This window comes from Ranitomeya imitator, chromosome 7, assembly GCF_032444005.1.
Source record: "Ranitomeya imitator isolate aRanImi1 chromosome 7, aRanImi1.pri, whole genome shotgun sequence".
NCBI lineage: Eukaryota > Metazoa > Chordata > Amphibia > Anura > Dendrobatidae > Ranitomeya > Ranitomeya imitator.
The window spans coordinates 8,269,747-8,341,835 of record NC_091288.1 but is presented as its reverse complement, the minus strand read 5'-3'; the positions used below and the strand labels follow the sequence as shown (position 1 = coordinate 8,341,835).

At 46.0% G+C, this 72,089-nt stretch overlaps 1 long non-coding RNA gene across 2 annotated transcripts; it reads right to left on the bottom strand.

Moving 5' to 3' along the window:
- Positions 1-19,375: 19,375 nt before the first annotated feature.
- On the bottom strand, positions 19,376-51,127 carry LOC138645784 (uncharacterized). 2 transcript variants are annotated; one of them, XR_011314757.1, is made up of 3 exons: positions 50,300-51,127; positions 49,866-50,028; positions 19,376-19,804 (listed from the first exon to the last, which is right to left on the bottom strand). It is a non-coding gene; the product is annotated as an uncharacterized lncRNA (long non-coding RNA). The 2 variants fall into 2 exon arrangements; XR_011314756.1 differs by lacking the exon at positions 19,376-19,804 and adding an exon at positions 35,365-35,950.
- Between the last annotated feature and the right edge of the window lie 20,962 nt (positions 51,128-72,089).

The window sequence follows — 72,089 nt, the reverse complement described above, 5'->3', positions numbered from 1 at the left end:
TCAGGGCCCAGCTGTGAGTTTGGGGTCAGACCTGCACCTTGCGCCGCGGACACTTTAGCCTTGCTCTTCTTTCGCTCACTCACTGAAGACGTCTCTGGTTTCGTGTTGACCTCAGAACCTTTGTTATGGGTAGGAGACACAACTCGTCATTGTAGGGCTGAGTGGCGGAGATCAGTGGGTGCCAGGTACCATCACCCATCCCCCACTATACCTAGACGACAAACAGAAGCCACAGAGGATTTATTGTACAGATGCACACAAAATACACAAGTTCAATCAGGCTGCAGAGGTCACTATTGTAAGCGGGCCCCAACTCCTCAGGGGCCACAGACCTTAATGCTAAATAGATGAGCAGTGACCGTGGTGTAACATGAAGATGCTGACCCCAATACAATGTGTACCGGATGCCCCCCACCCATCAGGTTCTATTGTACACTTGTAAAGCAGCTGGGTGTTGTAGTGACTGTCCCGGTGCACCCCAATAGCTACACCCCCGAGCAGCGCACAGAGCCGTTCCTGGCAGCAGGGGAACGTGCAGGTGTAACCCCTGGAGCTTCAGTCATCATATCTGCCGACACAGAGGAGTGCGGGTCACACAAGGCTTAGAACCGGTCCCATATCTCCCAACCATCATGGATCCATTCTTGCTGGCGGCTTCCAACTCTCCCCCATGATGTCAATCGCTGCTGTGATGTGAGTAGGAAACCACCAGATTCAGCTCCAAATGCAAATATTACAAGAGTTTATTTTGCATGAAATATTCAAATAAAGTAAAGAGAAGAAAACAAATGCACAGGAGTTCTTCTCAGGTCAGGACAGACGTGTATACAGAGACGACAGAAGCAGCAGCGTCACAGTATGGGGCAAATCCAATTCACACCTCAACCAGGTCCTCAATAGATGATGTCCAAAAACAAGAAGCCTTTATTCCTGCACATCCAATAACAACGTTTCAGCTCCTCCTGGAACCTTTTTCAAGCGAGGGGAACAGAGGTGTTACTATGGGATATTCACTAATAATGGAATGTCATTATTTCACTTATCGGAGGAGTGATCATGGTTTTGGATAAATATATAATATATACACTCCTCAACAATGAATAAAGAAAAATCATAGGACTTCTGGAAATTACAAGATGGATAGACATGATTACTTTAGGCAAATGTAGAAAACCCTCTGGATTCTCCAGTACAGAGTCTGAGCCCCGTGCAGAAATCCTGGCACCTCCAGCCTGGGCTGCTGTCACTGAAGTTATTAATGGATCCAATGCTGGCATCAACTAATTGGCAGCTCCTGTGTAATCACCAACCAATGACGTCCCCTATGTGCTCGATGGAGACAAGTCCGGAGACGCTGCCGACAGCTCCTGTGTAATCACCGACCAATGACGTGCCCGATGGAGACAAGACCAGAGACACTGCCGACAGCTCCTGTGTAATCACTAACCAATGACCTCCCCGATGTGCCCGATGGAGACAAGACCAAAGACACTGCCGACAGCTCCTGTGTAATCACTGACCAATGACTTCCCCGATGTGCTCGATGGAGACAAGTCCAGAGACACTGCCAGCAGCTTCTGTGTAATCACTGACCAATGACCTCCCGATGTGCCCGATGGAGACAAGACCAGAGACAGTGCCGACAGCTCCTGTGTAATCACCGACCAATGACGTCCCCGATGTGCTCAAGGGAGACAAGTTCGGAGACGCTGCCGACAGCTCCTGTGTAATCACCAACCAATGACGTCCCCAATGTGCTCGATCGGGACAAGTCCGGAGGCGCTGCCGACAGCTCCTGTGTAATCACCGACCAATGACGTCCCTAATGTGCTCAATGGAGACAAATCTGGAGACGCTGCCGACAGCTCCTGTGTAATCACCGACCAATGACGTCCCCGATGTGCTCGATGGAGACAAGTCCGGAGATGCTGCCGACAGCTCCTGTGTAATCACCGACCAATGACGTCCCCGATGTGCTTGATGGAGACTGCAGCCATGGGAGCAGGTTTAGGCCATTCAGGCACTCGCAGTAGTACCAGGAACATGTGCCTGGAGTTGTCCTATAAGACAGCCTGGGGCACGGTATCAGGCAGCTCCTGCTCTCATTCTCCTAAGCAGACGATTTTCTGATCTGATCGGTGAGATATATTCTGCGGTTGGTGTCACTGTATCCTTAGCAGCACAAACCTCTCCTGTTCTGATGATTGGTTACATTGTATCTATGCAGGCTAATGTATCAGTCTGGAGTGCAGGCTGTTTAGCTCACAGAGAAGTGTCAAGAATGGATACAATTGTAACAAATACGCAGCTGTAGAAACACTTTGTACAAGTTGTTAGTAAACAAATACATTCCCATAGACAGCAACCTATCTCCAATAATGCTGAAAGGAAATAATGGAGAATTAAGACTCGTAGGGGCGGTTTAGCGCGACTGACATCTCATGATGGTGTTATGAAGTGACTACTACTACACGACGTAGGAATGAGTAGAGTATTAGCTTCCACCACGAACCTGACGCCTCCGAGTATTGTCACCTCCTGGCTACGGCCGGATGGAAATCGCTGGCAATGACGTGACACCACACTGGTCACACTCTCTTTACACTGCAAAGCAACTGGAAAGAAAGTTGCCAGACTCAAATCACATTTAAGTGACTCAAGTAGTTTGCAGGCGTCTCTTGGCACATGTGTTGGTTTAGCCCTGGCCCAGGGGCAGCTCTGCTCTATGTGAGTCCATGACACTGCCCCCTGAGCTGTAAAGAGCAATACACAGTGTGGCTATGTGCACACGTTCAGGAAACTGTGCAGAATTTTCCTGAAGAAAACCAGACTTTTTCTGCAGGAAATCCGCATGTGTTTTTTCGCTTTTTTTGCGGATTTTTTGTGTTTTTTTTTCGAGAACTTCCCAATGCAATAAATAGTGGCAAAAATGCAAAAAATCCGCAAAATTAATGAACATGCTGCGTTTTTTTTTTACCACGATGCATTTTTTCACGGAAAAAAACGCAGCATGTGCACAAAAATTGCGGAATGCATTAAAAATGATGGGATACTTATGTATGCTTTTTTTTTAGCGGTTTTTGGGCAGGAAACAGATGAAAAAATGCGAAAAATCCTGAACGTGTGCACATAGCCTAATAGTAATGTGATACAATGTAGCAGCGTGTATTCCCTTCACTGCACTGATCATCTGGGCAGCAGAATGCAGAGTGCAATGTCACAGGATAATACACACAGTGATGTCACAGTACTGGGATAATACACACAGTGATGTCACAGTACAGAGATAATACACAGTGATGTCACAGTACACGGATAATACACACAGTGATGTCACAGTACAGGGATAATACACACAGTGATGTCACAGTACAGGGATAATACACAGTGATGTCACAGTAAAGGATAATACACACAGTGATGTCACAGTACAGGGATAATACACACAGTGATGTCACAGTACAGAGATACCGTATATACTCGAGTATAAGCTGAGATTTTCAGCCCAAATTTTTGGGCTGAAAGTGCCCCTCTGGGCTTATACTCGAGTCAAGGTGAGTGGCAGGGTCGGCGGGTGAGCGGGTGAGGGCGCTGAGGTATACTTACCTAGTCCCAGCGATCCTCGCACTGTCCCTGCCGTCCCACGGTCTTCGGTGCTGCAGTTCTTCCCCTCTTCAGCGGTCACGTGGGACCGCTCATTAGAGAAATGAATAGGCGGCTCCACCTCCCATAGGGGTGGAGCCGCGTATTCATTTCTCTAATCAGCGGTGCCGGTGACCGCTGATAGAGGAAGAGGCTGCGGCACCTAAGACAGCTGTGACAGGCAGAGTGAGCGTCAGGATCGCTGGGACCAGGTAAGTATGTAATATTCACCTGTCCGCGTTCCAGCCGCCGGGCGTCGCTCCATCTTCCCGGCGTCTCCATCTTCCCGGTGTCTGCGCTCTGACTGTTCAGGTCAGAGGGCGCGATGACGCATATAGTGTGTGCAGCGCCCTCTGCCTGATCAGTCAGTGCAGAGACGCCGGAACGAGACGCCGGGAGCTGCAAGCAAGAGAGGTGAGTATGTGTTTTTTTGTTTTTTTTTATTGCAGCAGCACTAGGGTCGAAACGTTGCTATTATGGCTTAATAAATCCACTTGCTTTTTGACTATACACCTGGATGGAGCGCTGTCAATCTTTATTACTTGAATACACACAGTGATGTCACAGTACAGGGATAATACACAGTGATGTCACAATACAGGATATGCACACAGTGATGTCACAGTACAGGGGTAATTCCCTAGGAGAGGTTGTGCTGGAGCTGGACCATCATTTCCCTGTAACAATTGTGCAGCGTCCTCCTCTATTTTCGCTCACATAGGCTACGTTCACATTAGCGTTGCGCCGCCCTGCGTCGGCGACGCAACGCGCGACGCATGTTCAAACGCGCGCAAAAACGCGCGCGTTTTGCGACGCGTGCGTCGTTTTTGACAAAAATCGGACGCACAGAAAATGCAACTTGTTGCATTTTCTTGCGTCCGACGCTAGCGTCGGAAACGACGCACGTGGCGAAAAACGCCACCCAAAAAACGCACGCGTCCCCTATGTTAAACATAGGGGCGCGTCACCGCTGCGTCGCCGCTGCGTCGCCGACGCAACAGCGGCGCAACGCTAATGTGAACGTAGCCATACTTACACCTGCTGTGAACTTACTGTGATCATTCGGTTTTCAATAAATCTAATAGAAAACAAATGTGACTGAAGATTTGTGCAGCTTCGTGTCACTGGAGGAGGTGACTGATGCGTCTGCTGCTCTGGGGATTTGCACGCAGCGTCGCCCTCTTTTCTCCGGAGCGATGCGCTGAACATGTTCTGACAGTCATTTCAACAAGAGATATTTATTTGATAATGCACAAAGCTCAATGGCAGAATGGCCGATATGTGACAATGGCGCCTTTATGATCCAGCAATGTGTTTGTAATGCCCTCCGAGTAAATTGAGGGTGCAGCTCTGCACTGCCGCTGTATTGTGCGGGGACAAAGGGCTCGCTGAATGATCCTACTCCATACTCATGGGATTCACTATACATGTTCTACACGCCGACCCGCCCATCACATACAACATGCACAAAGAGCAGTGCCATTATTTACTGACCCACAAGATCACCAGGGGTACTGTTTAGTAATCCATTAGATTACCAGAGATTATTATTTGCTGACACACATGATCACCAGTGAAATTACCTATTGGTCACCAGAGTTATTTACTAACTGACAAGATAAGATAACCTGGAATATTATTTGCAACATATTAACCAACTACGGTAGATTACTAATAATTAGTATTTACTGATCCACAAGATCAGCATTGATCATATTTACTCACAGAGTATCCGTCGTTTACATCTTTATTTTATAGCTCAATAATTCACATGATAATAAACACGTGTGTAATACATCATGTGATAGTAATCTTCTTCTTTCTCCTCCTGGTCTGATATTTCATTCTCAAAAATTTCAATTCATGGGTAAAATATGTATTTAGTGAATACAGTTTATTGTGTCACTGAGATAGATGACAGCTGGTGCTGATAAGAGTCTATGGAGGGAGGAGGGTGGAGCTAGATGCAGAGCTCCTCCCCTCCTCATTCCCCCTCCCATCTACATAGAATCTTATCAGCACCAACCGCCATCTCTATCCAGCCCCATCTGTCCCCATCCAGCGCCATGATCCTGCCCCATTTGTCTCCATCCTGCCCCATCTGTCTCCATCCAGCCCCATGATCCTGCCACATATGTCTCCATCCAGCCCCAGATTCCAGCCCAATCTGTCTCCATCCTGCCTCATGATCCTGCCCCATCTGTCTCCATCCTGCCCCATCTGTCTCCATCCTGCCTCATGATCCTGCCCCATCTGTCTCCATCCTGTCCCATCTGTCTCCATCCTGCCTCATGATCTTGCCCCATCTGTCTCCATCCTGCCCCATCTGTCTCCTTCCTGCACCTTGATCCTGCCCCATCTGTCTCCTTCCTGCCCCATGATCCGACCCCATCTGTCTCCATCCTGCCCCATCTGTCCCCATCCTGCCCTATCTGTCTCCATCCTGCCCTATGATCCTGCCCCATCTGTCTCCATCCTGCCCCATCTGTCTCTGTCCTGTCCCAGATCCCTGCCCCATCTGTCTCCATTCTGCCCCATCTGTCTCCATACTGCCCCATGATCCTGCCCCATCTGTCTCCATCCAGCCCCAGTCTTGCCTCTTCTGTCTCCATCCTGCCCCATCTGTCTCCATCCTGCCCCATGATCCTGCCTCATCTATCTCAATCCTGCCCCATGATCCAGCCCCATCTGTCTTCATCCTGCCCCATCTTTCTCCATCCTGCCCCATCTGTCTCCATCCTTCCCCATGATCCTGCCCCATCTGTCTCCATCCTGCCCCATCTGTCTCCATCTAGGCCCAGATTCCTGCCCCATCTGTCTCCATCCTGCCCTATCTGTCTCCATCCTGCCCCATCTGTCTCCATCCAGCCCCATGATCCTGCCCCATCTGTCTCCATCCTGCTTGATGATCCTGCCCCATCTGTCTCCATCCTGCCCCATCTGTCTCATTCCTGCCCCATCTGTCTCCATCCTGCCCCATGATCCTGCCCCATCTGTCTCCATCCTGCCCAATCTGTCTCCATCCAGCCCCAGATTCCTGCCCCATCTGTCTCCATCCTGCCCCATGATCCTGCCCAATCTGTCTCCATCCTGCTCCATCTGTTTCCATCCTGCCCCATAATCCTGCCCCATCTGTCTCCATCCTGCCCCATGATCCTGCCCCATCTGTCTCCTTCCTGCCCCATGATCCTGCCCCATCTGTCTCCATCCTGCCCCATCTGTCTCCATCTAGCCCCAGATTCCTGCCCCATCTGTCTCCATCCTGCCTCATCTGTCTCCATCCTGCCCCATGATCCTGCCCCATGTCTCCATCCTGCTCCAGATTCCTGCCCCATCTGTCTCCATCCTGCCCCATTTGTCTCCATCCTGCCCCATGATCCTGCCACATCTGTCTCCATCCTGCCCCATCTGTCTCCATCCAGCCCCAGATTCCTGCCCCATCTGTCTCCATCCTGCCCCATTTGTCTCCATCCTGCCCCATGATCCTGCCACATCTGTCTCCATCCTGCCCCATCTGTCTCCATCCAGCCCCAGATTCCTGCCCCATCTGTCTCCATCCTGCCTCATCTGTCTCCATCCTGCCCCATCTGTCTCCATCCTGCCCCATGATCCTGCCCCATCTGTCTCCATCCTGCCCCATGATTCTGCCCCATCTCCATCCTGTCCCATCTCCATCCTGTCCCATCTGTCTCCATCCTGCCCCATGATCCTGCCCCATCTGTCTCCATCCTGCCCATCTGTCTCCATCCTGCCCCATCTGTCTCCATCCTGCCCCATGATCCTGCCCCATCTGTCTCCATCCTGCCCCAGATTCCTGCCCCATCTGCCTACATCCTGCACCATCTGTCTCAATCATGCCCCATGATCCTGCCCCATCTTTCTCCATCCTGCCCCATCTGTCTCCATCCTGCCCCAGATTCCTGCCCCATCTGTCTCCATCCTGCCTCATCTGTCTCCATCCTGCCCCATCTGTCTCCATCCTGCCCCATCTGTCTCCATCCTGCCCCAGATTCCTGCCCCATCTGTCTCCATCCTGCACCATCTGTCTCCATCATGCCCCATGATCCTGCCCCATCTTTCTCCATCCTGCCCCATGATCCTGCCCCATCTGTCTCCATCCAGGCCCAGATTCCTGCCCCATATGTCTCCATCCTGCCCCATCTATCTTCATCCTGACCCATCTGTCTCCATCCTGCTTGATGATCCTGCCCCATCTGTCTCCATCCTGCCCCATCTGTCTCCATCCTGCCCCATGATCCTGCCCCATCTGTCTCCATCCTGCCCAATCTGTCTCCATCCAGCCCCAGATTCCTGCCCCATCTGTCTCCATCTTGCCCCATGATCCTGCCCCATCTGTCTCCATCCTGCCTCATGATCCTGCCCCATCTGTCTCCATCCTGTCCCATCTGTCTCCATCCTGCCTCATGATCTTGCCCCATCTGTCTCCATCCTGCCCCATCTGTCTCCTTCCTGCACCTTGATCCTGCCCCATCTGTCTCCTTCCTGCCCCATGATCCGACCCCATCTGCCTCCATCCTGCCCCATCTGTCCCCATCCTGCCCTATCTGTCTCCATCCTGCCCTATGATCCTGCCCCATCTGTCTCCATCCTGCCCCATCTGTCTCTGTCCTGCCCCAGATCCCTGCCCCATCTGTCTCCATTCTGCCCCATCTGTCTCCATACTGCCCCATGATCCTGCCCCATCTGTCTCCATCCAGCCCCAGTCTTGCCTCTTCTGTCTCCATCCTGCCCCATCTGTCTCCATCCTGCCCCATGATCCTGCCTCATCTATCTCCATCCTGCCCCATGATCCAGCCCCATCTGTCTTCATCCTGCCCCATCTTTCTCCACCCTGCCCCATCTGTCTCCATCCTTCCCCATGATCCTGCCCCATCTGTCTCCATCCTGCCCCATCTGTCTCCATCTAGGCCCAGATTCCTGCCCCATCTGTCTCCATCCTGCCCTATCTGTCTCCATCCTGCCCCATCTGTCTCCATCCAGCCCCATGATCCTGCCCCATCTGTCTCCATCCAGCCCCATGATCCTGCCCCATCTGTCTCCATCCTGCTTGATGATCCTGCCCCATCTGTCTCCATCCTGCCCCATCTGTCTCATTCCTGCCCCATCTGTCTCCATCCTGCCCCATGATCCTGCCCCATCTGTCTCCATCCTGCCCAATCTGTCTCCATCCAGCCCCAGATTCCTGCCCCATCTGTCTCCATCCTGCCCCATGATCCTGCCCAATCTGTCTCCATCCTGCTCCATCTGTTTCCATCCTGCCCCATAATCCTGCCCCATCTGTCTCCATCCTGCCCCATGATCCTGCCCCATCTGTCTCCTTCCTGCCCCATGATCCTGCCCCATCTGTCTCCATCCTGCCCCATGATCTTGCCCCATCTGTCTCCTTCCTGCCCCATGATCCTGCCCCATCTGTCTCCATCGTGCCCCATAATCCTGCCCCATGTCTCCATCCTGCCCCATCTGTCTCCATCCAGCCCCAGATTCCTGCCGCATCTGTCTCCATCCTGCCCCATGTCTCCATCCTGCCCCATCTGTCTCCATCCTGCCCCATTTGTCTCCATCCTGCCCCATCTGTCTCCATCCAGCCCCAGATTCCTGCCCCATCTGTCTCCATCCTGCCTCATCTGTCTCCATCCTGCCCCATCTGTCTCCATCCTGCCCCATGATCCTGCCCCGTCTCCATCCTGTCCCATCTGTCTCCATCCTGTCCCATGATCCTGCCTGATCTGTCTCCATCCTGCCCCATCTGTCTCCATCCTGCCCCAGATTCCTGCCCCATCTGTCTTCATCCTGCCCCATCTGTCTCCATCCTGCCCCATGATTCTGCCCCATCTGTCTCCATCCAGCCCCATGATCCTGCCCCATCTGTCTCCATCCTGCCCCATCTGTCTCCATCCTGCCCCATGATCCTGCCCCATCTGTCTCCATCATGCCCCTTGATCCTGCCCCATCTTTCTCCATCCTGCCCTATCTGTCTCCATCCTGCCCCATCTGTCTCCATCCTGCCCCAGATTCCTGCCCTATCTGTCTCCATCCTGCCCCATGTGTCTCCATCCTGCCGTCAAAACATATTGTGGCTTGCTGCTATCAATAAAAATAAAAAACCTCTCTCCTTACCTGGCTGATTTCCTGTGGCGACCATGATCCCTCCAGACATTTCAAGCGCGGACTCGCTGGTGAATGACAATGACGTCATACGCCGTCGACATGTGCGCTGACGTCAGCTGCCAGCCTCCGATTGGCTGGTGGCTTTTAACTATTGCCGTCGGGCCCACACGGCAATAGAGTTTAACTGAACCTGCGTCTCAGACACACACATAGCTCTGCACCGCACAGATAATAATAATATAATAATCTTTATTTTTATATAGCACTAACATATTCCACAGCGCTTTACAGTTTGCACACATTATCATCACTGTCCCCAATGGAGCTCACAATCTAAATTCCCTATCAGTATGTCTTTGGAACGTAGGAGGAAACCGTAGTACTCGAAAGAAACCCACGCAAACACAGGGAGAACATACAGACTCCTTGCATGTGTTGTCCTTGGTGGGATTTGAACCCTGGACCCCAGCGCTGTCCTGTGCTAACCACTGAGCCACCTTGCTGCCCATGCCCACACACACACACAGCTCTGCACCACGCGCACTCAACCACATCATAGCCAAGGTGCTCACCCAGAGACAATAGTGGATCTCCAGCTATTTACAAGCAAAGGATATTATGCTGGATACTGTATCTAATCCTATCCTGTGTGATACTGTCTGCTGAGCTGTGTATCTAATCCTATCCTGTGTGATACTGTCTGCTGAGCTGTGTATCTAATCCTCTCCTGTGTGATACTGTCTGCTGAGCTGTGTATCTAATCCTATCCTGTGTGATACTGTCTGCTGAGCTGTGTATCTAATCCCATCCTGTGTGATATTCTCTGCTGAGCTGTGTATCTAATCCTATCCAGTGTGATACTTTCTGCTGAGCGTGAATCTAATCCAATCCTGTGTGATACTCTCTGCTGAGCTGTGTATCTAATCCTCTCCTGTGTGATACTGTCTGCTGAGCCATGTATCTAATCCTATCCTGTGTTACTGTCTGCTGAGCTGTGTATCTAATCCTATCCTGTGTGATACTGTCTGCTGAGCTGTGTATCTATTCCCATCCTGTGTGATACTCTCTGCTGAGCTGTGTATCTAATTCTATCCAGTGTGATACTGTGTGCTGAGCGTGTATCTAATCCCATCCTGTGTGATACTCTCTGCTGAGCTGTGTATCTAATCCCATCCTGTGTGGTGGTGTCTGCTGAGCCGTGCATCTAATCCCATCCTGTGTGATACTGTCTGCTGAGCCGTGCATCTAATCCCATCCTGTGTGATACTGACTGCTGCGCTGTGTATCTAATCCCATCCTGTGTGGTGGTGTCTGCTGAGCCGTGTATCTAATCCCATCCTGTGTGATACTGACTGCTGAGCCGTGTATCTAATCCCATCCTGTGTGATACTGACTGCTGAGCCGTGTATCTAATCCTATCCTGTGTGATACTGTCTGCTGAGCCGTGTATCTAATCCCTTCCTGTGTGATACTGACTGCTGAGCCGTGTATCTAATCCCATCCTGTGTGGTGCTGTCTGCTGAGCTGTGTATCTAATCCCATCCTGTGTGATACTGACTGCTGAGCCGTGTATCTAATCCCATTCTGTGTGATACTGACTGCTGAGCCGTGTATCTAATCCTATCCTGTGTGATACTGACTGCTGAGCCGTGTATCTAATCCTATCCTGTGTGATACTGACTGCTGAGCCGTGTATCTAATCCTATCCTGTGTGATACTGACTGCTGAGCCGTGTATCTAATCCTATCCTGTGTGATACTGACTGCTGAGCCGTGTATCTAATCCCATCCTGTGTGATACTGACTGCTGAGCTGTGTATCTAATCCCATCCTGTGTGATACTGACTGCTGAGGTGTGTATCTAATCCTCTCCTGTGTGACACTGTCTGTTGAGCCGTGTATCTAATCCTATCCTGTGTGATACTGACTGCTGAGCCGTGTATCTAATCCCATCCTGTGTGATACTGACTGCTGAGGTGTGTATCTAATCCTCTCCTGTGTGATACTGTCTGTTGAGCCGTGTATCTAATCCTATCCTGTGTGATACTGTCTGCTGAGCCGTGTATCTAATCCCATTCTGTGTGATACTGACTGCTGAGCCGTGTATCTAATCCTATCCTGTGTGATACTGACTGCTGAGCCGTGTATCTAATCCTATCCTGTGTGATACTGACTGCTGAGCCGTGTATCTAATCCTATCCTGTGTGATACTGACTGCTGAGCCGTGTATCTAATCCTATCCTGTGTGATACTGTCTGCTGAGCCGTGTATCTAATCCCATCCTGTGTGATACTGACTGCTGAGCTGTGTATCTAATCCTATCCTGTGTGATACTGTCTGCTGAGCCGTGTATCTAATCCCATCCTGTGTGATACTGTCTGCTGAGCCGTGTATCTAATCCCATTCTGTGTGATACTGACTGCTGAGCCGTGTATCTAATCCTATCCTGTGTGATACTGTCTGCTGAGCCGTGTATCTAATCCCATCCTGTGTGATACTGACTGCTGAGCCGTGTATCTAATCCCATCCTGTGTGATACTGACTGCTGAGGTGTGTATCTAATCCTCTCCTGTGTGATACTGTCTGTTGAGCCGTGTATCTAATCCTATCCTGTGTGATACTGTCTGCTGAGCCGTGTATCTAATCCCATCCTGTGTGATACTGACTGCTGAGCTGTGTATCTAATCCTATCCTGTGTGATACTGTCTGCTGAGCCGTGTATCTAATCCCATCCTGTGTGGTGCTTTCTGCTGAGCCGTGTATCTAATCCTCTCCTGTGTGACACTGTCTGTTGAGCCGTGTATCTAATCCCATCCTGTGTGATACTGTCTGTTGAGCCGTGTATCTAATCCTATCCTGTGTGATACTGTCTGCTGAGCCGTGTATCTAATCCCATCCTGTGTGATACTGACTGCTGAGCTGTGTATCTAATCCTATCCTGTGTGATACTGTCTGCTGAGCCGTGTATCTAATCCCATCCTGTGTGGTGCTTTCTGCTGAGCCGTGTATCTCATCCCATCCTGTGTGATATTGACTGCTGAGCCGTGTATCTAATCCCATCCTGTGTGATACTGACTGCTGAGGTGTGTATCTAATCCTCTCCTGTGTGATACTGTCTGTTGAGCCGTGTATCTAATCCTATCCTGTGTGATACTGTCTGCTGAGCCGTGTATCTAATCCCATCCTGTGTGATACTGACTGCTGAGCTGTGTATCTAATCCTATCCTGTGTGATACTGTCTGCTGAGCCGTGTATCTAATCCCATCCTGTGTGGTGCTTTCTGCTGAGCCGTGTATCTAATCCTCTCCTGTGTGACACTGTCTGTTGAGCCGTGTATCTAATCCCATCCTGTGTGATACTGTCTGTTGAGCCGTGTATCTAATCCTATCCTGTGTGATACTGTCTGCTGAGCCGTGTATCTAATCCCATCCTGTGTGATACTGACTGCTGAGCCGTGTATCTAATCCTATCCTGTGTGATACTGTCTGCTGAGCCGTGTATCTAATCCCATCCTGTGTGGTGCTTTCTGCTGAGCCGTGTATCTCATCCCATCCTGTGTGATATTGACTGCTGAGCCGTGTATCCAATCCCATCCTGTCTCCTACTCGCTGACGGTCTCCACACATCAGATTGTTCTGTTTTCTCTGCATGTTGTATAAACAATGGACATTGAGGATCTTCCTCCACGGATACTTTGTAGCGACACTTTGTAGCGGTGTGAGCCGTTATCAGGGGCAGAGTCAGGAGATGAAGGGGGAACATCGCACGGTTATCATTGTGAGAAAATGTGCGCTGCCGCGGCTCAGCCCCGGATCTGTCTATGAACGGAGGGAAAACTCGGATGCATCAGACTAAACAAACCTCGAGATGACAGGTTGTTGCTTTCCTCCAAGGTCACAGATAGCGACACCAGCGCCCGTCACCTCCGGAATCCACCGCGGGATCTCGCCCACATCAGATCCGTGACGGATGGAAACTATCAGACCCCCCGTTAGTGCACCCAATCCACACACTGCACCTGGCGGAATGTTCTAGATCTTCAGAGGCGATTGTCCAGATCTCGCTTATCGCTCGTCTCAGGCCGTGTGCACACACAGGTGTTTGGTGTCAGAAACCACCTGAAAAAATCGCTCAAAAACAATTTGGCGGATTCATCATATTTATGGTAAATCAACTTTTAAATGTTTTTTTTTCTACTTCAGTTTTGAAAAACATTTTTGGGGAAAAGAAAAAACTGCAGTCACTGTTAGGAAGCAAATCCTGGCGGACAAATCTCCAAACCGACCAATCAGAGTGCAGCAAATAATGAAAATAATACACTTCAGGGAAAAACTAGTGAAAAGCCTTTCAGCAGAAGAAAAATCCTCCAAAAATGGAAAGTTTCCTGAAGATCATCTCCCCATGATGCCATGCTGCAGCGCCTCGCCTGGCTGACGTGAGGGGCTCCAGCCTCCCGGACCCCCAGCAATCTGGGGAATGAGGGCGAGAGGTGCAGACTGACTGCAGGATCAGGCAGCACGGGGTTATTGTGACCAGTTCTCCTGAAGGTCCCTGCATAGGAGCTGTGTACAGAAAACGGTAGATTAGCTTAAGATGATTGAAAGTGGCCGTTCAGGTGATGGAGGCCCAGATCTCCAGGAATTGTCCCGTTTAACCCCTTCATTGCCGTGAGGGTTACAAAGTATCATTAGCACAATACAGTGAAATATTCACAGTTTATCGCAGTCCATAAAGCTTTATCGCCAGTGACTCTCCGCGGTGCGGTTCTACGACTCCTCTGGGTCCCATAACGGAACCTCACTTCTTCCTGCCGTGTCTGTATTCGGCTTTTACTGCCGTTCCTCCATTTACAAGGTGTGAAGTCTCTTTCAATAGTCACATTTATCACACCTTTTGGCTTTAATTTGAAGGAGGCGAAAGCTCCTAAAACGCGTTTCAGCTGCTGTGAAATTGTTGCCTTTGTGCTGCAGTCGTTGCCTGTAGGGTAACATGTGTCCTGGTGATTATACAGAGGAGGAGGGGAGTTGTAGTCTCAGGCCTGGCGCACATGAAGCCCCTGAGCAGCGATAAGTCATCCTCAAACCTCCTAATAGACGACCCTATGGCCGCGTATCCGAGCCGTCAGCCGTTCTATCACATCTGCCCAGGCTTCCACCATGCTTCTTGGCTTTATCATTCCAGGTGGATCAGCTGTCGTGTATTAATGGGATTTATCACCACAATTTCACATATGTGAAGTTTTCTGCAGATTTCACCATTTTTTGAGCTCTGCTCCAGAAAGGAAACTATCTGCTATAATCAGAAATCTCCAAAAAATAGCTAAAATCTCAGCACTTGGTGCAAAAATGTTCAATCCTTTGTTCAACCATGATAAAAACTGCACATAGCCGAGTACTGCGGTCATCAGCTCGGAAATGTGCGTATTGTCATAGCTACGGCCAGCATGTAGGGAGGCGGGCCGGCGCATAGGCTCCAGCAGGGAGGCGGGCCGGCACATAGGCTCCAGCAGGGAGACGGGCCGGTGCATAGGCTCCAGCAGGGAGGCGGGCCGGCACATAGGCACCAGCAGGGAGACGGGCCGGCGCATAGGCTCCAGCAGGGAGACAGGCCGATGCGTAGGCTCCAGCAGGGAGGCGGGAGACGGGCTGATGCGTAGGCTCCAGCAGGGAGGCGGGCCGATGCGTAGGCTCCAGCAGGGAGACGGGCCGGCGCATAGGCTCCAGCAGGGCGACCGTCGTCGCATAGGCTCCAGCAGAGAGGCGGGCCGGCACATAGGCACCACCAGGGAGACGGGCCGGCACATAGGCTCCAGCAGGGAGACGGGACACTGGCCGGTGCATTAGCTCGAGTAGGGAGGCAGGCCAACGCATAGGCTCCAGCAGGGAGACGGGAGACTGGCCGGTGCGTAGGCTCCAGCAGGGAGACGGGCCAGCGCGTAGGCTCCAGCAGGGAGACGGGCCGGCACGTAGGCTCCAGCAGGGAGACGGGCCGGCGCGTAGGCTCCAGCAGGGAGGCGGGCCGTGCGTAGGCTCCAGCAGGGAGACGGGCCGGTGCGTAGGCTCCAGCAGGGATACGGGCCGGGGCGTAGGCTCCAGCAGGGAGGTGGGCCGGCGCGTAGGCTCCAGCAGGGAGGCGGGCCGGTGCGTAGGCTCCAGCAGGGAGAAGGCCCGGCACGTAGGCTCCAGCAGGGAGACGGGCCGGCACGTAGGCCCCAGCAGGGAGACGGGCCGGTGCGTAGGCTCCAGCAGGGAGATGGGCCAGTGCGTAGGCTCCAGCAGGGAGGTGGACCGGCGCGTAGGCTCCAGCAGGGAGGCGGGCCGGTGCGTAGGCTCCAGCAGGGAGGCAGGCCAGTGCGTAGGCTCCAGCAGGGAGGCGGGCCGGCACAGGAATTCTGCTCGCGGTTCTGTAGATGGGCCACTGACACCCGGTGGAATGATCCTGCTCTTAGGAGTCAGTCTTGTCAGGGCCGGTCTGAAAAACTAAGATGCACTAGGGCATTACGAGATTCCTAAGTTGTTGGTGGCCGCCATGGCTTTGGCCATATGCATAGTTAGACGCCTCAGGGGTAGATCTGCTGTGACTCTACCCCCCATGGTACTCCCTAAAACTGAGGTTCTCTGTGTGTGCTCCGAAGAACCGATGCAGTTGGAGGGTCCTTCCCTCTGTTTGAGTCTCTTGTGGTTCGCCGCAAAACAGGGTTTTGTTTTTTTCTGTGGTCAAAAGGGGCATATCATTGGGGTCCGCCCTTCTTTGCATCTCCTTTTGATGTGTATATCAGTTTTTCTTATTTGCAGAAGTTAAGAAGTTATTGTTATGAAAACCGAAAAAATATCTATCCTCCTGATAGTTGGGCGGGAGCCAATATGGTGGATTCTCGGTTCCCACGAGACGTAGGTCTTACCTGAACTACTCTGGTGAAATTCGTATCCATATTTGCAATTGACTATGCACCTCTCAGTCAGGGAAATTTTACACAAGTAGTGCCTGGTGTGAACCTGCGTATAGGGGTCCTCACAAGGAGGTCTTCTCTTGTTATATATTGGAAACTCTCCCTTCCCCTATTGTGCTGGGTCTTCGCTGGTTGACTAAACATAATCCGGTCATAGACAGGCCGGCCGGAGAGAATTAGATGGAGCGATATTTGCAAAAATAATTGCCTCGGTGCTACTATCTCCACTCTATTCCTTCTTGCCTGTCCCATTTTGACGACGTGGTCTCTGAAAAGTGTCGGGATCTCCCTCCTCATCGTGTGTATGACTGTCCTGGGATTAAGAACTTCAGAGTGGATGCTTTGTCTCGGAGTTTCCCTGGGAGTGGGAATACTGATGACTCGGTCCCTATTTTACAAGAAGGGTTGGTCGTGTCTGCAGGGTATTCTGAACTTGAGGATGAGGAGGGCTCAGGGGGACGCGTCTTCACATTTTGAAAGCACATCATGACTCAGCTCTGGCTGGTCACCCAGGTAGTAAGGTGACCTCTTTTCTTGTCGTTTTTGGTGGCCAAGATTGCGTGAGGATGCAGTTGTCTGCGTGTCCTCTTGTAGTGTCTGTGCCGTTCTAAGACCCCACATACTCGTACATCTGCGGCTCTTTTGCCATTTACTATTCCTGACGACCATGGATTTCATTACAAATCTCCCTATGCCCTCTGGTAAGACTGCTATCTTAGTTGTGGTGGAAAGGTTTAGTAAAATGGTGCATTTTATGGCTTTACCTGCTCTCCCTAATGCCAAGACCCCGGCTCAGGTGTTTGTTACTGGGATCGGTAAGCTTCACGGGGTCCTTCTTATGTGGTGTCAGATCGGAGGGCCCATTTTGTATCTAAATTTTGGAGGGCGTTTTGTTCTCATCTGTGGATGCATCTTTGCTTTTAGTCTGCGTTCCATCCGATCGTCTGAGATCATGGGGGACAAATACAAACATATGGCTGATAAGGAACGGTTGTCAGGTCAGGATCTGGGGGTAAATGAGTTAGTATGGCTGTCCACCAAAAATATTAAACTGAAAGTTCCTTCTTGGAAATTAGGTCCTAGGTTTATTGATCCTTATAAGGTGGTCGCCGTAATCAATGCTGTAGCTTTTCATCTCATGATGCCTCCGACTCTCAAGAGACATAATGTTTTCCATGTTGCGCTTGTGGAACCGTCACCTTTACCACCGCCACCAGTTATTGCTGATGGCAATTCAGAATTTCAGGTAGCGAAAATCATCGATTACCATAAAATTTGCTGCTCTGTACAGTACCTGGTACTTTGGAAGGGAGATGGTCCAGAGGAGAGGATGTGGATTCTGGCATCTGAAGTTAATGCCGGTAGGTTGATAAGGTCCTTTCATTTGGCCCACCAGGATAAACCAGGCCCCAAGGCTCATGGGGGCCCTTCTAGAATGGGGGGTATTCTCATGAGTGTCTCACACCAACTTGGGAGATCTGTTTCTGATCTGGTCGTTACCTCTTCCTATAAATCCTGACCAGACCCTCTCTGTCCTGCCGGTGAACGCTCTGCTTCCTCGCTCTCATGAGATGCTGTGTTGAATAGGAGGTGGTTGTTGCTAGTGGAGATTCATCTTGATGTTCTGTGTAGCAGTAGTTGTAGTTTGGAGGTGAGTTGTGTTCTGTAGTTTGCCATAGTACATGTGTGTTTATTTCCTGGTCCCCTGGTTTCCCATTTAGTTTATTCCTCCCTGTCCCAATCCTTCTCCCTATTGTTGGTTAGTGCATTTGTATGATAGAGGTTTTCTGTTATCCCTGTTTTGTAATGGAGTCTGGTTTACCTTTCATTTCTGTCCCAGGCTTCATTGGGTGGGGGAGGGGGACAGGGTTTTTACAGGAACATATTAAGGTCAGAGACTCAGGCCTCTCTACCTTTAAGAGTACCCCAGGGACAGGGATTAATAGGATCCCGCTCCAGGGACAGTTTGAGGCCCCTCTTCCTGACTGTCACAGCATGACCGATAAGAAAGGGAAGCCTAAAAAAAACCTGCCACCCTTCCCTCCATAATCCTCTCGCTCTCCAGCACTGCCTGTCTGGAGGTTGATGGCCACAGTACACAGAGCCAGGACATCACAGCTCCCTACTCTGTGTAGTGGCAGTTCTCAGTACTGCAGCTCAGCTTCCATCCACTTCCATAGGAGCTGAGCTGTGGATTTTTGGCAATGGCTACTACACAGTGCCCGGAGCTGGATCTTGCTCAATACACCTTTCACATCCATCCATAGCGGATCAGTGGGGGTGTCGGATGTTGGACCCCTTCTAATCTGATATTGATTATTTGTCTTAAGAAAAGATCAGCAATATCAAATCCACCCCCCCGTCCTATACACACTACATTACAAGGCAGTAGTCAGGAGTGGTAGGGCCGCGGCTGGGAGCGCTGTCGGTATTGTTTGTCATATTGTTTGTCCCCAACCACCTCAAAAACAGATGAAATGAGAAATGCTCAGTAATAATTGCGTCTTCCCGATAGTCGCCCGCAGCACAACTTATATGTACTTGGAAGTTTTCAGTTTAATGGGAAACCGGACAAAGAAGATCTGGGTCTCGTGAAAGAGCCGCACAATCCGGAGACGGTCGTAGCCGAGGACGGGGATGAACGCCGCGTGGTCTCAAACTGTCACTCTCCCGGAGATTAACCGCCCCGGCCGCCACTGTTGATGTTGACTCTCAGTTGCCAAGTTACATGTTTGCCACCAAGAAAATAGGAGAGAAAGGAACACAAGGGATCAGGAGATAAGCCGAACGTGCCGAGACTTGATCCACCCATTGTGGTGAACACACAAGCCCAAGTATTGATAACCGTAATTTTACACCTCCATAACCCTTGAATACAGCAATTAGGAGCTGGCCGGGACTGTCAGTGGTTGGGACTGTCAGCTCGTATTGTCCCCGGCCGGGACGAGCAGCGGATCTGCTGGGAATGTAGTACAGGCAGCGGCTCCATCTACCTCTGGTCAATAAAGAGTACTCATTGCCAAACCTTGGGCGACTTTCTTCCAGTCTTCAAGTTTCAATTCTTCAAAGTTTTCATCTTTGTTTCCTGTCAGTGAGTAGAAACAACATTTACATTCAGAACCTGCTCTGAGGATTTGTTACAATGTATCAGTAAAGAAAATCAGAGCTCTATGAGCTAAATGTATCCGCACATAACACGGTACACAGTAAGCTGCTCAGCGCCCCCTAGTGGTGACGGAAGGCAGATGGTTTTACACAAACGTGTTTCTGCAGGGGATCTGGAACTCTGTATTAGTCCAAAAAGGTAAAAGAAACAAACTGTCCAAGAATGTCAAAAGTGGTGATGATTAAAAAAGGAGAATCACTTTAAGGATAATGAGAAGAAGCTTAAAGGGTATGCACCAAGCTTGAACGTTACCATCTGTCCAGAGGATAGGGGATAATCTCCTGATCGCTGGGGTCCGACCACTAGGACCCCCACTGATCCTGAGGACAGGGCTCTGGAGAACACTGTCTGAATGGAGCAGATATTCTCAGGATCGGTGCGGGTCCCAGCAACCAGACCCCAATATTCTATGAAAAGGGGATAACTGCCAAACGTAAGTGGGAAGTCTCTGATACAGCTCACCATGTACTGCTGTGAGGCGCTGTCATTTGCCGGCCATGTATGACTTTCTGCAGTGACTTTGCTCTACTTGACTGCCGCTTGCTGACTCCTGCTTGTGTGCACTGTTCACACTGTCAGGATTCCATACTGTTTGCCTTCAGGATCAGTCATCACATGACCACAAGTGTGCACAAAGCTTATGAGCGATCTGGTGATGACCGCTCTGGAAGCAAACATGCTGACAGCGAGCACATTGCACACAGTAAGGATTCAGCAATCTGTCGTCAGGTGGAGCGAATTCACTGCAGGGATTCATACCTGGCCTGGAAAACATTCTGTGAAATTTGCATTGAGGGAAGTTTTCTCCTAATAGCTAAAAGCAAAAAAACCTATAGAAACAATAACCTTTTCTGTGCTAGCTGTCAATAATGTTCACCTGGAAGCCTCTACCCCTGCCTGAGTGAATGGGCCCGTGCTCCCTATAGGGAAAGTATCATTACTAAGGTTCATCAGAGGCGGCGCCAGCGCAGGGGATGTGACCATGGACAGGACTCTGGCACTGTTGCTGCAGGGCACATGCTGGATACAATGTCTGCACCGCGGCATTATCTCTGCTTCTTTTCCCAGTCAGAATTCTCTTTCTTTGGGAATATTGTAGATTGTAACATTTTAGCCTGTTGCTTTCCTTGAGTTTCCTTAATGTATCGTTTTAGGAAATAGATAATGGAGGGAACTGATGACTAAATGACACAATGCTGCATTCAGTAGATAAAGGGATTAAAGATACAATCCATGTATATGTGTTAAGGTACCGTCACACTCAGCAACTTTACAACGAGAACGACAACGATCCGTGACGTTGCAGCGTCCTGGATAGCGATCTCGTTGTGCTTGACACGCAGCAGCGATCTGGATCCTGCTGTGCCATCGCTGGTCGAAGCTAGAAGTCCCGAACTTTATTTGGTCGTCAGGTCGGCGTGTATTGTCGTGTTTGACAGCAAAAGCAACGATGCCAGCAATGTTTTACATGGAGCTAACAACCAGCGAGAACGATAAGTGAGTCGCCGTTACGTCACTGGATCGCTCCTGCATCGTAATGGAGCTGCTGTGTTTGACATCTCTACAGCGACCTAAACAGCGACGCTGCAGCGATCGGCTCGTTGTCTATATCGCTGCAGCGTCACTGAGTGTGACGGTACCTTAACACATCACACATTACTGATCCGTGAGCCCGAGGTTATGTATATAGTTCTGTGCAAAGGTTTAAAGGAGGTATGGAGAAAATGCTGCAAAGTAAGGCTACGTTCACATTTGCGTTCTGCCGGGCTGCGTCGGGCGCAGCCGCGGGACGCATGCGCCATGCGCCCCTATATTTAACATGGGAGCGCATGGACATGCGTTTTGCGATGCATGCGTCTTTTTTGCCGCAAGCGTTAGGGCACAGAGGATGCAGCAAGATGCATTTTTTTTGCGTCCAAAATCCGGCAAAAAAAGGACGCATGCGTCGCAAAACTATGCGTTTTGCATGCGTTCTTGTTTGCGTTGTGCGTTGCGCCGCTGACGCAGCAGCGCACAACGCAAATGTGAACGTAGCCTAAGAAATGTTAATAAAAATGCATAGAAATGTTAATACTTTATTTTATCAAGTAGCAAAATGCAATGTAAATGATGAAAAGAAGAATCTAAATCCCATCAGAAAGGGAAGAGGCATCTGCCACATCGCCAACCTGCCGCAGAAGAGGCTGCACACTTGTCATCGACCACTCCAAAGCTTCAACAGTATTGAACATGACAAATCGTGGAAGAATCGGGGACAACGCTGCACCTAGTCCGTCTAAATCAAGAGTCCACAGTAAGAACGGCATATGGAGGCATGGAAAGATTCGATATTGGGAATGGCTCCCGACAAGGCTGCATTCTGTCACCAGCAGCCTTCAGCATATACAGCGGTGTTCAAAATAATAAGTGTTCAAAAACATGAGATAATCACAAAATCTTTCTACCAGTTTTTATTTACAGCATTGGAAACGTTGTCCGCTGTTTTCTAATTCAAAACATGAAGACAAATGTAGAGAATTTTTCACTACTTTACTGAAAATAACAGAAAATAGACATTGGACCGTTCTATAAATCAGCAGCGTTTGCATGTGTCTTTACAAACTCACAATATGTATCTTTTGTGGATTTATCATTGCCGTGAATCACTGACCTGATGTTTAGTTGTTACCCACAGTTTTTTAGAACGGTTTCACATCCATGTTGCATGAAGTCACCATCTTCTGGCCCTGGTCACCTGTGATTCCAGCCCAGGATGCTCGGACGACATTCTACAATATTTTATCATTTGTTGCTTTTGACTCAGAAACGTCATTTTTGATGTCACCCCACAAGTGTCTATCGGATTAAGGTCCGGGGACTGGGCTGGCCGATCCATAACCTCAATTTTGTTGAACTGGAACCAAGATTTTGCTTGCTTCCTGGTGTGTATAGGGTCTTTGTCTTTGTGAAACTCCAATTTAAAGGGCATATCCTCTTCAGCGCAAGGCAACGTGACCTCTTCAAGTATTGTAATATTTGCAGACTCGTGCATGATCCCTGGTGTGCAATAAATAGGCCGGCACCATAGTAAGAGAAACATGCCCATATCATGATGCTTCACCACCATGCTTCATTGTGTGCACAGGGAACTGTGGCTACAGAGTTTGGGGGTCAACAGATGAACTGTCTGCAACCCTCAGACCCAAAAAGAGCAATTTTACTTTCATCGGTCCACAAAATGTTTCTCCATTTCTCTTTAGGCCAGTTGATGTGTTCTTTGGTAAATTCTATCTATCATGTACTTTTTTTTTTTTTTTTAACAGTGGGACTTTGCGGGGACTTCTTGCTGAGAGATTAGCATCACACGGGCGTCTTCTGTCCCAGTCCTCACAGGTAACAGGAGACTGTCTGTGACCATACTGGAGCCGATCACTGGCAGAGACGTTGCCATTCTGGCCATTCTTCCATCCATTAGAATGGTCGTCTTCCATTTTCCTCCTCGTCTCTCTGCTTTGGCTTTCCAATATTAAGCATTGGAAATCATTGTAGCTGAACAGCCGATCATTGTCTGCACTTCTGTATAAGTTTTACCCTCTCCAATCAACTTACTAATCAAAGTGCACTGTTCTTCTGAATAATGTCTGGAACATCCCATGTTTCTCATGCTTTCAAGGAGAACTGCACATACAACATGTCCTGGCTTCACCCTTATATAATGGCCACCGGATTCACCCCATCTCCTCACAGAATGACTGACCTCATAATTGATCTTCACACTGATATTATTCTGACCTTTCAATTAATTATTCTAATACACAGACTCCTGCAGATCATGAATGCGGAATCTGGTGATTTTCTTAGAATCTTCTGCACCGACTGGTAAATTGTGTGACATGTGGTGATTAGTGTTGAGCGATACCTTCCGATACTCAAAGGTATCGGATGGGATCGGCCAATATCCAAAAAATATCAGATATTGCCGATAGCGATACTCGATACCAATGCAAGTCAATGGGACACAAGTATCGGAAGCTATCCTGGATGGTTCCCAGGGTCTGAAGGAGAGGAAACTCTCGTTCAGGCTCTGGGATCGATATTATGTAAAAAGTAAAGAATACAAATAAAAAATATGGATATTCCTACCCCTCCGATGAACCCTGGCTGTCACCGCTGCAAGCATCTGCCTCTGTTCCTAAGAATGCAGAGAGTGAAGGACCTTCGATGACCTCGCGGTCAGGTGAGCGGTTCACTCTCTGCATTCTTAGGAACAGAGGCAGATGCTTGCAGCGGTGACAGCCAGGGTTCGTCGGAGGGGTAGGAATATCCATATTTTTTATTTGTATTTTTTATTTTTTACATGAATATGGATCCCAGAGCCTGAACGAGAGTTTTCTCTCCTTCCGACCCTGGGAACCATACGCACCGCACACGTCGAAGATGACTGGGAACTTATAGGAACTTCCGATTCCGATTTCCGATATCACAAAAATATCGGAACTCGGTATCGGAATTCCGATACAGCAAATATTGGCCGATACCCGATATTTGCAGTATCGGAATGCTCAACACTAGTGGTGATATAATTTTTGCCAAAAACACTGATTAATCTGGTTAGTCATGTTGGAAGGAGATTATTTTGAACACTACTGTACATACACTATATTACTGATCCTGAGTTACATCCTGTATTATACCACAGAGCTGCACTCACTATTCTGCTGGTGCAGTCACTGTGTACATTACATTACTGATCCTGAGTTATATCCTGTATTATACCACAGAGCTGCACTCACTATTCTGTTGGTGCAGTCACTGTGTACATACATTACATTACTGATCCTGAGTTACATCCTGTATTACACTCCAGAGCTGCACTCAATATTCTGCTGGTGCAGTCACTGTGTACATACATTACTGATCCTGAGTTACATCCTTTATTACACTCCAGAGCTGCACTCACTATTCTGCTGGTGCTGTCACTGTGTAAATACATTACATTACTGATCCTGAGTTACATCCTGTATTACACTCCAGAGCTGCACTCAATATTCTGCTGGTGCAGTCACTGTGTACATACATTACTGATCCTGAGTAAAATCCTTTATTACACTCCAGAGCTGCACTCACTATTCTGCTGGTGCAGTCACTGTGTACATACATTACATTACTGATCCTGAGTTACATCCTGTATTATACCCCAGAGCTGCACTCACTATTCTGCTGGTGCTGTCACTGTGTACATTACATTACTGATCCTGAGTTACATCCTGTATTATACCACAGAGCTGCACTCACTATTCTGCTGGTGCTGTCACTGTGTACATTACATTACTGATCCTGAGTTACCTCCTGTATTATACCCCAGTGCTGCACTCACTATTCTGCTGGTTCGGTCACTGTGTAAATACATTACATTACTGATCCTGAGTTACATCCTGTATTACACTCCAGAGCTGCACTCACTATTCTGCTGGTGCAGTCACTGTGTACATACATTACATTACTGATCCTGAGTTACATCCTGTATTATACTCCAGAGCTGCACTCACTATTCTGCTGGTGCAGTCACTGTGTACATACATTACATTACTGATCCTGAGTTACATCCTGTATTATACTCCAGAGCTGCACTCACTATTCAGCTGGGGCAGTCACTGTGTACATACATTACATTACTGATCCTGAGTTACATCCTGTATTACACTCCAGAGCTGCACTCACTATTCTGCTGGTGCAGTCACTGTGTACATAAATTACTGATCCTGAGTTACATCCTGTATTAAACTCCAGAGCTGCACTCACTATTCTGCTGGTGCAGTCACTGTGTACATACATTACATTACTGATCCTGAGTTACATCCTGTATTATACTCCAGAGCTGCACTCACTATTCAGCTGGTGCATTCACTGTGTACATACATTACATTACTGATCCTGAGTTACATCCTGTATTACACTCCAGAGCTGCACTCAATATTCTGCTGGTGCAGTCACTGTGTACATACATTACTGATCCTGAGTTACATCCTTTATTACACTCCAGAGCTGCACTCACTATTCTGCTGGTGCAGTCACTGTGTACATACATTACATTACTGATCCTGAGTTACATCCTGTATTATACTCCAGAGCTGCACTCACTATTCTGCTGGTGCAGTCACTGTGTACATACATTACATTACTGATCCTGAGTTACATCCTGTATTATACCCCAGAGCTGCACTCACTATTCTGCTGGTGCTGTCACTGTGTACATTACATTACTGATCCTGAGTTACATCCTGTATTATACCACAGAGCTGCACTCACTATTCTGCTGGTGCTGTCACTGTGTACATTACATTACTGATCCTGAGTTATATCCTGTATTATACCACAGAGCTGCACTCACTATTCTGTTGGTGCAGTCACTGTGTACATACATTACATTACTGATCCTGAGTTACCTCCTGTATTATACCCCAGTGCTGCACTCACTATTCTGCTGGTGCGGTCACTGTGTAAATACATTACATTACTGATCCTGAGTTACATCCTGTATTACACTCCAGAGCTGCACTCACTATTCTGCTGGTGCAGTCACTGTGTACATACATTACATTACTGATCCTGAGTTACATCCTGTATTATACTCCAGAGCTGCACTCACTATTCTGCTGGTGCAGTCACTGTGTACATACATTACATTACTGATCCTGAGTTACATCCTGTATTATACTCCAGAGCTGCACTCACTATTCAGCTGGTGCAGTCACTGTGTACATACATTACATTACTGATCCTGAGTTACATCCTGTATTACACTCCAGAGCTGCACTCACTATTCTGCTGGTGCAGTCACTGTGTACATAAATTACTGATCCTGAGTTACATCCTGTATTATACTCCAGAGCTGCACTCACTATTCTGCTGGTGCAGTCACTGTGTACATACATTACATTACTGATCCTGAGTTACATCCTGTATTATACTCCAGAGCTGCACTCACTATTCAGCTGGTGCAGTCACTGTGTACATACATTACATTACTGATCCTGAGTTACATCCTGTATTACACTCCAGAGCTGCACTCAATATTCTGCTGGTGCAGTCACTGTGTACATACATTACTGATCCTGAGTTACATCCTTTATTACACTCCAGAGCTGCACTCACTATTCTGCTGGTGCAGTCACTGTGTACATACATTACATTACTGATCCTGAGTTACATCCTGTATTATACTCCAGAGCTGCACTCACTATTCTGCTGGTGCAGTCACTGTGTACATACATTACATTACTGATCCTGAGTTACATCCTGTATTATACTCCAGAGCTGCACTCACTATTCTGCTGGTGCAGTCACTGTGTACATACATTACATTACTGATCCTGAGTTACATCCTGTATTATACCCCAGAGCTGCACTCACTATTCTGCTGGTGCTGTCACTGTGTACATTACATTACTGATCCTGAGTTACATCCTGTATTATACCACAGAGCTGCACTCACTATTCTGCTGGTGCTGTCACTGTGTACATTACATTACTGATCCTGAGTTATATCCTGTATTATACCACAGAGCTGCACTCACTATTCTGTTGGTGCAGTCACTGTGTACATACATTACATTACTGATCCTGAGTTACATCCGTTATTATAACCCAGAGCTGCACTCACTATTCTGCTGGTGCAGTCACTGTGTACATACATTACATTACTGATCCTGAGTTACATCCTGTATTATACCCCAGAGCTGCACTCACTATTCTGCTGGTGCAGTCACTGTATACATACATTACATTACTGATCCTGAGTTACATCCGGTATTATACCCCAGAGCTGCACTCACTATTCTACTGGTGCAGTCACTGTGTACATACATTACATTACTGATCCTGAGTTACATCCTGTATTATACCCCAGAGCTGCACTCACTATTCTGCTGGTGCAGTCACTGTATACATACATTACATTACTAATCCTGAGTTACATCCTGTATTATACTCCAGAGCTGCACTCACTATTCTGCTGGTGCAGTCACTGTGTACATAAATTACATCTCTGATCCCGAGTTACATCCTGTATTATACCCCAGAGCTGCACTCACTATTCTGCTGGTGCAGTCACTGTGTACATACATTACATTACTGATCCTGAGTTACATCCTGTATTATACCCCAGAGCTGCACTCACTATTCTGCTGGTGCAGTCACTGTGTACATACATTACATTACTGATCCTGAGTTACATCCTGTATTATAACCCAGAGCTGCACTCACTATTCTGCTGGTGCAGTCACTGTGTACATACAATACATTACTGATCCTGAGTTACATCCTGTATTATACTCCAGAGCTGCACTCACTATTCTGCTGGTGCAGTCACTGTGTACATACATTACATTACTGATCCTGAATTACCTCCTGTATTATACCCCAGAGCTGCACTCACTATTCTGCTGGTGCAGTCACTGTGTACATACATTACATTACTGATCCTGAATTACCTCCTGTATTATACTCCAGAGCTGCACTCACTATTCTGCTGGTGCAGTCACTGTGTACATACATTACTGATCCTGAGTTACATCCTGTATTATACTCCAGAGCTGCACTCACTATTCTGCTGGTGCAGTCACTGTGTACATACATTACATTACTGATCCTGAGTTACATCCTGTATTATAACCCAGAGCTGCACTCACTATTCTGCTGGTGCAGTCACTGTGTACATACAATACATTACTGATCCTGAATTACCTCCTGTATTATACTCCAGAGCTGCACTCACTATTCTGCTGGTGCAGTCACTGTGTACATACATTACTGATCCTGAGTTACATCCTGTATTATACTCCAGAGCTGCACTCACTATTCTGCTGGTGCAGTCACTGTGTACATACATTACATTACTGATCCTGAGTTACATCCTGTATTGTACCCCAGAGCTGCACTCACTATTCTGCTGGTGCAGTCACTGTGTACATACATTACATTACTGATCCTGAGTTATATCCTGTATTATACTGCAGAGCTGCACTCACTATTCTGCTGGTGCAGTCACTGTGTACATACATTACTGATCCTGAGTTACCTCCTGTATTATACCCCAGAGCTGCACTCACTATTCTGCTGGTGCAGTCACTGTACATACATTACATTACTGATCCTGAGTTACATCCTGTATTGTACCCCAGAGCTGCACTCACTATTCTGCTGGTGGAGCACAATTGTACTCAGTAGAATCCATAATTGTTATTAATAGAATATTCATCATTTATGATTGGATACTGACTACTGACCCTGATTGTGTCGCCCTTTCACTGTCCACCTGTGCATCAGCGGTAGGTAAGTGCAGCTACCTTTATTCAGTATACCACCCCTTTAATATATGTGGCCATCATTAAAGGGTTCTTTTTCTCTGCGGTTTCCTCTACCAGTCACATGACAGGTGGTACCCGGTGGCTGCCAGACCTGGATGGACGGGATGTGATACGTGTTGGAAATCTCCCACATTTGATAGAAGCTCCGGATCCTGAGCCTCTGGGGACGGGAAAGGGCAAAGCAGGACACGCATTGATATTCCGCCCGCGATGTCTATGTTGTTTGTTTTTTCTCGCCGGCCTCGCTCTACGTTTACTGTTTCACCAGAGGAGGCCGCGGCCATTTTCTCAATGAATGTAACAAGTTAACTTTAATAGGAATGAAACCAGCTGAGGCTTTTGTTCATTAACATAAGAAAAACCCTGAAACTTTCAATAAAGATTTGTTCTTATTTGCGCTGATTGTAAAGGAAAAAAAAACTCCGACATTGGAGCTGTGGCCCCCGGCGGCCCCTCCTGCCCTCCTGCCATGCAGAGAATGGAGCCTCGCAGCTGACGCGCTCAATGCCTTTATGTTACCGGGGGAAGTCCTGTGTGCACGGTATTCTAATACCGCCTGAAGCGGTGCCCAGTCCTCGCTGCGCTGAAAGGATTGGGGCTTGGCAAGAACACCATGTACAGTAGCAGCACTTCAATGGAAGGACACGGCCTGTCCTCAGCCTCGCACAAAGCTTCGCCCTCTCAGCGCTCCCAGGCTGCTCCTCCTCCGGCTATTTAAAGTAACAACTTATTTTTACTTTTCAGAAACAAAGAAAAAAATAGTCGATTTCCCATAGACAAGAGCCCTTCACTCGCTTCGTACCAATTAGAACGGGGACTGGCCCTGCCGACGTCTCAACGCTTTGGGTGCATCAGAGAGGGGCACGGCCAAGTGAGCGTCAAGGGTGGAACCTCCGGCCCTGGAAAGACCCAGCGTGTCCTCCCTTCTCAGGTCCAGACCTTCCCATAAAGTCCCCTGAACCAAACTGAGAGAAGGGATTGGATCTAAGACACCACTAACAAGAAGTCTAGAGGGGCTGGCACTGCCAATGTCTTTGGCTGAAAAAAAGATTTTATGCACCAAAGTGACTCAAGGGCAAGTCAGCCGAGGCCATTTCCCTGGATATTCAGGTCTGATGTGTACGGGCCGGGGTCCCGATAGTGTCTCACATTGGATGTAATATGCTAATGGTCGAGTGTCCATTATCACATCAGAGAATCACAGCACGGCTGCGGAGGAGATGGAGAAAGTAATTTTTCCATCTCCTCTTCTGCCGGCGCACTGCACTGCACTCGGGTGATTTGAGTTCAGTGAGATGTATGGGTGCGTGCGATCCGAATTCAGCATGCTGCTTTTTTCTTTCCCTTCTGGTCACGATCCTATCAGTGCACAAAAAAGAAATGCCTTTGAGAATAGAAGCATAAGATTAACCCCTTAATGACCAAGCCACTTTGTGGGTTAATGACCAGGCCTTAATTTTGCAATCTGACCACTGCCACTTTATGAGGTTATAACTCTGGAATGCGTCAACGGATCCCACTGATTCTGAGACTTGGTTTTTTTTTGTGACATATTGTATTTTAAGACGGTGGCAACATTTCTTGCATTTTATTTGTGAAAAAATGTAAATTTGGCAAAAATGTGGAAAATGTCACAATTTTCAAATTTTAATTTTTATGCCCCTAAATCAGAGTCATATCGCACAAAATAGTTAATAAATAACATTTCCCACATGTCTTCTTTACATCAGCACAATTTTTGAAACATAATTTTGTTTTTTTGTTATAAAGTTATAAGGGTTAAAATTTGACCAGCGATTTCTCATTTTTCCAACTAAATTTACAAAACCATTTTTTCAGGGACCACCTCACATTTGAAGTCACTTTGAGGAGTACATATGACAGAAAATACCCCAAACTGACACCATTCTAAAAACTGCACCCCTCAAAGTGCTCAAAATCACATTCAAGAAGTTTATTATCCCTTCAGGTGCTTAACAAGAACTGAAGCAATGTGGAAGGAAAAAAATGAACATTTAACTTTTTTCCCCAAAAATTTTACCCCTATGTGTGGAGAAAGACCACGCTTTAGGTGCACAGCAGGATTCGGAAGGGAAGACGCACCATTTGAAGTTTGGAAAGAAAAATTGGCTGGAATCAAGAGGGGATGCCATGTTGCGTTTGGAGACCCATTGATGTGCCTAAACAGTGGAAACCCCCAACAAGTTACACCATTTTGAAAACTAGACCCCCCAAGGAACTTGAATGATTTGAAGCTTTTATTGGGAGCATTTTACATAACTTTTGGGATCACATTTATCCTGCGCTCTACGCTGAGCACTTACTTTGGGGTTTCCATTTAAATCTCTGTGTGAGGTGATTCAGATGAAATCCCTGAGGGATGCATTCACTATAATAAGGCAGCAGAGTTACTCTGGACTCCATCTGGCCTCTGTTCAGCGTTGTCCTTCCTTTCAGAGGTGCACAAATCATTGGGGACTGCGTTTTTATGCACGCCTAAAAAGACGGACACCGCTGGATCACAGGTCCTTTGGCATCCACAGTCCCTCCCTCTGCCTTGTTATAGGGAATTTTCCGCAGGGGGGTTCTGTCTGAATCATGTATTTCAGAGATTTCCATGGAAACCCCTGTGTAAGCGCTCAACACAGAGCACAGGATAAATGTGCGCCGAGCCTTACTGCAATCTTTGGGAGGCAGAATGAACAAATCCACAGCATGTGAAGAATTGGTTTTATTTAACTTCGTTCATCGGGGCAGTGCATTTACAGTGATATCAGATTTATATCTGTTTTTTAATGTTTGGCTTCTTTCACACACTAAAAGATCCTTTTTTTGCAAGAAGAAATTTTTGCATCGCCATATTTAGAGAGCTATAATTTTTCCATATTTTGGCCCGAGGACCTCATCATCCAGACTTGACTGAGATGTTCTCCCAACGGTTTGCTATCATGAGGACAAGTTGGGCAATTCTTGAGCAAGTGTCCAGAGAGACCACAGTACAGACAAAGTCTGAGATCTTCATTCAAAATAGTGGGAATCTAATTAATAATAATAATAATCTTTATATAGCGCCAACATATTCCGCAGCGCTTTACAGTTTAACAGTTTCAAACACAACAGTCATAGGTAACAACGTTAACAATACAATAAAGCAAAATAAGACGACCCTGCTCGTGAGAGCAGAACAATTAGAACAAAGTCAAGTGACTTCCTATTTATATGTATCAAGTAAATAAAAAAAATGTAGAATACTCAATAATTCATATCAAATTACAAAAAATATGCATCAAAAATATTCCTTCCTCAGATGATCAATGAATAAAGCATAAAATATGACAATATAAAGTGATCCAGCATCTCCCTCACACTGACGCGCGTTTCGCCTCCTGCTTCTTCCAGAGGCTTGATGGAAGAAGCAAGAGGCGAAAAGCGCGTCGGGTTGAGGGGGACGCCACTCTATCCAGCTCATCTGTTCCTGCTCTCCTGCAGTTAAGTTGCACAGTTACTATACCATTCATAACACCTTCATCTATTTCTTAGGGATATTTACTGTGGACATTCAAGCTATGGAGGTTGTCATTATGGCTATAAATGTTCCCTTTAGAGTCTGAGGGCTTATTTTATCACACTAATATTAAGCCATTTAACATCTCCAGCTCCATTTTGACATTTTTATTTATTACATCGATAGAAGGTTGCCTGGATCATTTTATTTTGCTATATTTTATGCTTTGTTCATTGATCATCTGAGGATGGAATTTTTTTTTCCATACATATTTTTTGGAATTTGATATGAATTAGTGAGTATTCTAGAGTTTTTTGTTTTATTTACTTGATACATTTATATGGGAAGTCACTTGACTTTGTTCTAATTAGATTCCAATTGTTTTGAATGTTGCATCTTCATTAATTTAGCTATTTATTTCTCTTTACTTTGGATATGGTGGTGTCTGCAGACTAGGGACTCTGTTACTTTTAAATTATATTTTAGAAGAATTTCTAATAAAGACGTATTGAACTTTATTTGATGGTTCTCTTCTTTAATCCATTTGAGTATTTTTCCCTGGAGTGTGGGTTTATTCCCCATAACTCTGTATACTATAAGACCAGTTGCACAGAGTTTTACCTGACTCTCATTGTTAGTTTGATCACGGTATTTTATATTTGTATTTTGTATATAACCCCTCCTCGTGTACAGCAACATGGAATAAATGGGGCTCTAAAAATAAATAAATAATATAACCCCCCATTATTCCAGAGAGATGCATTGTATCCTGTTGAACCCCCCCACTATTCCAATGAGATACTTTGTATTCTATAGAACCCCAACATTCCAGTGAGATACATTATATCATATAGAAACCTGTAATATTGCAGTCTGACACAATGTATCATATATGAAATGTGGGAAAAATGTTAAAACATTTCAATAGACCATGTGGATGAAGTTGAATAAACAGTGACTATGAGAAGCGCACAGTAGGGTAAAACCCTAATATAGGTTTGCTCACTTTGAGTGGTTGTGTGAAGACACAACCACTATAAAGGTTTAGAAAGCTGCTGCCGCTACCCCGTGACTGGGGAAGGATCCACCAGAGGAAAATTATCAAAACAGAAAAAAAGGTTTAAAAATTAGCTGCTGGAAAGAAGTCTCATGCTTTCATGCATTAATTAGAAGGTTCTTTATTGTCTACAAACATTTCAAGCAGTTTTATTCCAAAATTCTAATGAAAACAGTTTGATGAATCAGGGTCAAAGTTCTGGGAAAAAAAGAGACCTTTAGGTCTGAGCATTTATTATACAAGGCTATTGGATGCCGCCTTTGACCTCTGTTGTTTCTAAACTCAAGGTCAAATCAGCTGAAGAAACTTTGAAGTCAGAATGGAGATTTATCAGTGGAGCGGAGGATGGGAGTACTTGGAATTATACTCAGGCAAAATTAAAGCATCATTCACCTCCAATCATCAATCATCCTCAGAAAACGTGAAGCAGCAGGTTACATCCCAATACTGAGAAAGTGAAGGACCCAAGAGCTAATGCTCAGACAGATAGAGATTGATGTCTTCCATGATTTAAGCTTAAGGTGAAATAATTGTCTAAAGGGCAACTCAGCGCAGGCAGTTCCTCCCATTATGGGGGTTTGCTGACTGAGACCCATTCTTACAGGACTGTTTCGGTTGCTTCAGACAAGGAGTGGGGACAAGATTATCTCCTGATCACTTTATCCTTCATTTGTAGATTTCCTGTAGTTCCACATGTTCTATACATAGTAACATAGTAACATAGTTAGTAAGGCCGAAAAAAGACATTTGTCCATCCAGTTCAGCCTATATTCCATCATAATAAATCCCCAGATCTACGTCCTTCTACAGAACCTAATAATTGTATGATACAATATTGTTCTGCTCCAGGAAGACATCCAGGCCTCTCTTGAACCCCTCGACTGAGTTCGCCATCACCACCTCCTCAGGCAAGCAATTCCAGATTCTCACTGCCCTAACAGTAAAGAATCCTCTTCTATGTTGGTGGAAAAACCTTCTCTCCTCCAGACGCAAAGAATGCCCCCTTGTGCCCATCACCTTCCTTGGTATAAACAGATCCTCAGCGAGATATTTGTATTGTCCCCTTATATACTTATACATGATTATTAGATCGCCCCTCAGTCGTCTTTTTTCTAGACTAAATAATCCTAATTTCGCTAATCTATCTGGGTATTGTAGTTCTCCCATCCCCTTTATTAATTTTGTTGCCCTCCTTTGTACTCTCTCTAGTTCCATTATATCCTTCCTGAGCACCGGTGCCCAAAACTGGACACAGTACTCCATGTGCGGTCTAACTAGGGATTTGTACAGAGGCAGTATAATGCTCTCATCATGTGTATCCAGACCTCTTTTAATGCACCCCATGATCCTGTTTGCCTTGGCAGCTGCTGCCTGGCACTGGCTGCTCCAGGTAAGTTTATCATTAACTAGGATCCCCAAGTCCTTCTCCCTGTCAGATTTACCCAGTGGTTTCCCATTCAGTGTGTAATGGTGATATTGATTCCTTCTTCCCATGTGTATAACCTTACATTTATCATTGTTAAACCTCATCTATGGAGCGTTAAAGTTGACAAATATTTTTTGGCTCATAGGTAAGATATCTTAGAAGCAGAGCAGCTCCATGAGCATCAGCAGAGTAAACTAAGGGGAAATACTATTACTGTATGGAGTGTATGGGAGAGAAGTCATGGAAAGAACCTGCTGATCATGGAGCATTTTCCTCTGTAAATCTTCGTGCAGTCCACTGTCCACGTTGCGATCTCTGCTTCAGTCTGTGAATTGAAACATAGATTCTGAGGCTTTACAGAATTGTTACTTCTCACAGCAGAGGGTTTGATACAAGAGTTTCTAGTCTGGACAATCCTGTGAGTGTTAAATACACACATTTCTCTCGTATGGTGTCGGCCTAGTGCACTATGTCAGTCCAGAGCCCAGGAAGAAGATTGTCTGGACTGGAGACTATCGCATACACCTGTGTGAAGTCATCACTGGTTTTAGGCTGTGTAAGAAATTATGTCTTCATTCACTGGCAGCAAAGATAGATCTGGAAACGCTGATGAAACTTTTGGATCCTCTTCTAGTCTGATAGGTTTGGCCTTTGGTTTCATGCAGGTTAACGTTACGTCTATGCCGGGGCAGGTTATAAAACTTCATGCACTTAGAACACTTTCACATTGCTAAAATATAAAAGATGCAAAAACTTGTATTGAGGATAGTAAAAAGAATCCATAATATATGTATTTTATGTTTTAATCATACTATATACTGCTCAAAACTTGTAGTCAGAAAGAACCGTATCATTCTTTCTTGATTATGAAATGTGGACTGCTTTGCTGGGGTCAGGAGCAAGATCAAGGACAGGAGCAGGAACTAGAGCTGGGTCAGGAGCAAGAACAAGTACAAAAGAAAGAACAAGGGTAAGAGCAGGGAGAAGAGCAGAGCAATGTCAGGAGGAAGAGCAGAAGCAAGAGCAGGATCAGGAGCAAGAGGAGAAACGAGCTGGAGCAGCACAGTGTCAGGAGGAAAAGCAGAAACAAGGGCAGGATCAGAAGCAAGAGCAGAAAAAACAGCAGGATAAGAAGCAAGAGCTGGAGCAGTGCAGCATCAGGAGGAAGAGCAGAAACAAGGGCAGGATCAGAAGCAAGAGCAGGAGCAGTGCAGCATCAGGAGGAAGAGCAGCCTCAGGAGGAAGAGCAAAAACAAGGGCAGGATCAGAAGCAAGGGCAGGATAAGGAGCAGGAGCAGAAACAAGAGCCGAAGCAGAGCAGTGTCATGAGGAAGAGCAGGATCAGAAGCAAGAGCTGGAGCAGAGCAGTGTTAGGAGGAATATCAGGAGCAAGAGCAGAAGCTAGAGGAAAGCAGTGTCAGGAGGAAGAGCAGTATCAGGAAGAAGAGCAGAAGCAAAAGCTGGAGAAGAGCAGTGTCAGGAGGAAGAGCAGGTGCATGAGCAAGGCCTAAATGAGGAATAAGAGCATAAGTAGGGACAAGGACTGGAGCAGAGCAGTATCAGAAGAGCAGAAACAAGAGCAGGAGCAGAGCAGTGTGAGGAAGAGGAGCAGAAACAAGAGCGGGATCAGGAAAAAAAGCAGAAAAAAGAGTAACAATTAGAGCAGAAGCAAGAGCACGGCCTAAAGGAGGAATAAGAGCATGAGCAGGGACAAGAGTAGGAGCAGAGCAGTATCAGGAGGAAGAGCAGAAACATGATCAGGAGCAAGAGCAGGAACAGGAAGGTCAGTTCTCCTCAGACACATTCATTTCATGGGAAGAATTTACACAAGACTCAGCCCAAAATTTTGAGGGGTCAAAGATCCAGAAAAGAAGAAGAAAACTAGAGGAGGAAATCTGTGATATGATATCTAATCCCATCCTGTGTGATACTGTCTGCTGAGCCGTATATCTAATCCTATCCTGTGTGATACTGACTGCTGAGCTGTGTATCTAATCCTATCCTGTGTGATACTGACTGCTGAGCCGTGTATCTAATCCTATCCTGTGTGATACTGACTGCTGAGCTGTGTATCTAATCCTATCCTGTGTGATACTGACTGCTGAGCCGTGTATCTAATCCTATACTGTGTGATACTGTCTACTGAGCCGTGCATCTAATCCTCTCCTGTGTGATACTGTCTGCTGAGCCGTGTATCTAATCCTATCCTGTGTGATACTGACTGCTGAGCCGTGTATCTAATCCTATCCTGTGATACTGACTGCTGAGCCGTGTATCTAATCCCATCCTGTGTGATACTGTCTGCTGAGCCGTATATCTAATCCTATCCTGTGTGATACTGACTGCTGAGCCGTGTATCTAATCCTCTCCTGTGTGATTCTGACTGCTAAGCCATGTATCTAATCCTATCCTGTGTGATACTGACTGCTGAGCTGTGTATCTAATCCTATACTGTGTGATACTGACTGCTGAGCCGTGTATCTAATCCTATCCTGTGATACTGACTGCTGAGCCGTGTATCTAATCCTCTTCTGTGTGATACTGACTGCTGAGCCATGTATCTAATCCTATCCTGTGTGATACTGTCTGCTGAGCCGTGTATCTAATCCTATCCTGTGTGATACTGTCTGCTGAGCCGTGTATCTAATCCTATCCTGTGTGATACTGACTGCTGAGCCGTGTATCTAATCCTATCCTGTGTGATACTGTCTGCTGAGCCGTGTATCTAATCCTATCCTGTGTGATACTGTCTGCTGAGCCGTGTATCTAATCCTATCCTGTGTGATACTGTCTGCTGAGCCGTGTATCTAATCCTATCCTGTGTGATACTGACTGCTGAGCCGTGTATCTAATCCTATCCTGTGTGATACTGACTGCTGAGCCGTGTATCTAATCCTATACTGTGTGATACTGTCTGCTGAGCCGTGTGTCTAATCCTATCCTGTGTGATACCGTCTGCTGAGCCGTGTATCTAATCCTGTCCTGTGTGATACTGTCTGCTGAGCCGTCTATCTAATCCTCTCCTGTGTGATACTGTCTGCTGAGCTGTGTATCTAATCCTCTCCTGTGTGATACTGACTCCTGAGCTGTGTATCTAATCCTCTCCTGTGTGATACTGACTGCTGAGCCATGTATCTAATCCTCTCCTGTGTGATACTGTCTGCTGAGCTGTGTATCTAATCCTGTCATGTGTGATACCGTCTGCTGAGCCATGTATCTAATCCTGTCCTGTGTGATACTGTCTGCTGAGCCGTGTATCTAATCCTGTCCTGTGTGATACTGTCTGCTGAGCCGTCTATCTAATCCTCTCCTGTGTGATACTGTCTGCTGAGCTGTGTATCTAATCCTCTCCTGTGTGATAGTGTCTGCTGAGCTGTGTATCTAATCCTATCCTGTGATACTGACTGCTGAGCCGTGTATCCAATCCTGTCCTGTGTGATACTGTCTGCTGAGCCATGTATCTAATCCTGTCCCTGTGTGATACTGTCTGCTGAGCCGTCTATCTAATCCTCTCCTGTGTGATACTGTCTGCTGAGCTGTGTATCTAATCCTCTCCTGTGTGATACTGTCTGCTGATCCGTGTATCTAATCCAGTCCTGTGTGATACTGACTGCTGAGCTGGGTATCTAATCCTATCCTGTGTGATACTGTCTGCTGATCCGTGTATCTAATCCAGTCCTGTGTGATACTGACTGCTGAGCTGTGTATCTAATCCTATCCTGTGTGATACTGTCTGCTGAGCCGTGTATCTAATCCTGTCCTGTGTGATACTGACTGCTGAGCTGTGTATCTAATCCTATCCTGTGTGATGCTGACTGCTGAGCCGTGTATCTAATCCTATCCTGTGTGATACTGACTGCTGAGCCGTGTATCTAATCCTCTCCTGTGTGATACTGACTGCTGAGCCGTGTATCTAATCCTATCCTGTGTGATACTGACTGCTGAGCCGTGTATCTAATCCTCTCCTGTGTGATACTGTCTGCTGAGCCGTGTATCTAATCCTATCCTGTGTGATACTGTCTGCTGAGCCGTGTATCTAATCCTATCCTGTGTGATACTGTCTGCTGAGTCGTGTATCTAATCCTCTCCTGTGTGATACTGTCTGCTGAGCCGTGTATCTAATCCTGTCATGTGTGATACTGACTGCTGAGCCGTGTATCTAATCCTGTCATGTGTGATACTGTCTGCTGAGCCGTGTATCTAATCCCTTCCTGTGTGATACTGACTGCTGAGCTGTGTATCTAATCCTCTCCTGTGTGATACTGTCTGCTGAGCCGTGTATCTAATCCTGTCATGTGTGATACTGTCTGCTGAGCCGTGTATCTAATCCCATCCTGTGTGATACTGACTGCTGAGCTGTGTATCTAATACTATCCTGTGTGATACTGACTGCTGAGCTGTGTATCTAATCCTCTCCTGTGTGATACTGTCTGCTGAGCCATGTATCTAATCCTGTCCTGTGTGATACTGTCTGCTGAGCCGTGTATCTAATCCCATCCTGTGTGATACTGACTGCTGAGCTGTGTATCTAATACTATCCTGTGTGATACTGACTGCTGAGCTGTGTATCTAATCCTGTCCTGTGTGATACTGTCTGCTGAGCCGTGTATCTAATCCCATCCTGTGTGATACTGACTGCTGAGCTGTGTATCTAATACTATCCTGTGTGATACTGACTGCTGAGCTGTGTATCTAATCCTGTCCTGTGTGATACTGTCTGCTGAGCCATGTACCACATGTATTACTCCTAGAGAACCACAGAGCACTGGATCCCACCCAAGTCTTTATCCATAAGGGTTTGTGCATACAGTAAATATTTGTAGAAGACATTTCTTCACCATAATCATGTCTGGTGGCAGGAAAACGCTATATAAAATACGTAGATTTTTGTGTGTTTTTGATGCATTTTTACGTATCGGTTGTTTGTTTTTTTTACATTTATTTGAATAGATGAAAAACACTAAAAGATTTCACAATCTGCCGATATGAAACTGTTTCACATCTGCAAGGAGAAAATAACATTTCTGAAATCTCACTCACTGTGCTTGTAAAAGTGAAAAGCTGCGTACTTTCATGGCAAGAATGTGATGTGTGAACAAGCCCTCAGTCGGTCATTTCCTTGTACATGGACATACATTTTTAGTTTTCTGTAGAAATGTATTTTTCTGCAAGTTATAAAATTAACAGTAACCTGCAGAATAAAGCAATTTCTGTGGTTTCTGTGATCGACATCGGAGAAATAAAAGAATCAAACTAACAATGGGCAGTGGTAAAGCAGCAGCAGCCCTGACAGATAAAGCGTGAGCGGGGGGATCCGACGTGCGTCTCCGTGCTGTTCTCACAGCTTGGTGATTTGGGCCCAAGCAACCAAGAAGTATGCATAGCTAAAGCCCCCGGCTGTTTGAGGCCCTTTGTATCTGCCATGGGCTCTGCGAGAGATCGCGATTACTGAAGCTTCCAGGGCACCTAACACAGCCACACTGTTGTCCTCGGTCAGCGGACACGTCTTGGCGCAGCGGCGTTCAGTGACAGTAAATCAGTGGCAATCACAACTTCTGCCCTATAAAATGCGCATTTATTTTTAGTGGAATTCTTTCCTTATGCAACAGATAAACTATCTCCTACAAAAGCCCAATATCCGAGATATTCAATTCATCAGACCCCAGCATTCCAGAGAGATACATTGTATCATGTGGAACCCCAATATTCCTAAAGATATATGCTATATTATATAGACCCCCAACATGCTAGTTATAATTTGAACCATGTTAACCCCCAACATTCCAGAGAGATTCATTATATCAAATAGAACCCCAACATTCAGAATCCCAACATTGTAATACATTGTATCATGTAGAACATTCCAGAGAGATACATTGTATCACGTAGAACCCAATATTCCTAAGAGAATTCCAACATGGTATCATATAGAACATTCCAGAGAGATACATTGTATCCTTTAGAACCCAATATTCCTAAGAGAATTCCAACATTGAAATACATTGTATCATATAGAACATTCCAGAGAGATACATTGTATCCTCTAGAACCCCATTATTCCTTAGGTATTCTATCGTATATTCCAAACATTCTAATACACTGAATAATATAGGATCTCAAAATTCCTGAAATATACAGTGTGACATATAAAAAGTAACAAAACATTTCTGAGATACACTGTATCACATAGAATCCCATTATTCCTAAGACATGTATTGTATCATATAGACCCCTAACATTCCAGAGTTATACATTTAATCATATACAACTTCAAATTTTCAGAGAGATACAGTGCCTACAAGTAGTATTCAACCCCCTGCAGATTTAGCAGGTTTACATATTTGGAATTAACTTGGCATTGTGACATTTGGACTGTAGATCAGCCTGGAAGTGTGAAATGCACTGCAGCAAAAAAGAATGTTATTTCTTTGTTTAATTTTTTTATAAAATTGTGAAAAGTCTTTTCAGAGGGTCATTTATTATTCAACCCCTCAACCCACCAGAATTCTGTTTGGTTCCCCTAAAGTATTAAGAAGTAGTTCAGGCACAAAGAACAATGAGCTTCACATGTTTGGATTAATTATCTCTTTTTCCAGCCTTTTCTGACTATTTAAGACCCTCCCCAAACTTGTGAACAGCACTTATACATGGTCAACATGGGAAAGACAAAGAAGCATTCCAAGGCCATCAGAGACAAGATCGTGGAGGGTCACAAGGCTGGCAAGGGGTACAAAACCCTTTCCAAGGAGTTGGGCTTACCTGTCTCCACTGTTGGGAGCATCATCTGGAAGTGGAAGGCTTATGGAACTACTGTTAGCCTTCCACGGCCTAGACAGCCTTTGAAAGTTTCCTCCCGTGCCGAGGCCAGGCTTGTCCGAAGAGTCAAGGCTAACCCAAGGACAACAAGGAAGGAGCTCTGGGAAGATCTCATGGCAGTGGGGACATTGGTTTCAGTCAATACCATAAGTAACGTACTCCACCGCAATGGTCTCCGTTCCAGACGAGCCCGTAAGGTACCTTTACTTTCAAAGCGTCATGTCAAGGCTCGTCTACAGTTTGCTCATGATCACTTGGAGGACTCAGACTGACTGGTTCAAGGTTCTCTGGTCTGATGAGACCAAGATCGAGATCTTTGGTGCCAACCACACACGTGACGTTTGGAGACTGGATGGCACTGCATACGACCCCAAGAATACCATCCCTACAGTCAAGCATGGTGGTGGCAGCATCATGCTGTGGGGCTGTTTCTCAGCCAAGGGGCCTGGCCATCTGGTCCGCATCCATGGGAAGATGGATAGCACGGCCTACCTGGAGATTTTGGCCAAGAACCTCCGCTCCTCCATCAAGGATCTTAAGATGGGTCATCATTTCATCTTCCAACAAGACAACGACCCAAAGCACACAGCCAAGAAAACCAAGGCCTGGTTCAAGAGGCAAAAAATCAAGGTGTTGCAGTGGCCTAGTCAGTCTCCTGACCTTAATCCAATTGAAAACTTGTGGAAGGAGCTCAAGATTAAAGTCCACATGAGACACCCAAAGAACCTAGATAACTTGGAGAAGATCTGCATGGAGGAGTGGGCCAAGATAACTCCAGAGACCTGTGCCGGCCTGATCAGGTCTTATAAAAGATGATTATTAGCTGTAATTGCAAACAAAGGCTATTCCACAAAATATTAAACCTAGGGGTTGAATAATAATTGACCCACACTTTTATGTTTAAAATTTATAAAAATTTAACTGAGCAACAAAACTTTTTGGTTTGTAAGATTTATGCATCTGTTAATAAATCCTGCTCTTGTTTGAAGTTTGAATGCTCTAACTTATTTGCATCTTATTAAACCTGCTAAATCTGCAGGGGGTTGAATACTACTTGTAGGCACTGTACATTATATCATATAGATCTCCAACATTCTTATGAAATGTATTACATCATCAAGAATCCCAACAATCTAATACATTGTATCTTACAGAACTTCCCAGAAGGATACACTGTGACACGTAGAGCCCCAATATTCCAGAGATATTCAATGTATCCTATATCCCAAACATTCTAATACATTGAATAATATAGGACCTCGAAATTCCAGAGAGATGCATTGTATCATATGAAACCCCAACATTTCTAAGCAATATATTGTATCATGTAGAACCCCAATATTCCAGGGGGATAAATTTGATCATATGAAACCCCCAACATTCCTACGAGATGTATTGAACAATGTAGATTCCTAATCTTCTAATACATTGCATCATATAGAACGCCAACATTCCAGAGAGATACATTGCTCACTTTATGGGGGTCTCCCACTACTTCAGTGTTTTGTAAATAAAGTTTAAGCAGAGTATAAGGAAAACTTCTGCAACTTTTAGATGTACTTTGATTTTCATTTTCTTGCATTCTGCACAATCTCGTCTTCCTGTCAGCGCATTGGAACATTTATTTTACATCCAGTGGCTGAAACCCTGTCCTGACTTAGTACATGTCCTAGCTAACAGCTACTTGCAAATTCATGCCCCTAAACAGTGCCAGACTCTAGACTGATACATTTCACATACACAATCATATAATTAGCAAGTAAGACAGGAGGGAGATTATGGATATGTTAAAATGTTCTTGCAATAAATTTCCTAAAAAAATAAATTCTGACACAAAGCTTCAAATCCCCTACAAAGACAGCTTGATAAAGTTCTGTGTACCTTTAGCCACCACTAGAGGGAGTTTACTGAAGAAAGATTTGTTATTGGGCTAAATGGGAGCTGTATACAGAGAGCTCCCTCCAGTGGTGGCCGCGGGTAGACAGAATCCTATAATGGCAGTCTGACTGTGAATTGCATTTACAATTTGGCAGCAAAGAGAACAAGTGAACTCTTATTACAAGTAGAGAAATATATATATATATATATATATATATATATATATATATAAAAAATGAGAAAAAAGTTTTGAGGGGCAAATAAAAAATTTTAGGTAAGAAAAAGGAATTATAAGGAAAAAAAACTCCGGACAAATTGATAAAATGAGAAAATAATATCTCAATTTGAGGCTCAAAAAAAGTTACAATTTGCATGAGGAAAATTACACTTTCATTTTTTACTTTTTTTTTTCAAAATGTTAAGATTTTTTTGTTTGAACATCATTCAAACATTTTTATATAAAAAAGTTATGTAAACAAGTCAAAAATGTTATATCAAATCCTAAAAATAAGTTTTCTCACATAGTTTTGACTTTTTAGGTATAAAGTGAATGCAATAGTCCTTAATTTTGGAGCGAGTGACCTCTCGGTTTGGCGTTTTTTTCTGCAGATGCAATAGACCGAACGCCTCGTAAATGTGGCAGTGACTCATGGCTCGTTCCCTATACATTGGCCTTACATTTCCATATGTAGAATATTCCTCCTATAGGAATCGCCAATAGAAAAGCTGGAACAAGGAGAAGCTTTCACAATACATTCTCTGGAGGGGATGTGGGCGCAACTAAGACGAGCTCCAGATAGAAGTGTCAGCGCGGATACAATGTAACCGTATGGACTCCGGCCGGGAGAGATAACAGCCATTGTCTGCAACTTGTCACTTTCCTTTAATTTATTGCTGCAGATGATTGAGAGTGGAGATTTGTGGCATCTATTCTAAAGCATATTCCTCTCCTGCGGCCGCCGGACGTCAATATCGCCCCTTGTCTCTTGCGCCTCATTCATCGGAATTCAGAAGGAAAACTCCCAGCAGAATCTCATGAATCAATGATCAACACAGGAGAAGGAGCTGATAACGTCATCCCAGCAAATAATGCAGAAGCTATTTTCAGGAAGGCTGGACTTGCCGAAGAAGAAGGAATCAAAATTGCTGGACGAATCATCAACAATCTTAAATAGGCAGATGATATAACATTGATAACAACAAGTGTAGATGGAATGAAGGACTTATTACTGAGTCAAGATGGAAAGCTCGAGCATGGGACTGCTACTCAACACAAAAGACAAAGATACTGTCAGGACTCGAACCCAGTAGCTCTTGTGCACTAGACGGCAGCTCTTGCCTCTAAGCTATTCAGCTCGCTGGGCAGATCCTTGCTAACCCAGATACTAGTACATGTGTTGTTTCTGATTGTCTCCACCCTGAGTTCCTGATTGTCTCCACCCTGATTGAAGACCCTACTTAAACCTGGCATTGCACTTTCTTCCTTGTGAGAATATTGAGCTAGGAGTCTTTAGTCAAGCTTCCTTTCACCTGCGCCTTCATTCCAAGATCATACTGCTGCTTCCGTGTACCGACCCCTGGCTATTCCTGACTTCGCTACCTGTTAATCCTATAACTACATTACTTCTCCTGTGTACCCATCCCTGGCTATTCCTGATTAAGCTACCTGCCAGTGCTGCCCCTAGTGGTTGCAATACCACTACTCCAACCCAGGTCAGTCCATAACAGATACTGACTAGCGCCAGGTATGGCCTGGACACATCTGAAAAGGACGGCCAGGAACTGGAACTTGTAAAGGGCTTCAACCTACTTCCATCAATGATCACTCAAGATGCAGTGATGACACCAGAAATCAAAAGCAGAATAGCTATGGGCAAATCAACAATAAAGTCGCTGGACAAGGTCTTCAAATCAAAAAAAATTTCACTGGCGATGAAGACACAGCTCATAGATATTCTGTTCTACTCTATAGTACCATACAGATGTGAAACTTGGATGATAAAGATAGAAGAAGAATCGATCCCACTGAAATATGGAGCTGGAGAAGAATGTTATCAGTACCATGGATGGCAAGAAGAAGAAACCAAGCCAGAGATATCACTGGAAGCAAGGATCACCAAGCTAGGACATGAGGACCCATCATAAGGAGAAAGTGATCACTGGAGAAGGACATAATGGCTGGGAGAACAGAATGAGCGAGGAAAAGAGGAAGAGCGGCAACTCGATGGCTGGAAACTATTACGATATCAGCGGGGAAGACCCGCACAGGGCCGCACAGAATCGATCTCCCTATGGAGCGTTCATCATTAAGTCACCATGACTCGAGACCGAGCTGAAGGCCATTATATAATAACTAGATGGTGGCCCGATTCTAACGCATCGGGTATTCTAGAATATGTATGTAGTTTATTTATGAAGTTTTCAGAATAATGAAATTTATACAAAGGATTCGGCCGGCCGCGACCAATTAGCGAAGCGTGGTTCAAATTCTGCGCCAATTCGCGGGCGGACTGCGCCTGTCGGTGATTGTTCACGGCCGGGCGTGACCAATCAGTGAAGCCAGGGCCGGCTCCAGGTTTTTGAGGGCCCCGGGCGAAAGAGTCTCAGTGGCCCCCCTCTTTAACACATACCACGATTCATGATGCCCAGATACAGCAGAGAAATACAGCACAGCCAAGTAGCGTATAACACAGCCCACGTAGTATATAACACAGCCCACGTAGGATATAGCACAGCCACGTAGTATATAACACAGCCCACGTAGGATATAGCACAGCCACGTAGTATATAACACAGCCCACATAGTAAATAACATAGCCACGTACTATATTGCCCAGCCACGTAGTATATAGCACAGCCCACATAGTATATTGCCCAGCCACGTAATATATTGCACAGCCACATAGTATATTGCACAGCCACGTAGTATATAGCACAGAGCTGTAGTATCTAACATTGCCTATGCAGTATATAACCCAGGCCATGTAGTATAGAGCACAGCAATGTAGTATATTGCCCAGCCACGCAGTATATAGCACAAACACATAGTATATAGCACAGACACATAGTATGGAGCACAGACACGTAGTATATACTGTAGCACAGACACGTAGTATAGAGCACAGCAATCTAGTAAATTGCCCAGCCACGTAATATATACCACAGCCACGTAGTATATAGCACAGCTCATATAGTATATAGCACAGAGATGTAGTATATAGCACAGCCCACGTAGTATATAGCAATGTGGGCACCATATACCTGTTAAAAAAAGAATAAAAATAAAAAAAATAGTTCTTTACTAACCTTCCGTCGGCCTCCGGATCCAGCTGAGGCGTTTACCAATGCTCCTTGCGACGCTCCGGTCCCAAGAGTGCATTGCGGTCTTGCGAGATGATAACGTGCGGTCTCGCGAGAGCACTACGTCATCATCTCGTGAGACCGCAATGCATGGACCGGACCGTCGCGAGGAGCGGGAAAGGCCTGGGCTGGATCCGGGGGCTGACAGAAGGTGAGTATATAACGATTTTTTTTAATTATTATTATTTTTAACATTAGATCTTTTTACTATTGATGCTGCATAGGCGCTGACTGGAGGGGAGTATGGAGCGGGCACTGACTGCAGGGGAGTAGAGAGCGGCCATCTTGCCGCCGGACTGTGCCCGTCGCTGATTGGTCGTGGCCGTTTGACCGCGACCAATCAGCGACTTGTGATTTCCGTGACAGACATACAGACAGAAAAACAGACAGAAAGACGGAAGGGACCCTTAGAGTACCGTCACACTATACGATTTACCTACGATCACGACCAGCGATATGACCTGGCCGTGATCGTAGGTAAATCGTAGTGTGGTCGCTGGGGAGCTGTCACACAGACAGCTCTCCAGCGACCAACTATGCCGAGGTCCCTGGGTAACCAGGGTAAACATCGGGTAACTAAGCGCAGGACCGCGCTTAGTAACCCGATGTTTACCCTGGTTACAAGCGTAAAACTAAAAAAAAAAAAAACAGCACATACTTACATTCTGGTGTCCGTCAGGTCCCTTGCCGTCTGCTTCCCGCACTGACTGACTGCCGGCCGTAAAGTGAAAGCACAGCTGCTGTGCTCTGCTTTCACTTTACGGCCGGCAGTCAGAGTGCGGGAAGCAGACGGCAAGGGACCTGACGGACACCAGAATGTAAGTATGTGCTGTTTGTTTTTTTTTAGTTTTACGCTTGTAACCAGGGTAAACATCGGGTTACTAAGCGCGGCCCTGCGCTTAGTAACCCGATGTTTACCCTGGTTACAAGCGAACGCATCGCTAGATCGGTGTCACACACACCGATCTAGCGATGACAGCAGGAGATCCAGCGATGAAAGAAAGTTCTAAACGATCTGCTACGACGTACGATTCTCAGCAGGATCCCTGATCGCTGCTGCGTGTCAGACACAGCGATATCGTAACGATATCGCTGGAACGTCACGAATCGTACCGTCGTAGCGATCGAAATGGTATAGTGTGACGGTACCCTTAGACAATTATATAGTAGATAATAAATGGAAATACGGATATAACTGGCGGGTGTCCAATCGTCTTTGAAGGAAAGCTGCATCATGAAAAGTTCTGCAACTTTCTAAAATACAACGGCCCTGATTCAATATTTCACTTGCATCCATTTTTTTTTGTTTATGGTGTTTTTTGCCTGTTTTTTATTTGCGTCAAGCTCTTCTTTTACGGAAGGTTTCACAGGAGCGTATAAAATGTCGTTAGAGATTCATCCAGCAAACATGGATGATTTTCTTTCTCACTTGTCATCGGTGTACAATCCATTGTTACAGTAATCAGTTACAGTTTCTTATGTTATAGAACTGTAATGTATCCGCAGTCCGTATCTGAAAGGAAGTCACGCGGATGTTCTGTGCGGGATCCGTTTTTTTACTGAACAGTCATAGATTTGAATGGGTGAGTCTGACCCGACATACAGAAGAAACACATGGATGCTGACATTTTTTCATAGCAGGCGGTGTTGGTGAAGACACGCTTATCTGACCAGTAGAGTTGAATATCATTGGTCTTAGTGATGACGCCGACTGTTTCGGTTTTTCACTTACAGCATGTGTGAACTTACCCTAATTTCACCTTTTTAAGTCTATTTTATATGTAGTTGGTTTCTTTCCTCTTTTCATCATTATGGACGGGGTTTTTGTTATTCGGATGATTTCATCAGTTTTTTAATACCTTTTAAAAGTTGTTGAACTTTTATGCAAATTATCTCAAATAAATACCTGGAGTGATTTTTTTTTGGGATGCCACAAATTTTTGCAAAACAGTAATGCATCAAGTAACTTTTTGTTCTAAAATGGTGCAAAAAAAAAGTTAAAGACAGAAGTAAAGACCTTCTTTGATTTTGTGCAAAATTCATGAACTCGCATGTGAGAAGAACTTAGTGCAATGAATACTATAAGACGGAAAAGAAAAATGCAAATGCTAACACTGCTCAAGAGCAGCACATGGGCCCCATACAGGCTAATAACTCACCAGGTTGCACAATTCCAACTGCTTCGGAGACGCTGGTGGCCCCCTGACCTCCGGGCCCCTCTGTGTGTTGCACAGGTTCTCCCATGCTATATCCGCCACCTTTGGCCCCATGCTCAGGCCCTATTGCCGCTGCAGTCACTGCCATTATGGTATATTCCCATTTTTTAAAGGGCTGATGACCCCTCTTAAGTGGTCCTGTAGCATCAACCCCTATGAAGCACTTATCTTTTGGGGTCTGATGTTGGGTAAGAATGTAACAAATTTGCGGAGGTATAATTTCGACAGATCGCTAAAATTTGTTAGGGAACTCTGATTCTTATCAACTTATTCGATGCAAATTGAATCTTCGTTTTTGTGCTGCGCGGCTTCTCCCGACCCGAGAGCATAATAAACGTAGGGTGAAAATAAGTAACTACTCATCTCACCGCTCACCTGCCACCCGGTGCCCACCATCCGCTCCATCCAGCCTCTTTTGGCATTCATTGGGGGGTTATTGTGACATCCTCCTTGGCTTCCCATCGCGGCGGCGCTTCAGTCACTGACTGCTGATTACACCTTGGGTGACGCACATCATGACGCGGTGTCGCCAAAGGCCCTGATGTAGTAAGAGGACGGGAAAAAGGACGTCATGTGCGGAAAGAAGAGGTTGGATTGAGCGGGGACTAGACATAGGTCGATCTGGGCAGCTGAGTGCCAAACTGAGTATTTTCTTTTAACCCCTTTGCCGTCCTGCTACAATTCAGCAAATCCACCTGCAAAAACTTGAAGTTCAGGAAAATCCAAAATTTTTGCAGCATTCGAAACAAATACAATTTGCCTTTTACAAATTTACACCCTTAGTAACCAGCAACGTGCATTTTCCTTACCTGATAGAATTTAGGTCTTACAAGTAAAAGCCAAGAAAATACCACAAAAATCGCTTTTAGAAATACTGGATGTAGGTAAAAGAATCCCCAAGAATTTGATTGGGAAAGACCTGCTAAATTTGGGAGGGAAGGGGGAAAGTTGTAAGGAATTGGATTATGACCAGTCACTCGCTCATCTCTGATGCCCTTTATGGCCTTTTCTGCTTTTCTCGTGTTTTGCCGCCGGTGAGAACATGTCTTGGTAACGGCGCTGCAGTATTATAACTGATGGCCTGTGTGAACAGAGCCGGACCCGGGCCGGGAGAGAAGAGCCGTGATCTCACAGCGTGAAGCATCGACTCTCACTACTTAACGTGTAAAGTCAGGCAAGGACACGCCAGGTATAACAGGATTCCCGTTACTAATTAGCGCTTAGCAGGAGTGAGTTTAACCTGACGGCAAATTACGGGTATTTTAAGTAATGCTCGGAGCCATCTTCAAACTTTCCGCCCATGTGAATCACGTCCCTCATTAAAATCAAACTGAAGCGGTTTGTCTAAAGTTCAAGCAAACAGGCGCCGAATGCAGATTACAGACGAGAAGGGGCAGATTATTCTAAGTGATAGGTTGTAAAGAACGAGCAGGAGACTCCAGAATATAGGAGGTGATACATTGTATCTTATAAAGTACACAGTATACATTACAAAGATATACACATGGTAAACATTTTTTTAAATTCGTTTATTAACAACAAAATAAATTGCGTTACAAACAATGTATGTTGGACACATTGAACATGACTTATAGTACTATCAAGTGTACAGTGTTAAACATGAAATAAAAGGTACTTATTACTCTTAACCAATGTTATGATGTATTTGTTAACCATCTGTAACATACATATTACATATATATTACATAAGTAAGGAAAGAGAAAACCTGTGAAACTAAAACTCTCGAATTAGGACTACTTCTACTCTAATTACTGACTAATTCGCCAGATATCCCTGTGCCCAACCCCCACGCGCTGCCCCCGACCACCGCCAAGAGAGTACATCTATAGGGTGAGATGGGAAGAGTTCCATCGACCCCAAATCTTATCAAATTTTCCCGGACAGCCCCTGTTCCGATATAGCGTACGTTCATATGGGATAACGGAATTAACCAGGTCAATCCAAGCTCTCACAGAAGGGCAGGAATTTCCCATCCACCTCAGCGCTAGTACCTTACATGCGAAAAAGAGCACCTCCCGCAAGAAAGTACCAATATAGTGGTCCCAGGTCTCCTCCTCCGACACTCCAAATATACAAACTAATGGGTCCAGGGGAATAGGGATCAGCAGCAGTGATGTTAACAGTGATGTCACCTCTTTCCAATAGCGAAGGATAATAGGACACCTCCATATCATATGAATAAAGTCCGCATCTAGTGAGTGACACCGCATACATTCTGTCGTTTGAAACCGACCCATCCTACAAAGTCGCGTCGGAGTTAGATATGATTGATGTATAATATACAACTGAGTCATCCTGTTATTAACTGACGGAGATACTTTAATCGGGGATTCGAGGATGTCCTCCCATTCCTCCTCATGCAAGTTAGAAAGCAATTCACTCCATTTTCCTTTAACAGAATTGACGGTGACTGTAGACCCCGAAGATAGCAAATATGTGTATAGGGAGGAGATAAGACCCTGAGGGCCCTGCGATTTAAGGATCCCTATCAAAGGCAAAGAAGATATAGCGCGACCTGTACCCATAAGCCTCAAATATGATTGAATAGCTGACCTTAGCTGTAGGTATCGAAAAAATTGAGACCGCGGTATCTCATATTTATTTTGCAATTGTTCAAAAGACGCGAAGCCCCCCCCATCATACAGATCACCTATTGAGGAGACCCCACGTTCCATCCAAAAACCAGTTGACGGGTGATTCAATAAAGTAGAGAAATAGCTATTATTCCACAAGGGCATCTCTGCTATAATATCTACAAATCCCATAATTTTTTTAATTTGTCTCCAGACTGAACGCGCCAGACGGAGCAAGGGTAGCAATCTAGGGGCACCAGTTTTTTCCGCCTCCAATACATGGTAAACATTTGAATGTGGCCACGTTCTTTGCGGGACAAGATGATATTTTCAGTGATACCATTTTCGTTGTACTGTATATGACTTTTTGATAATTTTGTACCATTTTGCCATGCTTTCTAAGGCTGGTTTTGTTTCCGCTAAACGTGTCCGTGTGTGTAATACTTGCGGCACACGTGTGGCATCCATGTGCCACTTGTGTGCCGCATCAGTACCACACGGACGGCCGCCGGAGAAGAAGCGCTACAGTAAGTGCTGTTCCCCAGCGCCGGGTGCTGAAGACGGCTCTTATCATTCCTCCCTGCACTGCTGCCGATCAGCGCGAGCAGAGGAGAATGATGAGAGTTATATTTAACCCCTTAGTGACAGAGTCAATTTGGTACTTAATGACCAGGCCAATTTTTGCAATTCTGACCACTGTCACTTTATGAGGTTATAACTCTGGAACGCTTCAACGGATCCCGCTGATTCTGAGATTGTTTTTTCGTGACATATTGTACTTCATGTTAGTGGTAACATTTCTTCGATATTACTTGCGATTATTTATGAAAAAAACGGAAATATGGCGAAAATTTTTAAAATTTTGCGATTTTCAAACTTTGTATTTTTATGCCCTTAAATCAGAGAGATATGTCATGAAAAATACTTAATAAATAACATTTCCCACATGTCTACTTTACATCAGCACAATTTTGGAAACAAAATTTTTTTTTGTTAGGGAGTTATAAGGGTTAAAAGTTGACCAGCAATTTCTCATTTTTACAACACCATTTTTTTTTAGGGACCACATCACATTTGAAGTCATTTTGAGGGGTCTATATCATAGAAAATACCCAAGTGTGACACCATTCTAAAAACTGCACCCCTCAAGGTTCTCAAAACCACATTCAAGAAGTTTATTAACCCTTTACGTGCTTCACAGGAACTGAAACAATGTGGAAGGAAAAAATGAACATTTAACTTTTTTTTGCAAACATCTTAATTCAGAACCATTTTTTTTATTTTCACAAGTGTAAAAACAGAAATGTAACCATAAATTTTGTTATGCAATTTCTCCTGAGTACGCCAATACCCCATATGTGGGGGTAAACCACTGTTAGGGCGCACCGCAGAACTTAGAAGTGAAGGAGCGCCGTTTGACTTTTTCAATGCAGAATTGGCTGGAATTGAGATCGGACACCATGTCACATTTAGAGAGCCCCTGATGTGCCTAAACAGTGGAAACCCCCCACAAGTGACACCATTTTGGAAACTAGACCCCTTAAGGAACTTATTTAGATGTGTGGTGAGCACTTTGAACCCCCAAGTGCTTCACAGAAGTTTATAACGTAGAGCCGTGAAAATAAAAAATCGCTTTTGTTTACACAAAAATGATCTTTTCGCCCACAAATTCTTATTTTCACAAGGGTAACAGGAGAAATTAGATCACAAAAGTTGTTGTGCGATTTCTCCTGAATACGTCGATACCCCATATGTGAGGGTAAACCACTGTTTGGGCGCACCGCAGAGCTTGGAAGTGAAGGAGCGCCGTTTTACTTTTTCAATGTAGAATTGGCTGGAATTGAGATTGGACGCCATGTCGCGTTTGGAGAGCCCCTGATGTGCCTAAACAGTGGAAACCCCCCACAAGTGACACCATTTTGGAAACTAGACCCCTTAAGGAACTTATCTAGATGTGTGGTGAGCACTTTGAACTCCCATGTGCTTCACAGAAGTTTATAACGTAGAGCCGTGAAAAAAAAAATTGCATTTTTTCTACAAAAATGATCTTTTTGCCCACAAATTTTTATTTTCACAAGGGTAACAGGAGAAATTAGACCACTAAAGTTGTTGTGCAGTTTCTCCTGAGTACGTCGATACCCAATATGTGGGGGTAAACCACTGTTTGGGCGCACCGCAGAGCTTGGAAGAGAAAGAGTGCCGTTTTACTTTTTCAATGTAGAATTGGCTGGAATTGAGATCGGACGCCATGTCGCGTTTGGAGAGCCCCTGATGTGCCTAAACAGTAGAAATCCCCCACAAGTGACCCCATTTTGGAAACTAGACCCCCCATGGAACTTATCTAGATGTGTGGTGAGAACCTTGAATGCCCAAGTGCTTCACAGAAGTTTATAATGCAGAGCCGTGAAAATAAAAAATATTTTTTTTTTCCACAAAAAATATTTTTTAGCCACCAAATTTTTATTTTCACAAGGGTAACAAGAGAAATTGGACCCCAAAAGTTGTTGTCCAATTTGTCCTGAGTATGCTGGTACCCCATATGTGGGGGTAAACCACTGTTTGGGCGCACGGCAGAGCTCGGAAGGAAGGAGCGCCGTTTTGGAATGCAGACTTTGATAGAATGGTCTGCGGGTATTATGTTGCGTTTGCAGAGCCCCTGATGTACCTTACCAGTAGAAACCCTCCACAAGTGACCCCATTTTGGAAACTAGACCCCCCAAGGAACTTATCTAGATGTGTGCTGAGAACTTTGAATGCCCAAGTGCTTCACAGAAGTTTAGAATGCAGAGTCGTGAAAATAAAAAATATTTTTTTTTCCACAAAAAAGATATTGTAGCCCCCAAGTTTTTTTTTTCACAAGGGTAACAGGAGAAATTGGACTGCAATAGTTGTTGTCCAATTTATCCCGAGTACGCTGATGCGCCATATGTGGGGGTAAACCACTGTTTGGGCGCACGGCAGAGCTCGGAAGGGAAGGAGCGCCTTTTTGGAATGCAGACTTTGATAGAATGGTCTGTGGGCATTATGTTGCGATTGCAGAGCCCCTGATGTACCTAAACTGTAGTAACCCCCCACAAGTGACCCCATTTTGGAAACTAGACCCCCCAAGGAACTTATCTAGATGTGTGGTGAGAACTTTGAATGCCCAAGTGCTTCACAGAAGTTTAGAATGCAGAGTCATGAAAATAAAAAATATTTTTTTTTTCACAAAAAAAGATTTTGTAGCCCCCAAGTTTTTATTTTCACAAGGGTAACAAGAGAAATTGGACCCCAGAAGTTGTTGTCCAATTTATCCCGAGTACGCTGATGCCCCATATGTGGGGGTAACCCACTGTTTGGGCGCACGGCAGAGCTCAGAAGGGAGGGAGCACCATTTGACTTTTTGAGCGCAAAATTGGCTGTCGTGTTTGGAGACCCCCTGATGTACCTAAACAGTGGAAACCCCCCAATTCTAGCTCCAACCCTAACCCCAACACACCCCTAACCCTAATCCCAACCTGATCCATAATCCTAATCACTAACCCTAACCATAATCACAACCTTTACCCCAAAACAACCCTAATGTCAACCCTAACCATAACCCTAATCAAAACCCTAAATCCAACACACCCCTAATCCTAATCTCAACCCTAACCTCAAACCTAACCATAATCCCAATACACCCCTAATCACAACCCTAACCTTAACCCTAATCCCAAACCTAACCCTAATCCCAAGCGTAACCCTAATGCCAACCCTAACCCAAACCCTAACCCTAATCCCAGCTCTAACCCTAACTTTAGCCCCAACCCTAGCCCTAACTTTAGCCCCAACCCTAACCCTAGCCCTAAGGCTACTTTCACACTTGCGTCGTTTGGCATTCCGTCGCAATCCGTCGTTTTGGACAAGAAACGGATCCTGCAAATGTGCCCGCAGGATGCGTTTTTTTGCCCATAGACTTGTATTGCTGACGGATCGTGACGGATGGCCACACGTCGCGTCCGTCGTGCACTGGATCAGTTGCGTTTTGGCGGAGCGTCGGCACAAAAAAAGTTCAATGAAACGTTTTTTTGTACGTCGCATCCGCCATTTCTGACCGCGCATGCGTGGCCGTAACTCCGCCCCCTCCTCCCCAGGACATAGATTGGGCAGCGGATGTGTTGAAAAACTACAGCTGCTGCCCACGTTGTGCACAATTTTCACAACGTGCGTCGGTATGTCGGGCCGACGCATTGCGACGGCCCCGTACCGACGTAAGTGTGAAAGAAGCCTAACCCTAAGTTTAGCCCCAACCCTAACCCTAAATTTAGCCCCAACCCTAACCCTAAATTTAGCCCCAACCCTAGCCCTAACCCTACCCCTAACCCTACCCCTAACCCTACCCCTAACCCTAACCCTACCCCTAACCCTACCCCTAACCCTACCCCTAACCCTAACCCTACCCCTAACCCTAATTTTAGCCCCAACTGCTGTTCTCCTGCTGGCCGGCAGATGGAGACAGATGGCGGGCGCACTGGGCATGCGTCCGCCATGTTCTGCTGCCGGCGGCCAGGAGGAGCAGCAAGAGGATCCAGGGACCTAGGTGAGTATGCTAGGGTCCCCGAATCCCCCTATTTCTCTGTCCTCTGATGTGCTATCACATCAGAGGACAGAGAATTACACTTTACTTTTTTTTTTTTTTTTGCGGTCGCCGGTAAACAGTTAATTACCGGCGATCGCAAAACAGGGGTCGGTAATACCGACCCCGATCGTGCTCTTTGGGGTCTCGGCTACCCCCGGCAGCCGAGACCCCAAAGATTCTCCCGGTGCCGGCCGGCGGGCGCACTGCGCATGCGCCCGCCATTTTGAAGATGGCGGCGCCCACCGGGAGACACGAGGAGCATCGGGGGAGCTAGGTGAGTATTGGGGGGCCACCTGGGACCCCTTTTCTCTGTCCTCCGATGTGTGATCACATCGGAGGACAGAGAAATTAAAAAGAGATCGCTTTTTTTTTTTTTTTTTTTGCGATCGCCGGTAAACGGTTAATTACCGGCGATCGCAAATGCGGGGTGGGTTAAAAACCCCCCGAATCATGTTCTCTGGGGTCTCGGCTACCCTCGGCAGCCGAGACCCCGGAGAAAATCGGCCTCTGGGGGGCGCTATGGACTTTTTCCACAGCGCCGTTAATTAACGGCTCTGTGGTTTAAGTACCCTTAGCGGCCGCCGTTAAAAGGCGTATCGGCGGTCGCTAAGGGGTTAAGTCAGAACAAGGACAAAAGGTGGGGGCTTTTGGGACTATCACTCCCATCAACCTCCACCTCCTGCCGCTAATAACAGTGACAGCAGGAGCTGATGATCGGGGTATTCCTCACCCGCCGCCTGTGCTATAACTAATTAAATGAATAAAAAATGCAGCGTGGGTTCCCCTGTATTTTCTATAACCAGCCAGGCAAAGCTCACAGCTGGGGGCTGCAACCCTCAGCTATCAGCTTCAGCAAGGCTGGTTATCCAGAATAGAAGGGTCCCCAAGCTGTTTTTTTTAAATTATTTAAATAAATAATCTTAAAAAATTCCATCGGGTCAATCCCCATTTTTGACAACCAGCCTTGCTAAAGCTGACAGCTGGGGGCTGGTATTCTCAGGCTGGTAAGGGGCCATTGATATAGGGCCCCCAGCCTAAACGTAGCAGCCCGCAGCTGCGCAGAAAAGGCGCATCTATTAGATGCACCAATTCTGGCGCTTTGTGGACGCACATTCAGCTAAAATGTATTGTGGTGCAGAGAGCCATCGGCTCCCTGCACCGCAATAGCTATGTACGACCAGCTGACACCAGCGTGCCTGTCACAGGTGGTGCTTGACATCACTGTCATGTGCTGCCCATCCCTCTGTGCCAGTTATGTAGCAAGAAGAAGACTCATGGGAGCGGGGAAGGAAGAGAAGAAATCATTTATTTTTAAAAAATGTGTTGAAGACGAGCGGCAGAACATTCAGGTGTAATTTTTCAAAAAAAACATTCAGGAGGGAAAACGAAGAAGAAAACATGGAGTCCCAAGAAAAGAAGCTTCAGAATTTTATTTCATGGGGAATACAATGGAAAGTCGGAGTGGTGACAGGTCGTCTTTAATTAAAAAGCAGTGTAATTATTATTGATAGTTTATTAGACGGGCGACTGTCCAACGGTCGGGAGCAGAAAACAGAGCGGTGTTATCATTCCACACAATGGACACTATTGTGGTTACCCGACAAAGACAGAGTCACAAAGGGAACTTAATGGAGACAAATTCTGTGGGACACACCTAAAATAACAGCAGCTTGGAACGAAACATGACCCAAAACTTGGAATAATTATGGTTATTATTTTTTTATGTTTATTTTAATTGTTTTATAAGATGACAATCAAAACAGAAAAAAAAGGAAATGACAAAATCACAAGCGCCATTGTCCATCTCATTAGCGAAAAGAATGTACAAAGGTTCAATGGTAGCTGTGTAACATATTCTTTCTGATGCTATGATATCCACAAGCCCCTAGGGGCACTGTTCAAAGAAGTAACATTGATTCCAGTGAGTAAACAAAATATCATGAATAGTATAGAAGAAATTGTAAAATTACATTACCAAAGGTTGTGACATGTTTATATTCTTTATGCTTTAAGATTAAATTTTGCATTAAAAACCAGATTGCTTTCTCAAGCAACTGTAATACAAAAATATAACTACTATAACACCGCTCCTATGTACAAGAATATAACTACTATAATACTGCCCCTAGGTACAAGAATATAACTACTATAATACTGCCCCTATGTACAAGAATATAACTACTATAATACTGCCCCTATGTACAAGAATATAACTACTATAATACTGCCCCTAGGTACAAGAATATAACTACTATAATACTGCTCCTATGTACAAGAATATAACTAATAATAATAATAATCTTTATTTATATAGCGCCAACATATTCCGCAGTGCTTTACAGTTTAACAGTTTCAAACACAAAAGTCATAAGTAACAACGTTAACAATACAATAATTAAAGCAAAATAAGACGACCCTGCTCGTGAGAGCTTACAATCTACAATGAGGTGGGGGAGATACAAAGCACAGGTGTGTATTTACAATGATGTATTTACAATCATGGTCCGGCCATCTTCAGGGGTTGGGGGGTAGATGGAGATAGTGAATGGGCTACACACACACAAACATAACTTTGATTAGTGAACGTGATAGGCTGCTCTGAACAAATGTGTTTTGAGCGAGCGCCTAAAACTATGCAAATTATGGATGGTCCTAATATCTTGGGGTAGAGTATTCCAGAGGATTGGCGCAGCACGGGAGAAGTCTTGGAGTCGGGAGTGGGAGGTACGGATTAGTGCAGAGGTTAATCGAAAGTCATTTGCAAAGCGCAGTGGTCTGTTAGGCTGATAGACAGAAATGAGGGAGGAGATGTAAGGGGGTGCCGCACTGTGGAGAGCTTTGTGGGTGAGAACAAGTACTTTGAATTGTATCCTGTAATGAATGGGTAGTCAGTGTAACGACTGGCGAAGAGCGGACGCGTCCGAGTAACGATTAGCCAGATGGACGACCCTGGCTGCTGCATTAAGGATGGACTGGAGAGGGGAAAGTCGAGTGAGGGGGAGGCCAATTAATAAAGCGTTACAGTAGTCCAGGCGGGAGTGGATCAGGGCGACAGTGAGGGTTTTAGCTGTCTCCATGGTGAGAAAAGGGCGGATTCTAGAGATGTTCTTTAGGTGTAAGCGGCACGAGCGGGCAAGAGATTGTATATGGGAGGTGAAGGAGAGATCGGAGTCAAACATAACACCCAGACAGCGCGCCTGCTGCCGGGGTGTTATTATGGTGCCACCCACAGAGAGGGAAATGTCAGATTTAGGGAGGTTAGTAGATGGTGGGAGCAGAAGAAGTTCAGTTTTGGAGAGGTTGAGTTTCAGATAGAGAGCGGACATGATGTTGGAGACTGCGGACAGACAGTCAGTGGCGTTCTGTAGTACAGCGGGGGTAAGGTCAGGGGATGACATATATAGTTGTGTGTCGTCGGCATAAAGATGGTACTGAAAGCCAAATCTGCTGATAGTCTGTCCAATTGGGGCCGTGTAGAGAGAGAACAGAAGGGGGCCAAGGACGGAGCCCTGAGGTACCCCAACAGTGAGAGGAAGAGGAGATGAAGTGGAGCCAGAGAACAGAACACTGAAGGAGCGGTTAGAAAGATAGGAGGAGAACCAAGAGAGAGCAGTGTCCTTAATGCCTAGTGACTGGAGCCTAGAGAGAAGGAGAGGGTGGTCAACAGTGTCAAAAGCTGCAGAAAGGTCGAGAAGAATGAGCAGAGAGTGGTCACCATTACGTTTTGCTGTCAGAAGGTCATTGGTCACTTTGATGAGTGCAGTTTCTGTCGAATGTAGGGGGCGGAAACTGTCATGATCCCAATGGCAGGGGATCACAAAAGGACAAGCACAAAAACAAAACAAGCTCTAGGGTGATGGAAACTGAGCTGACCGCGCTCCTGAACCTAACCACACAACTAACAGTAGCCGGGGAACGTGCCTACGATGATCCTAGACGTCTCGCTCCAGCCGAAGGACTAACTTCCCCTATAAGAAGAAACACAGACCTCACTTGCCTCCAGAGATACACCCCACAGAAATAGCAGCCCCCCACATCTAATAACGGTGAAATAAGAGGAAATCACAAACTTAGAGATGAAAACAGAATCAGCAAAAATGAGGCCCGCTAAAGCTAGATAGCAGAGGATACAAAAGTGAACTGCGCGGTCAGCGAAAAACCCTTCAAAAAACCATCCTGAAATTACTTGAACTCATGTGCCAACTCATGGAACATGAGGAGTAATTTCAGCCCACTAGAGCAACCAGCAGAAAAGAATCACATAACTGCAAGCTGGACTAAGACAAAATGAAAACAAAACATAGAACCGGAAAATCAAAACTTAGCTTGTCCAGAAGATCACAGACACAGGGAGCTGAGGTAAACAGACACGCTGATTACATTGATAGCCGGCGAGGAAATGACAAAAAAGCCAGGTTAAATAGGAAACACCCATAACCTGATGGAACAGGTGGACACCAGAGACTGCAGAGAACACAAGTCACCCAGTACCATCAGTAACCAACAGAGGGAGCCCAAAAACAGAACTCACAACAGTACCCCCCCCCTTGAGGAGGGGTCACCGAACCCTCACGAGAACCACCAGGGTGACCAGGACGAGCCCTATGAAAAGCACGGACCAAATCGGCAGCATGAACATCAGAGGCAATCACCCAAGAATTATTCTCCTGACCATAACCCTTCCACTTGACCAAATACTGGAGTTTCCGTCTGGAAACACGAGAATCCAAGATCTTCTCAACAACATACTCCAATTCACCCTCCACCAGCACCGGATCAGGAGGCTCAAGAGAAGGAACGACAGGTACCTCATACTTCCGCAACAACGACCGATGGAACACATTATGAATAGCAAACGATGCTGGGAGATCCAAACGAAACGACACAGGGTTAAGAATTTCCAAGATCTTATAGGGACCGATGAACCGAGGCTTGAACTTAGGAGAAGAGACCTTCATAGGAACAAAACGAGAAGACAACCACACCAAGTCCCCAACAAGAAGTCGAGGACCCACGCGGCGACGGCGATTAGCAAACTGCTGAGCCTTCTCCTGGGACAACTTCAAATTGTCCACCACATGACTCCAAATCCGATGCAACCTATCCACCACCATGTCCACTCCAGGACAATCAGAAGGCTCAACCTGACCAGAGGAAAAACGAGGATGAAACCCCGAATTACAAAAGAAAGGAGAAACCAAGGTAGCAAAACTAGCCCGATTATTAAGGGCAAACTCGGCAAGCGGCAAAAAGGAAACCCAGTCATCCTGATCAGCAGAAACAAAACACCTTAAATAAGTTTCTAAAGTCTGATTAGTTCGTTCCGTCTGGCCATTCGTCTGGGGATGAAATGCAGACGAAAAGGACAAATCAATGCCCATCTTAGCACAAAACGTACGCCAAAATCTAGACACAAACTGGGATCCCCTGTCAGAAACGATGTTCTCCGGAATGCCATGCAAACGAACCACGTTTTGAAAAAACAGAGGGACCAACTCAGAGGAGGAAGGTAACTTAGGCAAGGGTACCAGATGAACCATCTTAGAGAAACGGTCACACACAACCCAAATGACGGACATTTTTTGAGAGACAGGGAGAGCCGAAATAAAGTCCATGGAAATGTGCGTCCAAGGCCTCTTTGGAATAGGCAAAGGAGACAACAATCCACTGGCCCGAGAACAGCAAGGCTTAGCCCGAGCGCAAACTCCACAAGACTGCACGAAAGAACGCACATCCCTCGACAAGGAAGGCCACCAAAAAGACCTGGCCACCAAGTCTCTAGTACCAAATATTCCAGGATGACCTGCCAACACAGAAGAATGAACCTCGGAGATGACTCTACTGGTCCAATTATCCGGAACAAACAGTCTTTCCGGCGGACAACGATCAGGTTTATCCGCCTGAAACTCCTGCAAAGCACGTCGCAAGTCTGGGGAGACCGCCGACAAAATCACTCCATCTCTAAGGATACCAGTAGGCTCAGAATTTCCAGGGGAGTCAGGCACAAAACTCCTAGACAAAGCATCCGCCTTCACATTCTTTGAACCTGGCAGGTATGAAACCACAAAATTGAAACGAGAGAAAAACAGTGACCAACGAGCCTGTCTAGGATTCAGACGCTTGGCAGACTCAAGGTACATCAGATTTTTGTGATCAGTCAAGACCACCACACGATGTCTAGCACCCTCAAGCCAATGACGCCACTCCTCAAATGCCCATTTCATGGCCAAAAGCTCCCGATTACCAACATCATAATTTCGTTCAGCGGGCGAAAATTTTCTAGAAAAGAACGCACATGGCTTCATCACTGAGCCATCGGAACTTCTCTGTGACAAAACCGCCCCCGCTCCGATCTCGGAAGCATCAACCTCAACCTGAAAAGGAAGCGACGTATCTGGCTGACGCAACACAGGAGCAGAAGAAAACCGGCGCTTAAGTTCCTGAAAGGCCTCCACAGCCATAGGAGACCAATCAGTAACATCAGCACCCTTTTTAGTCAAATCCGTCAAAGGCTTAACCACACTAGAAAAATTAGTTATGAAGCGACGATAAAAATTAGCAAAGCCCAAGAACTTCTGTAAACTCTTAAGAGATTTAGGCTGCGTCCAGTCACAAATAGCCTGAACCTTGACGGGATCCATCTCAATAGTGGAAGGGGAAAAAATATACCCCAAAAAAGAAATCTTCTGGACTCCAAAGATACTGTGAGGTGCCAAGGGGAGAAGTACTAGAAAACAGATATGTTTCTCCCCGTTTCATTTCATATGTATCACGGTATTGATTGTGAAGCTGTTTATTTCTCTGTAATCCGGTCCTGGTTTCTTTAGTGATCAGCCTGAAAGCTCTGGTGCTTCCCTTCCACATACGATCCAGCTTTTGCTTCAGCTGATATAATCAAGGAACTGCTGGGATCTCAGTCTCTCATCTGCTGGTCTGGGAGCTGACACAGTAAAGGTACCTTCACACATAACGATATTGTTAACGATATCGTTGTTTTTTGTGACGTAGCAACGATATTGTTAAGGAAATCGCTATGTGTGACAGCGACCAACGATCAGGCCCCTGCTGGGAGATCGTTGGTCGCTGAACAAAGTCCAGAACTTTATTTCGTCACTGGATCTCCCGTGGACATCGCTGGATCGGCGTGTGTGACACCGATCCAGCGATGTCTTCACTGGTAACCAGGGTAAACATCGGGTAACTAAGCGCAGGGCCGCGCTTAGTAACCCGATGTTTACCCTGGTTACCTTCCTAAAAGTAAAAAAAACAAACAGTACATACTTACCTACCGCTGTCTGTCCCCGGCGCTGTGCTCTGCACTCCTCATGTACTGGCTGTGAGCGTCGGTCAGCCGGAAAGCAGAGCGGTGACATCACCGCTCTGCTTTCCGGCCGCTGTGCTCACACAGACAGTACAGGAGGAGTGCAGAGCACAGCGCTGGAGGACAGACAGCGTTAGGTAAGTATGTACTGTTTGTTTTTTTTACTTTTAGGAAGGTAACCAGGGTAAACATCGGGTTACTAAGCGCGGCCCTGTGCTTAGTTACCCGATGTTTACCCTGGTTACCGGCATCGTTGGTCGCTGGAGAGCGGTCTGTGTGACAGCTCTCCAGCGACCAAACAGCGACGCTGCAGCGATCCGGATCGTTGTCGGTATCGCTGCAGCGTCGCTTAATGTGAAGGGGCCTTAAGGTTGCACAAACTTCTTTCTTGTTGTATAGGTTTATTTTGTAGTTAGTATCTTGTTGTTAGTTAGTGGCCAGACGGCCTTAGACATTTTATTTCATGTTTGGCACGTGTAACATTGTACGGCAAATGTGTACAATAAATACACCTGACACATACCTGTGTGGAACTCGCTAGCCTGCTATTGTTCGTTGTGACTCCATAGCCACCTGCTTGGGCCAAAGCAGAGATCCCTGATGAGCTATATTCCCACAAATGGTGGAGAATGCGGGCATAGTGGCTGTTGGACTGTGACTGCAGATAAAGTGCTCTGTGTATGTCCTGGCTGAAAGCTCATGTGCTTTTGAAGAGCCAAGAGTCCAGTAATATGGAGGAACTAGTGAAACAGTTATTGCAGGCAAATGTGCAACAACAGCAGACCAATACTTACTTCCAGCAAGCCCTGGACCAGCAAAACCAGATTCAGCAAGAGCAGTTGAATGCAATAAAGCAGGCTTTGATTCGGCAGCCCCGAGATGAGAGGGATCATGCACAAAGTGTTGCTGGTGCACGGAAAGCCGTACAAAAAACCCTGCTTAAAATGACTGCTGACGATGATGTAGAAGCGTATCTCACCGTATTTGAACGTATTGCAGAACGTGAGCATTTACCGGTGGACACGTGGGCTGAAGTGGTTGCGCCATTTCTGAGTGGAGATCCACAAAAGGCCTATTACGATTTAAGTGGAGTGGATGCTATGGACTATACCAAATTAAAAAGCGAAATCCTGGCAAGGCTGGGAGTAAACACATATGTACGAGCACAGAGGGTACATTTATGGACTTTTGTGGAAGATCAGCCAGCCCGCTCACAAATGCATGATCTTATCCATCTAGTAAAAAAATGGCTGCAACCAGAGATTTTGACATCTGCAGAGATGGTGGAACGTGTTGTTCTAGACAAGTACCTGCGGTCCTTGCCCCCTAAGTTACAGAGGTGGGTTGGACAAGGTGACCCATATACAGCCGACCAGTTGGTGAATATGGTCGAACGCTACAATGCTTCCGAAAGCCTACTCCAAGGGACGTTATCACCTCGCTGGGCTCCCAAGAAATCGCCAGAAAATACTGCGAGACCTACTTCATCTTCAAAAGAAGAGAACGTTGCAATAAAGGGTAGCAGACCCACAAAGAACTATGGAGGCGGTACAGTCTCACAGCAATTCAGCAGACCCTATCAGGCGTCTCCAGCGAGGAAGCAAGGACCTCTACAATGTTGGCGATGTCGCGGGCTTGGCCATGTAGCAGCTAACTGCCCAATGACTACAGAGCCAATGGACTGTAACGCTATGAGACGCCTTTCGTTATATGTACAGTCAGTCTGTGTTGCAGAGGTCCTCACAGGAAATGAACGACACGTGTGTTGCCTCGAGGTCGACGGCCATAGTGTGAATGCCGTCTTGGATTCCGGCAGTCAAGTAACTCTGGTACATGCCAGTTTGGTGGACCCTAGAGCCCTAACGAACTCAACCCTGGGCATTAGTTGCATCCATGGCGATATAAAAAACTACCCCACTGCCTGGGTCACCCTTGCCACGCCAGTAGGAACCAAAAGACATCAAGCGGCAGTCCTAAAGTCTATGGGACATGATGTAATATTGGGGAGAGACTTTCCCTTATTTTGGGACTTGTGGAACCTTAAAAATGGCATGAGCACTCTAGTTGAGGAGGGTGCCGTGGGGCTAACCCCTGAGCTATTGCAGCAAGAGGGGGGGGAGTCCATCTCAGAGGTAACTCCAGAATCTGTAGACTCACCTCTGGCTGTATATGCAGGCGACGCAAGTGAACTAGAGGAGGCTATAGAAATGCCAGGTCTTGAGGTGGCCCGTGGTAAGTTCGGGACCGCTCAACACCAGGACCCTACTCTGGCAAGGGCATGGGAAAATGTAAAGGTCTCTGAGGGAAGACCATTGTACCCAGGGGCTCAAAATGAGTTCCCACACCTAGCTGTGCAACAGGGTATGCTGTATCATATAGACAAAGTGCGGGGGGTGGCGGTAGAGCAACTAGTGGTGCCCAAGTCCTTTCGCCAGGTAGTTTTGGAACTGGCACATAAACATCCCTTGGGGGGACACCTGGCCGGAGAAAAAACAAAACACCGTATTCTGCAGCGTTTCTTTTGGCCGGGTCTAAGGGGGGACGTGACCCGGTATTGTCAGTCCTGTCCTACGTGTCAATTGACCACACCTATGTCACATTTTAGAAGCCCCCTTGTGCCCTTACCAATAATAGAGGTGCCCTTTGAGAGGATAGCAATGGATATAGTGGGTCCATTAGTTAAATCTGCCAGGGGACATCAGTACATTTTGGTAGTACTAGATTATGCCACTCGTTACCCTGAAGCAGTGCCTCTGCGGAATGCCAATGCGAAAGCAATTTCAAAGGAGCTTGTTAATATGTTTTCTCGCACCGGCATTCCGAAAGAAATACTAACAGATCAGGGAACCCCCTTTATGTCTCGAATACTTAAGGACTTGTGTAAGCTACTAAAAATCTCCCACTTGCGTACTTCAGTATATCACCCTCAGACTGACGGGTTGGTGGAGCGATTTAATAAAACCCTGAAGGGAATGTTGAAAAGGGTGGTAGATAAGGACGGGAGGGATTGGGATGCTCTCCTACCATATCTCCTGTTCGCTATACGGGAAGTACCCCAATCCTCCACAGGCTTTTCGCCTTTTGAGTTAGTTTACGGGCGATGTCCTAGAGGCCTGTTAGATATTGCTAAAGAGACTTGGGAACACGTAATGCTTATGCAAGATAGAATTGAGGCGGTCATGCCAATAGTTAAAGAATGTTTAGAACGTGCGCAACAGGCCCAAAGCACGGTATATAACCGAGCGGCTAAAACACGAGTCTTTCAACCCGGAGACAGGGTGTTAGTATTAGTACCCACTGTAGAAAATAAATTTCTTGCGAAGTGGCAGGGCCCATACGAGGTGTTGGAGAGAATAGGTGAAGTGAATTATAAGATATATCAACCAGACAAGAGGAAAACCGAACAAATCTACCACATAAACTTGCTTAAGGCCTGGCGGGATAGGGAGAGTCTAATGACAAAAGCCACCCTTAATGATGGACCTCGTAGGGCACCCCCATCTGTGGTAAATGACCCCCAGGTAGCATTGCCAGAGGTGGGTATTGCAGAGACACTATCCGAAAGTCAAAAACGAGAGACTAAGGAATTTATACAGAAAAACGCAGAGGTTTTTTCAGAGCTTCCTGTGTTGTGAATTCTGTGGCTGAGTTCACTTCTGTGGTCACAAGTGGTATTGCAGTCTCTGGGCTTCCTCCCTCAGGTGTTTTGGTGAGCTCGTTGGCTGCCTTGCTATTTAGCTCCACCTGAGTCTGTCTTCCTTGCTCCTTGTCAATGTTCCAGTGTTGGATCTGAGCTACTGCATCTTTCCTTGGGCCTGCTGCTCTGCTAGATAAGTGCTTCTAGTTTGTTTTCTGTTTTTTCTGTCCAGCTTGCTATTAACTTTTGCTGGAAGCTCTGAGAAGCAAAGGGGTGCACCGCCGTGCTGTTAGTTCGGCACGGTGGGTCTTTTTGCCCCTTTGCGTGGTTTTCGTTTTAGGGTTTTTTGTAGACTGCATAGTTCTCTTTGCTATCCTCGCTCTGTCTAGAATATCGGGCCTCACTTTGCTGAATCTATTTCATTCCTACGTTTGTCTTTTCATCTTGCTAACAGTCATTATATGTGGGGGGCTGCCTATTCCTTTGGGGTATTTCTCTGAGGTAAGTCAGGCTTGTATTTCTATCTTCAGGCTAGTCAGCTCCTCAGGCAGTGCCGAGTTGCATAGGTAGTGATAGGCGCAATCCACTGCTGCTTATAGTTGTGTGAGGATAGATCAGGTACTGCAGTCTACAGAGATTCCACGTCTCAGAGCTCGTCCTATTGTTTTTGGTTATTGCCAGATCTCTGTATGTGCGCTGATTGCTGCACGCTGTGTTGCCTGATTGCCAGCCATAACAGTACAAGGAGCCACACCAATGATTCCCAATAGAGGGAAAAAAGAAATCCTGACATCATTTTTTTTTCTTAGCTCTGTCTTCAGTCTTTTTTTTCCCCTAGACATTAGAGTGCTTCAGGACACAGCTGTGGACATGGATATTCAGGCTCTGTGCTCCTCAATGGATAATCTCGTTGTAAATGTACAAAAGATTCAAGATACTATTGATCAGAAATCGATGCTAGAACCAAGAATTCCGATTCCTGATTTGTTTTTTGGTGACAGAACTAAGTTCCTGAGCTTCAGAAATAATTGTAAGCTATTTTTGGCCTTGAAACCTCATTCTTCTGGTAATCCTATTCAACAGGTTTTGATTATTATTTCTTTTTTGCGCGGCGACCCACAGGACTGGGCGTTTTCTCTTGCACCAGGAGATTCTGCATTGAGTAATGTTGATGCATTTTTCCAGGCGCTGGGATTGCTTTACGATGAGCCTAATTCAGTGGATCAGGCTGAGAAAAATCTGCTGGCTTTATGCCAGGGTCAGGATGATGTAGAAGTATATTGTCAGAAATTTAGGAAGTGGTCAGTACTCACTCTGTGGAATGAATCTGCACTAGCGGCCTTGTTCAGAAAGGGTCTCTCTGAAGCTCTTAAGGATGTAATGGTGGGATTTCCTATGCCTGCTGGTTTGAATGAGTCTATGTCCTTGGCCATTCAGATCGGTCGTCGCTTGCGCGAGCGTAAATCTGTGCACCATCTGGCGGTATTGTCTGAGAGTAAACCTGAGCCTATGCAGTGCGACAGGACTATGACTAAAGTAGAACGGCAAGAACACAGACGTCTGAACAGACTGTGTTTCTATTGTGGTGATTCTACTCATGCTATTTCTAATTGTCCTAAACGCACTAGGCGGTTCGATAGCTCTGCCGTTATTGGTACTGTACAGTCCAAATTCCTTTTGTCCATTACCTTAATGTGCTCTTTGTCATCGTATTCTGTCATGGCGTTTGTGGATTCAGGCGCTGCCCTGAATCTGATGGATTTGGATTATGCTAAACGTTGTGGATTTTTCTTGGAGCCTTTGCGGTGTCCTATTCCGTTGAGAGGAATTGATGCTACACCTTTGGCCAAGAATAAGCCTCAGTACTGGGCCCAGCTGACCATGTGCATGGCTCCTGCACATCAGGAAGTGATTCGCTTTCTGGTACTGCATAATTTGCATGATGTGGTCGTGTTGGGGTTGCCATGGCTACAAACCCATAATCCAGTATTGGATTGGAACTCTATGTCGGTAACCAGCTGGGGTTGTCAGGGAGTACATGGTGATGTTCCATTTTTGTCTATTTCGTCATCCATTCCTTCTGACATCCCAGAGTTCTTGTCTGACTTTCAGGATGTATTTGAAGAGTCCAAGTCTGATGCCCTACCTCCGCATAGGAATTGTGATTGTGCTATCGATTTGATTCCTGGTAGTAAATTCCCTAAGGGTCGTTTATTTAATTTGTCCGTACCTGAACACACCGCTATGCGCAGTTATGTGAAGGAGTCCCTGGAGAAGGGACATATTCGCCCATCGTCGTCACCATTGGGAGCAGGGTTCTTTTTTGTAGCCAAGAAGGATGGTTCGCTAAGACCGTGTATTGATTACCGCCTTCTTAATAAGATCACTGTTTAGTTTCAGTATCCCTTGCCATTGATTTCTGACTTGTTTGCTCGGATTAAGGGGGCTAGTTGGTTTACTAAGATTGATCTTCGTGGTGCGTATAATCTGGTGAGAATCAGGCAGGGAGATGAATGGAAAACGGCATTTAATACGCCCGAGGGTCATTTTGAGTATCTGGTGATGCCGTTCGGACTTGCCAATGCTCCATCTGTTTTTCAGTCTTTTATGCATGACATTTTCCGTGAGTATCTGGATAAATTCTTGATTGTTTACTTGGATGACATTTTGATCTTCTCAGATGATTGGGAGTCTCATGTGAAGCAAGTCAGAATGGTTTTCCAGGTACTGTGTGCTAATTCCTTGTTCGTGAAGGGATCAAAGTGTCTCTTCGGTGTGCAGAAAGTTTCATTTTTGGGGTTCATCTTTTCCCCTTCTACTATCGAGATGGATCCGGTTAAGGTTCAGGCCATCCAGGATTGGACTCAGCCGACATCTCTAAAAAGTCTGCAGAAATTCCTGGGCTTTGCTAATTTTTATCGTCGCTTCATTTGGAATTTTTCTAGCATTGCCAGACCATTGACCGATTTGACCAAGAAGGGTGCTGATTTGGTTAATTGGTCTTCTGCTGCCGTGGAAGCTTTTCAGGAGTTGAAGCGTCGTTTTTGCTGTGCCCCTGTGTTGTGTCAACCTGATGTTTCTCTTCCGTTCCAGGTCGAGGTTGATGCTTCTGAGATTGGAGCAGGGGCGGTTTTGTCACAGAGAGGTTCTGGTTGCTCAGTGCTCAAACCATGTGCTTTCTTTTCCAGGAAATTTTCTGCTGCTGAGCGTAATTATGATGTGGGCAACCGAGAGTTGCTGGCCATGAAGTGGGCATTCGAGGAGTGGCGTCATTGGCTTGAGGGTGCTAAGCATCGCGTGGTGGTATTGACTGATCATAAGAACCTTACTTATCTTGAGTCTGCCAAGCGCTTGAATCCTAGACAGGCCCGTTGGTCGTTATTTTTTGCTCGTTTTGATTTTGTGATTTCATACCTTCCGGGCTCTAAAAATGTGAAGGCGGATGCTCTGTCTAGGAGTTTTGTGCCCGACTCTCCGGGGTTATCTGAGCCGGCGAGTATCCTCAAGGAAGGAGTCATTGTGTCTGCCATCTCCCCTGATTTGCGGAGAGTGTTGCAGAAATTTCAGGCTAATAAACCTGATCGTTGTCCGGCCGAGAAACTGTTCGTCCCTGATAGGTGGACTAGTAAAGTTATCTCTGAACTTCATTGTTCGGTGCTGGCCGGTCATCCAGGAATCTTTGGTACCAGGGAGTTGGTTGCTAGATCCTTCTGGTGGCCATCTCTGTCACGGGATGTGCGTGCTTTTGTGCAGTCCTGTGGAATTTGTGCTAGGGCTAAGCCCTGCTGTTCACGTGCCAGTGGGTTGCTTTTGCCCTTGCCGGTCCCGAAGAGGCCTTGGACACATATTTCGATGGATTTCATTTCTGACCTTCCCGTTTCTCAAAAAATGTCGGTCATTTGGGTGGTCTGTGATCGCTTTTCTAAAATGGTCCATCTGGTGCCCTTGGCTAAATTGCCTTCCTCCTCTGATTTGGTGCCTTTGTTCTTCCAGCATGTGGTTCGTTTACATGGCATTCCTGAGAATATTGTTTCTGACAGAGGTTCCCAGTTTGTCTCGAGGTTCTGGCGAGCCTTTTGTGGTAGGATGGGCATTGACCTATCTTTCTCCTCGGCCTTCCATCCTCAGACTAATGGCCAGACCGAACGAACCAATCAGACCTTGGAAACATATCTGAGATGTTTTGTTTCCGCTGACCAGGATGATTGGGTGTCATTTTTGCCGTTGGCTGAGTTCGCCCTTAATAATCGGGCCAGCTCGGCTACCTTGGTCTCTCCATTTTTCTGCAATTCTGGGTTCCATCCTCGTTTCTCTTCAGGACAGGTTGAGTCTTCGGACTGTCCTGGTGTGGATTCTGTGGTGGACAGGTTGCAGCAGATCTGGACTCAGGTAGTGGACAATTTGACCTTGTCCCAGGAGAAGGCTCAGCTTTTCGCTAATCGCAGA